General features: G+C 44.8%; 3 protein-coding genes across 5 annotated transcripts; 2 read left to right on the top strand and 1 right to left on the bottom strand.

The window, feature by feature from the left end:
• The first annotated feature begins 7,159 nt into the window (after nt 1-7,159).
• PRDX3 (peroxiredoxin 3) lies at nt 7,160-15,709 on the top strand. Its single transcript, XM_004428125.3, has 7 exons — nt 7,160-7,238; nt 8,592-8,727; nt 10,520-10,661; nt 11,269-11,404; nt 12,237-12,340; nt 14,387-14,552; nt 14,891-15,709. The coding sequence occupies exons 1-7, from the start codon at nt 7,203-7,205 to the stop codon at nt 14,939-14,941; spliced, it is 771 nt and encodes a 256-aa protein (XP_004428182.1). The 5' UTR covers nt 7,160-7,202; the 3' UTR covers nt 14,942-15,709.
• A 2,152-nt stretch (nt 15,710-17,861) lies between these two features.
• Nucleotides 17,862-39,505, top strand: SFXN4 (sideroflexin 4). 2 transcript variants are annotated; one of them, XM_087432692.1, is made up of 14 exons: nt 17,862-17,994; nt 19,375-19,440; nt 22,154-22,228; nt 23,145-23,171; nt 23,258-23,312; nt 25,603-25,628; nt 26,383-26,436; nt 26,521-26,577; nt 26,705-26,770; nt 27,370-27,448; nt 28,579-28,694; nt 32,720-32,805; nt 34,788-34,905; nt 39,103-39,505. In XM_087432692.1, the coding sequence occupies exons 1-14, from the start codon at nt 17,956-17,958 to the stop codon at nt 39,178-39,180; spliced, it is 942 nt and encodes a 313-aa protein (XP_087288818.1). In that variant the 5' UTR covers nt 17,862-17,955; the 3' UTR covers nt 39,181-39,505. The 2 variants fall into 2 exon arrangements, with proteins under 2 accessions (XP_087288818.1, XP_087288819.1); XM_087432693.1 differs by lacking the exon at nt 17,862-17,994 and adding an exon at nt 18,209-18,357.
• A 2,235-nt stretch (nt 39,506-41,740) lies between these two features.
• Nucleotides 41,741-62,316, bottom strand: DENND10 (DENN domain containing 10). Of its 2 annotated transcripts, none has more exons than XM_004428124.3 (9): nt 62,239-62,316; nt 59,386-59,582; nt 57,713-57,792; nt 54,268-54,416; nt 53,161-53,272; nt 51,411-51,511; nt 47,952-48,059; nt 45,662-45,756; nt 41,741-43,280 (listed from the first exon to the last, which is right to left on the bottom strand). In XM_004428124.3, exons 1-9 carry the CDS (start codon nt 62,291-62,293, stop codon nt 43,104-43,106), a joined length of 1,074 nt encoding a protein of 357 aa, XP_004428181.1. In that variant the 5' UTR covers nt 62,294-62,316; the 3' UTR covers nt 41,741-43,103. The 2 variants fall into 2 exon arrangements, 1 of the variants encoding a protein (XP_004428181.1); XR_015552519.1 differs by lacking the exon at nt 41,741-43,280 and adding an exon at nt 46,019-46,220 and having other exon boundaries at nt 45,676-45,756.
• Nucleotides 62,317-69,381: the final 7,065 nt, after the last annotated feature.

The raw sequence follows: 69,381 nt of genomic DNA, 5'->3' as shown, positions 1-69,381 counted from the left end.
GGCGAGGTGGTGAGGGAAGACTTGGCAGAACAGTACTGATACTGGTGATCAAATCCAATCATGGTTATCTTTTCTCAGAATGAACAAATGAAGGACTCTTCTTGTCCTTCCAGAGGAAGTCTTTGGCTGCAGCCTGGGCTTAGCTGGTGGCCACTCACTTGGCCATTCTGAACAGGACTTGGCTCATGTATGATATTCCTTCTGGGCCTCTGGGCCTGAAACTCTAGAGTATTTCAGTCCCTTTAGGACAAGGGAGCTCAGACTTTAGACAGAGATCAGCAGACCAGGAGAACAGGTTCACCGGAGAGTTCTTGGTTCTAATGTCCCTGAGCCAATGAATCCCTGCGTGACTTGAAGAAAGCTCTTTAACCACAGGCAACTGCCTCAGCTTCCTGCTTGGAAAGGAAGACATAAGCAGTGAGACCTCCTCTACAATGGCCAAAAGACCTGGGAATTGGGCTGCAGTGCTGGGCCTCTCCTTGGTGTGAGGGAAATAGTAACACTTTGTTGGGCATGCCTAAAATGCCGACGTGAAGACTAACTGTGGAATGATTGAGATTTATGGAGATCAAAATTACAAAATGTCCTAGCTTGATTTACGTCGAGGGAAAAGGCAAAAAGACACCTATCAGGCAGTACATTCTTAAGATGAAAATTAAACCATATATTAAAAAGGAAACATAAAAAATGTAGACACAAGTTAATACAGTAGAAGTTGTCTTTCCATATGACTAAGAGAATTTTTTCAAAATTGTACCAAGCTATTGGATACCCAAGAAGTAAGAAACTGAAATCTGCATCCATCTTAGAAATGGTCATGATTTCTTTCTAATCATAACTAAAACCTATTTCAGGTACACGGATGTCTGGCCACACACCCCATTGCACAAGCAGTGTGTGATAGGTTGCAGAGAGACAGAAGAAAAGACCTGGAGACAGCGTACCAGACATATAGGTTTATTGGGACTTACATACAGGGAGGTCCAGGAGCGGCTGGATGGATGGAGTTTTGCACCCGCTACCGAGGGCAGAGAAGGGTTGCTTATATAGGCGGGGAATAAAGACTACGTGCTTGCCTAGACGGACTGTCCTTGGTACGACCAGCGTTCCCAGGAACAGTAGCGCATGTGGAAGGGCTCTGTGTTCCTTCAAGACATGATGTTCTTTGAGTAAGATAAGTTAAGATCCTGGTTGGCCAGGCCCTGTATAGTTATAAATCCCAGATGGTTGGCATCCTGCCCAGAAGGGGGCCAGAAAGACACATGGTTGCTATAGGGCACATAGGCTATTGCCCCTACAGTAGGGGTCTGATAAGTGTCTTACCATTGTGGTCACCCTTATTCCTCATAGTTAGCTTTAAAAGAAAAAAAAATTCAAGGTTTCCTGAGTAAGAACGTAGTCCAGGAGCAGGGGCTTTAACGCAGGAAAGATTAAGCTGCAGTGAGCAGGTAGGTACCTGGCATCTTCCTTTCCTTGACTTTACATCCTTCTAGCTTCCAGAAAAGCCTAATTTGAGCCTGTCTGGATCAGTGCTCGTGTAAAACTCTCATCCTTCACTCCTGAAGGAAAGGAGGACGAGGAACTTCATCACTTTGAGAAAAACAAAATGTATTCAAAGTCTGTGCCAGTTGTTTGAAAATGTAGCATGTCTGCTTGTGGGCAAAATAATAACTAATATCTATTTAACCCTACTCTGTGCCAAGTACCCCCTAAGCATCTTGCATGCATTATCTCACTGCTCACAGCTAATGCTTTGAGGTAGTGAGAACGGAGTGGACCACACCAAGCAAGTCCCCAAAATGGTGACCATCAATTGCAAGTGCAGAGCCCACTAGAACTGCTCAGACAAAAGAGCAGAGGGATGGGAGCAGAGTATTTGAAGACATTTCACCGAAGGATAGATGGCTAATACTCCCCCATGCTCCAACACAGACCACCTTTTTAGCAGCATCTCCTATTACGCCCCATCGAGTACCTGAGGCTCCAACAATTACTGCAGGAGGTGGGACAACACTGTTAAGCATGGGGGCTCTGCAGTCAGCTTTTGGGGTTTAACTCCTGGCTCCTTCCCTTTCTAGTTGTGCGAGATTGGGCAAATTACTAAACCTCCGTCAGCCTCAGTATCCCCACCTATGAAATAGAGGTGGAGAATTCAAAACAGTACCTGTCTCACAGGGTTGTGTGAAGATCAGATAAGCTACTGCCTTCAACCCAGACACTGGCCCCATAGTAAGTTCTCAATAAATTTTGGCTGTCAATAGTGACAAACCGAAGGGATAAAGGTCACGGATTACTTCTATCTGCCATTTTCCCCCATTCCTCCCTCAAGGACAGAATCCATAAATTCTGATAGCACTTTTTTTCTCTATGAGACCCTTCTTGTCTCCCTTTCTCTAAACTCTCACAGCATGTTACCTGGACTTCTCTTTTATTTAACATAACAAACCTTTATAGTACTTACTATGTGCCTGCAGACTGTGCTAAGTGCCTTTGAAATATTAACTCATTTATTCCTCACAACAACCCTTGGAGGAAGTATTAATATCATTCCCATTTTACAGATGGGAAAACAGGCAGACAGTTAAGCAACTTGCCTGAGAGAGTTAAGTACGAAGCGGCAGAGTTGGAGTTTGAACCCAGGCTGTCCACACTTTTATGCCCCTTAAAATGTTGGATCTTGGTCAAAAAATGGGCAGAGGAAATGAACAGACACTTCTCCAAGGAAGATATACAGATGGCCAATAGGCACATGAAAAGATGCTCAACATCACTAATCATCAGGGAAATGCAAATCAAAACAACACTAAGATACCACCTCACGCCTGTTAGAATGGCTATAATCACCAAGACAAAAAACAACAAATGTTGGAGAGGATGTGGAGAAACAGGAACCCTCATACACAGCTGGTGGGAATGCAAATTGGTGCAGCCTCTATGGAAAACGGTATGGAGATTCCTCAAAGAATTAAAAATAGAGATGCCCTATGATCCAGCCATCCCACTACTGGGAATCTATCCAATGCACCTGAAATCAACAATCCAAAGAGGCTTATGCACCCCTATGTTCATTGCAGCATTATTCACCATAGCCAAGAAGTGGAAGCAACCTAAGTGTCCCTCGACTGATGATTGGATTAAGAAAATGTGGTATATATATACAATGGAATACTACTCAGCCATAAAAAAGACAAAATCGTCCCATTTGCAACAACATGGATGGGCCTGGAGCGTATTATGTTAAGTGAAATAAGCCAGAAAGAGAAAGACAAACACTGTATGATCTCACTCATATGTGGAATATAAACCAACACATGGACAGAGAAAACTGGACTGTGGTTACCAGGGCAGTGGGGGTAGGGGGTGGGGGGTGGGGGGTGGGGGGTGGGCACAAGGGGTGAAGGGAGTCATATATGTGGTGATGGACAAACAAAAATGTACAACCCAAAATTTCACAATGTTAGAAACCATTAAAACATCAATAAAAAAAAATGTTGGATCTTGGATTTTGTTTTTTTTATGATTTTGTCATTACTCTCTGAATACACACGGAGTTCCTTGGAAGCACTGCTTGCATGATCCACTCAATATATGCTTATTAACTGATTCAAATCACGTTGATAATTGATGCACATTCATCCAACCCCAGTAGGCTGTACCTGGGACCTAAATAGGAAAGGAATGCATGACTCCAGAGGCTAAAATGGGCTGGGGCGGGGAGGATGCACCTGAAATTTCAGTAACTGAAATAACTGAAAGGCTGCAGGAGGGGCGTGGGCTAAATGGAAAACAGAAAGTAAACTCACCTTTCAGCCTAAAGAGGCCCCAGCCAACAAGTCAGGACTAACTGAAGTATCTAATCTTTAAAACTGAAACCAAGCTGAGTAAGGCTAATCCTGAGGGACTCCACTCTGTCCTGTTGCTTTGGCTGGCACTTGCTGTACATTACAGTGAAGTTTAGTTATGAACCAAACTGCCTATGTGTGGAGACTAGACTACATGTGCATAAAATAGGAGGGAGAGAAGGAGGTGCCCTCCAAAATGAGGAGAAAACAAGGGGTAGGCAGCAAAGGGCTACGGGCCTAAGGAACACGAAAAGAGATAGCTACCCCTTGGCTTTTCCTGGCTTAAGCTATGGCAGCTAACTATCTAAAACCTGCAGTATGGGGGCTGGCCTGATGATATAGCAGTTAAGTTCACACTTTCAGCTTCAGTGGCACTGGGTTCGCTGGTTCAGATCCTGGGCATGGACCTGCTCACCGCTCATCAAGCCGTGCTGAGGCGGCGTCCCATATAGAAGAGCTACAACTCTACAACTATGATACACAACTATGTACTTGGCCTGTGGGGAGAAAAAAGAAAAAAGAGAGGAAGATTGGCAACAGATGTTAGTGCAGGGCCAATCTTCCTCAAAAAAAAAACCAAAAAAAACACAAAACCTGTAGTACGAGAGAAAAGATGAGAAGACTAGAGCGTCCCTCATGTCATCTTACAAAATGGCTGGTGAAGTGGTGCCGAGGCTGAACTCCAAGCCAGCCACAAATACTGGCATTAGGTATGAGGAGGTTCTGGGTTCTAGTCCTGCCTCTGCTTCCAACTGGCTATTGTTGGAAGGTGGGGTTCTCCTACCCAATGTGCATTAAAAAAGCCAATTATTACAGCAGCAGCTTTTGGGAAAAGAAAGCAGCTTTATCGCCAGATCAATCTGCAAGGAGACAGGAGGCATATGCTCTCAGATCTGTCTCGTCGATCCAGGGCTTGGGGCAAAATTTATGGGATGAAGGGCAGGGCAGTCTGAAGTGTGGAGATAGACGATTGGAGGTAGGAGAAGTGAGGTAACTGATGATCTGCACAAGCGTAGTCAAGCTTCATGGCTCTTCATAGGATGCATGTTCACAAAATGGCGGCATCACCATGACCTGAGGGTGGAGTTTTCAGCTCCTTGACGTCAAAAGGTCACTTATCAAGCATTTACACAGGCCCACTTGATGGGTTGGTGGTCTCAACCCACCTGAACTGGACAAGGGGGAACTCTCAGATCCTGAAAAACAACTCTTAATTACTCTGTTGATAAGATGTGGTTAGTTGAACCGGTCCTAGTAGGCCTATGGTTATACTCTATGACTTTGGGAGAGTCTCTCCATCTCTAAAAGTCTCAGTTTTCTCATGTACATAATCACTGGGCTAGACTACAGCATGCTTTTTGTTTTTTTGTTTTCTTCTGTTTTGTTTTTTGGCTGAGGCAGATTCACCCTGAGCTAACATCTGTTGCCAATCTTCCTCTTTTTGCTTGAGGAAGACTGGCCCTGAGCTAACATCTGTGGCATTCTTTCTCCATTTTGTATGTGGGTCACCACCACAGCATGGCTAATGAGTGGTGTAGGTATGCACCTGGAAACTGAACCAGCGAATATGGGCTGCTGAAGTGGAGCATACTAAACTCAACCATTACGCCACGTGGCTGGCTCCATGATTTTTGTTTTTGTTGTTGTTCCCTATTTGTTCTTCTTTTTAAAAATTGAGGTAACATTCACATAACATAAAATTAACCATTTTAAAGTGGACAATCCAGTAGTATTTAGTACATTCACAATGTTGTGCAACCACCACCTCTAATTCCAAAACATTTTCGTTACCGCAAAAGAAAACCCTATATCCATTAAGCAGTCAGTCTCCTTGCCCCCCAGCACTTGCCAGCCACCAATTTGCTTTCTGTTTCTATCAATTTACCTAGTCTACATATGTCATATGAAAGGCATAGTATAATATGTGGCTTTTGCGTCTGGCTTCCTTCACTTCGCATAACGCTTTTTTTTGAAGTTCATCGATGTTACAATATGTATCAATCCTTCATTCCTTTTTATGGCTGAATAAACTTCCATTATAGACTACAGTATGATTTTGAGATCCAACACTATGATCCCTTTTCCTGTTCAAACATTTGTTCAACAAACACACGACGAGCACCAATTAAACACAAGGCAGGTGCTGAGGGGACTTGGTCAAGAAACCTGTGGCCTTGTGCTTCTAAAGCAGTCCTTTCCAAAGCATGGGACTGGTACCCAGGGCTGTACCTAATGGTCTCTGTGATGATTTTAGGAAATGCACTGCTGGAGGAGTGGGGAGCAAAATAAATAACATCAAACCCCAAAGTGAGAAAGTTATTGTCCTTTTAATGGTCTTTAAATCCTGATTACACCAAAGTCTCACGTGATTCTAGGATGTCTCCAACCACCTCTCATTCTCTCTTTTTAATAAAAGACTCAGACTTTCAGCAGGCAACTGTATCTAGTTGATACTGAATAACATTTTGTTTTAATGTATTCATTTTAAATTACTTTCTATTTATAGAAAATTATAAATTTTTTCTATCTTAGTTATTTAACATTTTCTTTCAAATAAATTCACTTAAGTTTTTATAAAGTGAGTCAAATTAAAGAAAATAGTAAATAATATGCAGACTCAAGGAACTAAGTTGGTATTGGAATGACTGGTGTTTAGAAAATACTCAGAGGCTGCAATTTGTACATTTAGTGTAAGCCCAGTGTGCGATTTTTATCTGTGTTTGATGAGCTTGCTTCAAAGGATCATGCTCACTACTGAGCACTTGGCTTTACTAATCGACAGAAAACAAATTTTAAATTTGTTCCAATTCTCCCAATTTGGGGAAGAGAGGCCAAAATGGAAGCCCACACACGATCCCAAAGTTTTCTGGACACCAAAACCTTGATGTGTCTGACCCACTTAGCTTATTAATAGACTAAAATTGAATTAATAATTCCATTTCATGCAGAAGCCAGAAGACTCTATCTGAGACCGAAATAGGAAAGAGATCCTTTTACAGAAATAGTAGAAACAGGAATCCACACAGATTAACAAAAAAATCAGCAGCAAATATGGAAATAAATATCTAGCTCACTGCGTGGATAGGTTGTTTTTAGGTTGGGGCTGCAAATAGAGACAAAGTGTCGTTTTCCCAAGTATTCAGCTACTCAGAAGCCATAATGGTAATGTTCCCCTCAGAATCAGGGCGGAGGGACCCAACAGTAGACGTTCACAGGCCCAGGGTCCCCAAAAGGCGGGAAGGCTCCTCCGGGCCCCGCCCCGCCCACCGAGGCCCCGCCCACCCCGTAGGCCCCGCCCTCCCAGTAAGCCCCGCCTCCTCCGCTTCTCCGTCGACCCCGCGGCTCCCGCGCGCAGTGAAGATGGCGGCCGCGGTGGGAAGGTTACTCCGGGCTTCGGTGAGTGGCTGCCGGCTCGGGGACACTGCGGTGGCTCCAGGAACGTGCTTCCCAGACAGGATCCCGCTCCCCTGCGGCCTGAGGGCCTTTCGCCCTCCTTGGAGGGTGCCAGCGGGTAACCGAGCGGCAGGCCACCTCCTCCACCGCCCTCCCCCACCCCTCTGCGGTCCCCTCCCCGATCCCTCCTCGCCGCGAGCCGCGGGTCCCCAGTCCCCTCTCCACCTAAGCACCTGGTTCTGGCCCTCGAGACAGGCGACCTTGGCTCTGGCCCGGGTTCTGTAACCAACTCTATGACCTTGGACAAGTGACTTCGCTTCTGCGAACCTCAGTTTTCCTGTCCTCACCTTAGGATAGAAAGAATGATGCCTCCATCAAGGCGTTGCTCTGAGCATCCACTACATGCTGGAGGGAAACCACAGTGCTACAGTCACCAAAGTGCTAACGTGCGAAAGGCACTCCCTCCTCCCCAGGCCTGTCCCCTCGATTTTCTCCCGGCAAAGCCTGGTACCCGCTTGCTACCCACTCTCCTCTTTCTCGTGGCGGGTTGAGCGCAGGCTCTTTCTTCTTCCTGAGTCATGCTCGACCCTAAAGTTGAGCAAACATTTCCCTTGAGCCCTGTCCAAACTCTTCCCAGAAGCTGAACTTTGCTCTACTTGTTTACTTGTCTGTGGGGCTGGAAGGGCCTTGTCTTGTCTGAGGAAAACCTTGACGTGGTAGAACATGCTCAGCAAATGGTGCTGGTAAAGGGCTGCATACCCGGGCCTGGCCAAGTGCCCATGGTTTTTGAACCCTCGGATTGCTGTTAAGAGCATGGAGTCTTTGTTCTTATCATTCCCCTCTGCTTGCAGTCTTTTTTTTTTTCATTTATATATTTTTTAAATAAAAATTATATATATATAAGGTGTACAACATGATTTGATATACATAATGAAATCATTTCGGTAGTCATGCTAATTAACATATCTTTTCATGTAGTTAGCATTTTTATGTGTGTAATGGGTGCACGGGAAATCTACTCTCTGAGCATGTTCCCAGTGTTCAATACAGTATTAAGTATAGTCGATATGCCTGTACATTAGATTTCTAGAGTATTCATCCTACATAATTGCAACTTTGTACCTTTGACTAACATCCATCTCCCCATCACCCACCTCCCCTGCAGTCCTGAAGGAGGAGGAAGCAGAAGGGAATGTTAAGAACACGGAGATTCATTCCATGCTCTGAGGGTTTTGGGTTTGGTATTTGGTTCACAGGAACTAGGACAGCTGAGGCCACCACTGGCCTGATGCCCTTTCAGCAGGGCCAGCCTTCTGGCTGGGACTACTTCCTAATATAAAGTGTCGCTCTTTCCAGGTTGCCCGACATGTGAGCGCCATTCCTTGGGGCATTTCTGCCTCTGCAGCCCTTAGGCCTGCTGCTTCTCGAAGAACATGCTTGACAAGTGGATTGTGGTCTGGTTCCAGTCAGGCAAAACTCGCCTTTAGCACCAGTAAGTGTTGTTATGCCTTGGTTTGTCCCAGGTAATGGAAACATGAATAATCGTCTCTGGATGGGAGCTCGAACCCTGGCTGTACATTAGACTCGGCTGGGGAGCTTTTAAAAACAGCACTGTCCCAGTCCCACCCCAGACAAATTAAGACAATCTCTGGGGTGAGACCAGGACGTCAGTATTTTTTAAAAGTCACCAAGTGATTCTAATGTGCATTCAAGGTTGAGAATCACAAACTGCCTTGTGTCACATTTCCTTGTTCGTTGCCAGAGGTTTTGATCCTCTGTTGAGGAACATGGAGGGAGTGGGGGGGGTGTGTGGGGGTGTGTCTCAGATGCCTTCTGGGCTGCTGTGTGTGAAGGGGTGTGAGATAACTGGGAGCTGACAGTGTAGCTCCTCCAAAGGCTTTTGGATTCAGACCTCTGTGCTGGCTCCAGTTGGCCACATTAGACCAATCTGATGGACTCCTCTGTGATCTGAGTGAAGCATAGCTATTTCTTGAAGTTTACACTCCATTCTCTAGAATGTGGACTTTACTAAGATCAGCCTCAGATAAATGGTATTTGAAAATGCCTCCTTTAGATCTGTCCCACCTTTTAAAAAGCATGCATTTAACATGTAATGGTTTGGGGGATATACTTTAGCAAAGCCTTTGTTTGTGGGTGAAATGTTCTAAAAAGTTTCACATTTTACTACCCTGGGGCTTTAAAAAATTTTCTACTAGTGATTTGATGCCACAGGTTTAAAACTTTCCTTGTCACCAGTCCCAAACTCCTGCTCCCAGCAGCTCCTCCTGAAGTTTCTGAAGCCCAGGCATTTTGACACTTAATCTCCTTTGTCCCATGTTCCCAGGTAGAGGCAAGTCCTTTCCAGTTCTGACACATCTCTTGCGTCCTTTTCTTTCTTCCTATTTTCTCTTGCCACACCCCTCCCCTCCATACCTCTCACTTAGATAACTGAAATCACCTCCTAACATCAGTCTCCCCTCCTCCTGCTCCCCTCACCCCGCCTTGCCCGACTAATCTTCCTAAGAACAGCTGACTCATCTTCCGTCTCCTCCATGAAAACCTCCAGTGATTTTTATCTCTTCTTTTAAGAACAAGCCCGTCAGCCTGATGTTTAAGGGCCCTCCCAGCATGGCTTCAGCCATTCTTGCTTTGCCTCTCACTCTTCTTCCTTCCACACACACCGCTTCTCTCTGTTCTCACCAAATTGTGCCACAGGCTGTTGCCCACACCTGCCCCGTTCTTTCCTCTGTGCCATTTGCCCTGTCCTACCTGGGCTTGGAAAAATCAGAACCACATTTAGAACCCACCTCTAGGGCCGGCCCTGTGGCTTAGCAGTTAAGTGTGCGTGCTCCGCTACTGGCAGCCCGGGTTCGGATCCTGGGCGCGCACCGACGCACCGCTTCTCTGGCCACGCTGAGGCCGCGTCCCACATACAGCAACTAGAAGGATCTGCAGCTATGACATACAACTAGCTACTGGGGCTTTGGGGAAAAAATAAATGAATAAAATTATTAAAAAAAAAAAGAAGAACCCACCTCTGGTCTCATGTCTTCCTTAATTCCATCCCTACACTCTTCTGTCTTCTTTTTGGTCTCCAAAGCACTTTGAATTGAATTTCTGTACAATCTAGAACTATGGAAAGACAGAAGTTACCTAAGATGTACAGTTGAACTGAACCTTTTAATTAATTTATACTGATTAATTATTGTGAGAATTTTAAATAAAATCAAATAGGTGCTTGATTAGCAAATAAACTATGTATGCGTGTGGTTTCTTTTCTTCAGGTTCCTCATACCACGCCCCTGCCGTCACCCAGCACGCACCCTATTTTACGGGGACAGCCGTTGTCAAGGGAGAGTTCAAAGAACTAAGCCTTGATGACTTTAAGGGGAAATATTTGGTGCTCTTCTTCTATCCTTTGGATTTGTAAGTGTAATTTCTACAACACTTTAATGTCATTTTGAGAGTGAGCAAAGATCCCTGCTTCCCCCAACTGCCTGCCTCTAGTTTCTCTTGGCAAGAGCAGGGTTCTTGGTCACCCTTTATCACTGATGGCCTTGTCAATACAGCCTGCATCTGTAGCTAATGTACAAGTGATAAGTTTAGGGGTGGAATGGCATTCCTTTTCATGGGGTAGGGTGTTAACGTGGCTCTGTTTTATGTGCTGTGGAGCAGTGGCTCCTGTAAGCCAGTCTACGGGGAAATTTTCACTGGTCTAGGGGAAAATGAGAGAAGTAAGGATAATAAAATGAATTTTCTCATAAAGCTACTTTATTTACATAATTTTTTTTATTCTTAGAATATACCTCCCCCTGCTCACTCTCATTTTTTGATACAATTCTTAAATAGAAAGGTGATAAATGTTTTTTTTTCACTGGAGTATCATTGTGACCAGGAGTCCAGTGAGGATGGTTAACCATTTTGCCTTTTTTACCTTCAAGAAAATTGAACTAGTTTTTAGACTACTTACTGTTCAAATTTTAAATCCTTGTCTTTACATTCTCTGATGAGAATTTCTGCCCTTTGTTCCTAGCACCTTTGTGTGTCCGACAGAGATTGTTGCTTTTAGTGACAAAGCCAATGAGTTTCACGACGTGAACTGTGAAGTTGTCGCTGTCTCAGTGGACTCTCACTTCAGCCATCTCGCCTGGATAAATACCCCAAGGAAGGTATGAGCATCATTCATCTTGGCTTTGCACTTACAATCTTAAAAATGGAAATGATCCTGTAAAAGAGCAAGCTAGAAGTTGTTAATGCATCGCTGGTCTGACATGGGCTATTTGTAAGTCCTAAGCTACTGGCAAATTCTGTTAAACTCTGTCCATATCTCTCTTGACATTGCATGTGTTTACTTCCCACTCTGCTTGTATTTTCCAAGGTACAGACAGTAACACAGAACGGGCTCAGGGCAGGGGGAACAGCTGGGGTCATTGCCTCCCCGCTCACCTGTACACTGCAGATCCCATGTACCTTGCATGGCATGTGGGATGGTGGTTAGGTTCTCTGATTTCATTGTTCTGTGTGATCAGGATTCTTGCCTAGACTTGCTTAGGAGAATCAAAATTTTCAGCTATGCTGCTGGACTATCAATATCAAATTATTCATAGTATTTCTTTATTACTCTTCCATTTTTGTATTTCAAAAATTAATCTTCAACTAGAAGAATCCTTTAAGAATTAGAAAAAGAAAGGTCTCTAGTATTAGCTGGGTTTAAATCCTGCCTCTGCCGCTTTCTACCTGTGACCTGGAGCAAGTTACTTAACCTTCGTGTGCCTCAGTTTCCTCATCTGTAAAATGGTGATGATAATGCTGTCTCCTCAGGATGGTTGGGAGGAGGAAGTGAGTTAATAGGAATAGCGTAGAGCAGTGCTTGGCGCATGGTTGGTGCTCAGTTACTGCCACCTATTGCCGTTATTGTTGGTCTCAAACGTTGTCTATCCCAGCTGAGAATGTTGCAAGAGCGCACAGTATAACAGCCAATCATGTTTGCGTTTTTATTAGAATGGCGGTTTGGGCCACATGAACATCCCACTCTTGTCAGATTTAACTAAACAAATTTCCCGAGACTACGGTGTGCTTTTAGAAGGTCCCGGTCTTGCACTAAGGTAAGATCTTGTTTCTTATGAACCTAAAATTGTTCATGTTTAGCATCATCCTACTTCGTAGGGGTTTTATAGAGACCTTGGTAAAGCATTTTTAAAACCCCAAATCCTTAATTTTAGTCATTTAATAAGCATTAATGGATGCCTCCTACAAGGGTTGGCAGTCTTTCAGAAATGGCTGAGACATATTTTCCCCCTGAACCCCCCTGGGTCTGTTTCCGAAGAAGGATAACATTTCTTGATTGTCACACTGCTCCACTCTCCCTGGCTGTCTGGGAGCCACTTCTGTGGCTCTGAGTATGAGGGGCATACTCCTGGCACTGAAGCCGCCAGAGTGTTTGGAGAAGCGGGGGACTAGCAAGGTAGGAGTCAGTATCCTGGAATGGTAAAGATCTCATACAAGCCCTGGAATCAGATTGGAGTTTGATTTTATTTTATTGTTATTTTTTTTAACTCAGCTACTTAGTAGCTGTATGACTTTGGGCAAGTTATTTAACCTCTTTGAGTCCGAGTTTTCCCATAACTAAAATGAGAATGTACCTCCCAGGTTGGTTGTGAGGATTGAATAAGGTGAGGCAGCTGAAGTTTTTAGCGCGGGTCTCGGTAGCTGTTGTGTCCTGGAATGTATTTTCTGCCCTCATTCATTCTGTGGTTAAACCTTTATTCCTTTGAGTGTGAAAGCTTTCCATCTTTAACAGTCCCATATTCAAATGCAACCTTCCGGGGAGGGATGAGAGTGTAGGCCTCAGAACTGGCACCTTGGCTGCTGAGTGAAGGAGGGCCTGGGCGGAACTTGCCCTCCAGGAAGCCGGCGAGGACCCCACTTTGATGTGCCTAACAGTTTTGCTGGGTTCTGGCTTGAAGCCACTCAGCTGCCCTCCTGTAGCTGACCTCTGGCCTGCTTTCTTCTTGGGTCACCCTGGAATTTTAGCTCTGGGAGCCACCTTGGAGCTTGGGCCTTTTTGACTTCAAGGAGATTACTGTCTTCCTTTAATAAACTAAAGTCTAGCTTTGACAGAGCTGGCAAGAGAAGGAGAAAAGGAGTGCCGGCTTTTCCCCCCAGGATCCCCTTCCCTGTAGGGTCTTGCTAATTTCGCGGTTACCTCCCTCCTGGTTTCACTATTGGGATTGACAAGGGAGAGGAGGCGAGCCTGGCTTGTAAGATGAGGTTTGCTTTCTGGAGTCCGTGGGCCCTGCTCCATCCTAGCTCTGCATCTGCACCATGGGCTCAGCTGGGCTCCACTCTCCAGGAGCATGCACCAGGACCTGTTAAGCCTCAAAGTCTAGATCCCCAAGGGCCTGGCCCAAGGAGGGAGAACCACCTTTTTACCTTGTGAGTTTTCTCTAACTCACCTTTTCCCTGAGTGATTAACACTTGGAAAGCCACACCCTTTTAAGACAGACTGTTAAAACCTGTGGGTTGAACATATCTGCATATGTCATAGTAACACCAACACTCGTACAGAAGATGAACACAGGCCACAGGGCCAGTCATCTCAGGACAGTGCTGCCAAGTGATAAAGAGTGACGGGCTTGGTTTGTCCTTTAGCTTTCTGCTCTGCATAGACCTGAGGTTAGTACATTCTTCTACAAAGATTTTCCCATGGGATTTTTCCCATTTACCCAAGAATTCACTTATTTCATATTTCCTGAACATAGTTAAGATACATCTCTGTCCTTTCCTATTGTTTATGGTTTCTTGCCAAGATTTGATACAGCAGCCTAAAGAATGCTAATAAGTAAAGAAGCCTTTGCTCTCTCTAGTTCAATGACTTTCAGATACTGTGTGACATTCAGGTCACATTTGTAAATGTGACCATACTGCCTGTTTTCCATGGTGGCCTGGTCCAGTCCTGCCGTTGTTAAAGCATCTGTCATCAGTAAGAGATGATAAACTTTTTGTGCAACAAGGAAAACACCATTTTTAACCATATGATAGTGCTTAATAAATGCTTTATTAAGGAGAATTAAAGACAGAAGAGGGAGAAGTTAAGCATCTGTCTAGCTCTGGTACTGTTGAGGTACTAATGAGGATAAATTCTTATGCAGAGGGCTCTTCATAATTGACCCCAATGGAGTCATCAAGCATTTGAGCGTCAATGATCTCCCAGTGGGCCGAAGCGTGGAAGAGACCCTCCGCTTGGTGAAAGCATTCCAGTTTGTGGAAGCCCATGGAGAAGTCTGCCCGGCAAACTGGACACCGGATTCTCCTACAGTAGGTTTCTCTTCCAAAAACAATGGGACCCCCACAGAGGGTCCCAGGTCCTCACTGCCTCAAGGGCTGTTGGCTTGGAATATCCACAAAAGGAGCCCACCCTTGGAGCAAGGGTGCAGATGGTGTGCCAGTGGGTGGAGCTGCTGAAGGGTGGGGGGTGGGGGTGGGACCAGGCACCAGGCAGGCTGTTAATGTAACTTTCATCCATGTATTTTTAAAGAAACAGCCCAATCTTTAAAAAGTTAAAGAACTTTAGGTTAAAATCGAGAGCTTTCAACTCTCTTTTGAGACTGTTGTCATAAAGTCTGTTACCCAATGAAATGTTGTTGTATTTTCAGATCAAGCCACATCCGACCGCTTCCAAAGAATACTTTGAGAAAGTAAATTAGTGTGTCATCCCATGTGTACCTGAAGCTTCTCACAGCAGAAAAGAACCACAGTTGGAACTACTTTTAGCATTTCAAAGATTATTATTTATGGAAGGCAAAAAATCAATTATGCTTGTATTCATAAATAATACTCTAAATGTTTTGTTTTTGTAACATTGGCTAAGGCTTTTTAACATGGTTAGTTACTAACATAAGGAGCCCTTTACTGGTAACGTATTGATGGCTAGCGAGTTTATGTAGAATGCTTATTTCACCTGTCTCTTAGATCATGTCTTCACTGGGAAAAGGAAACACTCTTCTTTCGTAGTCTTACTTGAACCTTTGTGTACAACAGAGTAGTATGACACACACTGAAAACTTCTGATCAAGGGTCCTGAAATTTTCTTCTTGAATTTCTTTGATTTAAACAATTTTCTTTTAAGGTAACAAAGATCATAGTTTTAAGTTGTTAGCATCAGCGGTCTAATTTAACTCTTGCAATGGATGTATATGTGATTGAAACAAATGTGAATCATGTTTTTAAAAAAACACGGTGGCAAAGTGACTTAACTGATCATGCATGTTCCCGATCCCTGAGATTTATAGTTTATATAGTTATTTTACTTAATTTTGTTAGCTGACTTAATGTCTACATACATTTCTAGATATTGATTGGGTGTAATTATGAAGGATATTTATTAAATCCAGGTATTACGTTTTGAAATCATTGTAGTTATTTTCCTTTCTGAAGTGCTCAAAGTATATAATAAATAAACATATTTTAAAATATTTGCATTTTAACACCATTCATTGTTGGTTCAGGTTATGTTGTGGGGCTCTAGTTTTCCTTCTGATTATATCAACAAACATTTACTGAGCATGTAACTTGGAGCCCAAAAGATGAATAAGATGCTGGCTCCACACCCAAGGAACTCAGTTTAGGGGACAAGAGAGATTTGGAAGCATTTGTTCATGATTTCACTAAATCCTTGAGTGCCTACCATGTGCCAGGTGCTGTTTTGGAGGAACATGAGGGAACAAAAAAAGACAACCCCCTTCCTGCATGCACTTAACATTCTAGAGGGGGAAACACAATCAATATAATAAATATATATAGAATGTTTGGAAGCATTCCAATAAAGTGGAGCAAGGGGCTAGAGCAGGGAGTTGCAGAGGTTCTAGATAGAGTTGTCGGGGAAAGCCTTAAGGAAGAGTCAGTCTCTCCAGGTCTATTTTCTCATCTGTTAAATGGGGGCAATATCGGGGTTTTGATGTTAAATCTCGGGGTTTTGATGAGGATCAAATGAGATAAAACATGTAAAAAGTGAGGGAGTTAGGGGGATAAGTTTCTAAGCAAAGGGCATGGCAAGTGCAGAGGCCCTGAGGCAAGAGTGGGTTTGGGGTGGATGAAGAATTGAAGGGCCATATGACTAGCGGGGAAGAAGAGAAAGGTAGTGGGGAGCCCAGAGTGCCTTATGGGCAAGCTGAGGACTTGGGATTCTATTCTGAGTTAGGAAATGTCAGAAAGGTTTTGAGAAGAGTTACATCAACTTGTTGGAAGAGATCACTCTGACTCCTTTGTTAAGACTAACTGTAAGGGTCCGGGGAGGAAGCAGAGAGGTCAGCTGGGCTGGATTTGTGACATACTTGAGGGTAGAGCCAACAGAATAATACAGGTGTGCTAAATACTATGGTTCAATACATGCATTCCTGGGTCATAAGGGGAACACAGGAGGAGCACCTCGCCCAGCTATGAGTGTCAGGGAAGGCTTCCTGGAGGAAGAGGAGAACTCTTGAAGGCTGTAGAAAAGTGAGCCAGGTGCGCTGAGCAAAAAGGAGCCTTTGAAGTCACATGGGCCTGAAGAAAACCACAAGCTGGTTTCATCTTCCTGGAGGGGAAGGCAAGGCAAGGGAGGGAGGAGGCCAGCTGGGTGTTAGTGGCCCAAACTGAGCCCTTCCAATGGGCCCAGCCCTGTTAGGGCTTTTACGTGTTTTATCTCATTTGATCCTCTGAGATGGATAGAATTATTGTCCTTATTTTACAGGTGAGTAAGTAGACCTGGAGATATTGACTTGACTAGGGTCATACAACTAAGAATTGGTGGCACTGGCTCCCCACCCAAGACTGTTGAGGACCCCCTGAACACCCCAAACATCCACACTGGCTTCCACTAACACACATAACCCCTACCCACACCATTGGGCCTGGCGTGGCAGGAGAAACGAAGACTTATTTTTTCTCTACAAATGGACCGTACTTGATCTGGTATTTAACAGAAGAACCGGCTGTTCCTCAGCGCTGGAGAGAGACTGTTGCGCTGAGAGATAGTGCCCTATATGCAGGGCCGGCTTCACCGGCTGCGGCAGGGCCCCGCACTTAGAAGGGCCGTGGGTTTGGCTTAATGCTCTGATGTTGACTTTTTGAAATTCTTAATCTTTTTTTAATAAACGGCGCCACATTTTCATATTTCACTGGGCGGCGAAAATTATGTAACCGGTCCTATCCCCAATACGGTGTACACTGGACTTGACTTGCAGGGCAATTGAAGGGATTTTCTAGGGTAATGTCCGAAAGCTTGGGCGCACTTGTGCTTCGGGTGTTCTCGGTAGGTACCGAGATATGGGGGTTCCGGTAGGTGACCCCTCGGGGCGAGGAAGCGGCCGCGCTACCCCTAGGGGCGGAGCAAGGTTGGGAAGACTCGGTCTGCGGGAGAGGTGGGCTCCGTGGAACAGTGGGTGCGCGGGGACGTGGGGGTGGGCGCGCGGGACCGGGCGGGCCGGCAGGTGGTGAGACCGAGCAGCGGGCGTGCGGGAGCCCGGGAGCGGGAACAGGGGGCGCGCGCGCGCCCGGGGTGGGGCGCGCCGCCCGGCTCCTCCTCCGCGCCGGGCCGGGCGGCGACCTGTCCGGCCATCACGTAGGTCCCTGAAAGAGGAGCAGAAGCAGGAGGGGGAGGAGGAGGAGAAGGAGAAGGAGGCGGAGGCGAAGGAGGCGCGGGGCCCGGGAGGCTCCCGGGTGCAGCGGCGCCGCCGCCCGCATGGAGCCCAACGTGCGCTTCTGGATCACCGAACGCCAAGTACGGCCCGGGCCGCGCGGCTGGGGGCGGGGAGGGAGTGGGGCCTCGCCGCGTGGAGTCGCCAGCTGGCCCAGGTGACCTTGGGCAGGCCACGTGGTCGCACCACCGCCTTCCCACCTCAGACCCCGAGAGGGAACGAAGGGGAAACCCAAGCTTGCCGGATCTCGGCGGCCAAGGCGGTTACTGTGTGTCACCCCTGCCCCAGGCCTGCCTAGGGAGGGTCGTCACAAGGTCACCCTGCAGATCGCCCTGAGGAGCCAGTGCCCCCCTCGCAGGTGTCTGCACTCTGCTGCCTAAGCTGTTGCTGAGCACCAGGTTGAAGAGGCAGAGGTCCTCCCAGGAGCCCCCAGCCTCCCAACCTCGGTAGGCTCAGCCGCTCAGAGTGAGACTTTGGGGCTGTGGGAAGCCTCCGGGGACAAGAAGTAACAAGCCCCGCCCCAGGCAGTGTCCAATAGAAATGTGATGGGAGCCGTATAAGTAATTTAAAACTTTCTAGTAGCCTCATTAAAAAGGGTAAAAAGAAACAGCTGAAATTAATTATAAGTCGTATTTAGCCTAACAGATGCAAAATACTAACATTTCAACATGTAGTCAATATACAAAATTATTAATGAGACATTTTACATCCTTTTGTGTAGGAAGTCTTCGAAATCTGGTGTCTGTTTTACACATAGAGCACACCTCGATTTGGCCTGGCCACATTTCAGGGGCTCCCTAGCCACGTGTGGCTAAGTAGACAGCACAGTCCTGGAGTGTTCTCTTTCAGCCCTCACCTAAAGTAGGGCCTGGCCCGGTGTTTTTAGGTGGCGAGGTTGAGAAGGGCCGGGGAGTTCCGTTTGCCCTGACAGAGCCAGGCTTCAGCCAGAGCCACTGCCAACTTTGGGGGCTTTTTGGAGCAAACCAGACCTTTCTCCACATGTGAACCAAGCTGCCTTTATTGAGGCCTCGCTGGGATGTCCCGTCCTTTACGACTGGAGTTAAGCCTTACGCCAACCCTAAGGGGGTGAAAAACAGACTCTGAGACCTTTCTAGGTAGTTGCTTCAAGGTCATATGTGCGAAGTGAACGTAGGCCCTTTTGACCCCAAAGTCTAGGCTTTTCACCCTCAAGAGCAATTTGATGTTGGAGTGGTTTAAGAGCACAGGTTGCTGAGTCATTTCCTGTCTGAGTTTCCTTGAGTACATTCATGAGCCCTTCTAAGCCTCAGTTTCCTCACCTGTAAAATGGGGATGTTGTAAGGATTCCAGGAGATGCTGCAGGTGGAAGGCAGATCACAGTACAGGGCCCTATTAGGTTCTCAGAAAAAATGTTACCTGTTATTATTAACATAATCTTTGTTTTTCTGCTGCCGTTAATCTCTGGTGCTTTTCCCTCTCTTAAGTCTTTTGTTCAAAGGTTTCTTCAGTGGATGGAATTATTGGATCCTACAAATTTGGTCCTTTCAGTTGTAAGTATGTTCTTGTTTTCAAAGATAATGAATTTACATCTTATTCTGAAACGTGAAGACTGCGTGTCCCTTTGGAAAGCAGTTGAAATAACAGAATCCATATATCATGTTTTTATTCCTTCTGAATGAGCTTGTTAGATTGGAAGGGTGATACATAAAAGAAGAAATCCATTTTAGAGGTAACATCAAGCCCCGGGCCAGGTGCTGGTGATCACAGGGGATCAGAACCCCCCTGGTAATGGAAGACTGATGGGCAAAGCTCGTCACAGACCTTGACCTAGACCTCTAAGGGTGGGAGTAGCAGGAACCAGGAACAGAGGAAACGCTTCCCTCTGTCGGGGAGGGTGTTGAGGGAAGGCAGAGAGGGAGGGGGCAGTGAGGACACGACAGGGAGAGGGAACTAGTATCTCGTTTTATTGTACTTCGCTTTATTGCGCTTCGCAGATACTGCATTTTTTACAAGACCCTCCACCAGCAAAAAGATTATGACTTGCTAAAGGCTTAGACGATGGTTAGCATTTTTTAGCAATAACATATTTTGTTTGTTTGTTTGTTTGTTTTTGTTTTTTTGAGAAAGAGTGGCCCTGAGCTAACAACTGTTGCCAATCTTTCTCCTTTTTATCTTTTTTTTTCTCCCCAAAGCCCCAGTAGATAGTTGCATGTCAGAGTTGTACATCCTTCTAGTTGCTCTATGTGGGACGCCACCTCAGCATGGCTTCATGAGTGGTGAGTAGGTTCACACTCAGCACCCGAACCGGGGAACCCTGGGCCGATGAAGTGGAGCGCATGAACTTAATCGCTCTGCCACCGGGCCGGCCCCAGTAAAATATTTTTTAATTAAGGTGTGCACATTGTTTTTTTAAAGATTTTATTTATTTATTTTTTCCCCCCAAAGCCCCAGTAGATAGTTGTGTGTCGTAGCTGCACATCCTTCTAGTTGCTGTATGTGGGACGCGGCCTCAGCATGGCCGGAGAAGCAGCGCGTCGGTGCGAGCCCGGGATCCGAACCCGGGTCGCCAGCAGTGGAGCGCGCACACTTAACCGCCAAGCCACGGGGCCGGCCCACATTGTTTTTTTAGACATAATGCTTTTGCACACTTAATAGACTACAGTATAGTGTAAACATAACTTTTTATATGCACTGAGAAGCCAAAAAATTTGTATGACTCGCTTTATTGCAGTAGTCTGGAAATGAACCTGCAATATCTCTGAGGTATGCCTGTATACGCCATCCCAGGGTGGGAGAGCAGGTCGCCCAGTCACTGGGGCTTTTCATGGGGGGAACCAGGCAGTTCTTAAAAGGCCTTGTGTGCCATTCAGACGAGTGGGGTTTGCACTCAGCCTATAGGGCTGGTGGTGAGGTTAGTGTTTCAGAGGGTCTCTTTGGTGGCCATGTGGGGAGTAGCCAGAGGGGACCCGACTGTAGGCAAGGTGATCAGTTCAGGGGATGCTTAGCTGTCCAAGTGAAAGATGAGGGTTTGAACCAAGTGTCGCTGAGGGATGAAGAGGAAGAGATCCCCTGTCACCGGCAATGACCCTCAGGGCCAGACCCAAAGGGACACGCCATCCTTGTGCTCAAGATGTTCCACATAGCTTTGTTTATAATAGAGAAAAACAAGAAACAACCTGAATGCACATTGGCAGGGAAATAGAGAAATAGTACATGGGATATTCATACAGTGGAATACTAATTAGCTGTTAAAAGTGATGATCTAGGGGCCGGCCCAGTGGTGTAGTAGTTAAGTTCACGTGCTCTGCTTTGGCGGCCCAGGGTTCGCAGGTTCGGATCCCGGGTGGGGACCTATGCACCACTTGTCAAGCCCTGCTGTGGTAGGCGTCCCACATATAAAGTAGAGGAAGATGGGCACAGATGTTAACCCAGGGCCAATCTTCCTCGGCAAAAAGAGGAGGATTGGCAACAGATGTTAGCTCAGGGCTAATCTTCCTCACCAAAAAAAAAAAAGGTGATGATCTAGTTATCAACATATTAAGTGGAAACATACGACACATATGATAAGTGGAAAAACATATCTGTGATGTGTGGTGGAAAGGAAAGATGCATATATACAGCATTTATGCAAATTACAACATAAAAAACCAATACTACATATTTGTTTATGGATACATGTATTCATGTATGTATAAGTATAAAAAATGGACGGAAAGTTTATACCTTGAACTCGTAGTGGTCCCCTCTGACAGAAGGGGAAGGGAAATGAGACTGGGGTTGATGGCTGTTTTTGGAAAAAAAATTAGAAGCAAATATAACTGAATGTTTACTGTTAACTCTGGGTGAGGGGATTATGAGTATGTAATCATTCTTTGTATTTTCTGTATTTAATTTTTTTTTCTCAAATTAAGTAAAAAGGAAGAAATAAGGCTGAGCTGATTAGATGTGGGGGTGAGAGCAGGGACTTCCAGGTTTCTGCTGGCACAACCAGGCGAACAGTGGTGTGGTTCACTGAGACAGTGGACATCAGAGAGGAATGGGGGCAGATGGCAGCGCCAGTGGGTCAGCTGCTGGATCTAAGAAGCCAGGGCTCTGAATCTGAAGGACACATGGGACTATCCTAACGGCAACTCTCAGGGCGTAGAGAACCTTGGCTACATGTTGCATTGAAATCAGGTGTGAATGAACAAGTGATTCTTAAATCTGTGGATAAATCTGAACACTATTGACATCATGGCTTGATTTCTTTATATCTGATTATAGGAAAAAATAGAAAAATCAAGGCAACTATTGTTAACAAATCAAGATGCATCCGTACACGACTTGGAGGACCAAGGGGTATGTCTCATGTGCTCAAGTGTGCCTGGTTGAAGGCTGGGTATGGTTGCCTTCAGGTGATTCTGCGTGCGTGGTCTGAAATCAGGTGGAAAATTTTTCGTCGTAAACACTGCCCCGGGGATCCGCTTTTTAAACCTGGGTTAGTTTTTTAAATATGTTAGAATTCCTTCTCATAAACCAGATTAGTATTAGATACTAGTAGGAGGAACTAGTATTAAGGAGAAAAAAGCTTGGGGTTCCTCCTGTGCAGTGGATATTAGGGGGGATTCTCTGTAGCTGGTTCCTTGAGCCCCGTTGAAAACTCCAGAATTCAGGCAGGCCTGCCAAGTCAGAATCGATTTCCCATTAGAGGCAGCATGCCGCCAGGGTTACAACCTGCCCAAAGACTCAAACCAAGTATTTGTTTTCCATCTTGCAGTGTATGGGGCTTGCCGGAGCCCAAGATCAGTCCCGTGAGGCAGCCTGTGGAAAGCTCGTATATTTAATTTGATTTTTCTAAGAACTTGTCTGGGGCCTTTGGGCTGACAGACTGGCTCTGTTGCAAGTGACTTGGCTAATGGTGTGGTGTGTCGTCTGCACGAAGCCTGTTCTGCTCTGAGCCAGGGACAGGCTGGATCCAGGGACTCACCTGAGGGTCACATTGGGTGTTGGCCTTGAGTCCTCTTCAAGGTCAGAGACTTAGGACTTTTTAATGTTCTGGTCATTTTCTTTATGTGGATCATCTCTTTGCTTGTTAGTTCATTTGTTCATTTGATTCATTTATTTTGATTTGTTCTGTCCATGTGGTGTTAAACAGTTCTGCCTTCACTCTCTGAAAGGCAGAGCAAAGGCAGCGCCAGAAATGAGACTGGAGAGCAGATTTCATTTGCTGCCAGACCACCTTTAAAAGCTATTGCTTTTTTTTTTCTCTTTTTAGATACAAGAAGCTTGGAAGAGAAGTCTCGTAAGTTTCAGCCCCTTCCTAATTCTTAGTCTCTTAAAATAACAAAACCAAACATCAAACCAACCTTTGTGTTTACCCTTTTGAAGTCCACAGTGCATCCTGACAGCAGCAAACTGATCCCCGTTCCTTTTCGACCTGCAGGTGAGTTGATTCTCATTTTCAGAAGTGGGTTGGGAAGATGTGGTTTGTAACATTTGCAAAACTCTGCCCGCCTTATTTTAATTTTTGGTTTTTCCTAGAAGGATTTCTGACGATGAGTCTTTTTAAAAGACTTAAAAAGAATATTTGAAGGGCTTAGGGTTAATAGTGGAGAAGGGCAGGTTGGGGGCCCAGAGCTGTGTCCAGTCCTGTGGAAAGACCTGGACTTTGGGAGTGAGGGGACAGGCCTGGGGGTGAATCCTGCCCTGCCCCATCATGCCCCAAAGAACATAACTGATTATTTCCTTGATGGTTCATAAGTGCTAGAATTAGGGATTCCATTAGTATTGTCTCTCTCTCATATCTTAACTACGATGAGGGGAATAAAATCCGTGATCGTATAGGATCCTTCCAACTATCAAATTCTCTGTATATTATAAACAAGAAACTGGAAACAACATAAAGATCCAGCAGTTCAGACTGTAGTTAAATAATTCATTAAAAAAAATGAGATAAGGGGCAGGCCCGGTGGCGCAAGCCGTTAAGTGCGCTCGCTCCGCTGCGGCGGCCTCGGGTTCGCCGGTTCGGATCCCGGGCGCGCACTGACGCACTGCTTGGCAAGCCATGCTGTGGCAGCGTCCCATATAAAGTGGAGGAAGATGGGCACGGATGTTAGCCCAGGGCCAGTCTTCCTCAACAGAAAAAGAGGAGGGTTGGCAGATGTTAGCATAGGGCTGATCTCCTCAAAATAAATAAATAAATAAATCCTATGTGCTAATGTGAATGAATGGATCTTCAGGAACTAGTATTAAGGAGAAAAAAATGAAGTATAAACAGTGTATAGTGGTTCTTTTGTATAAATAAGTGCTGTGTGTATATGAGAAAGAGTGGGAGAATTTGCGTAGATCCTGATAGATGTTGTGAAAGAAAAACACTCGTATTTCTCCTCTCAACACTGTGCTCTCAATACTTCACTTCTGACACCAGATGTGTGGGCTTTTTCCCACACCCATCAATTCTGTGACACGCTCTCTCCAGGCATGCCACCCTCCCAGCACCTCCAGTGCTCACCAAGCCAGAAGCTCTCCAAACCCTCCCAGTTAGCATTTTTAAATGGAGGCTTTGTTAGTAGGCGTGGTTGATGATGATTATTTTTGTGTGTGTGAGAAGAAGATCAGCCCTGAGCTAACATCCACGCTAATCCTCCTCTTTTTGCTGAGGAAGACCGGCTCTGAGCTAACGTCTATTGCCAATCCTCCTTTTTATTCCCCCAAAGCCCCAGTAGATAGTTGTATGTCATAGCTGCACATCCTTCTAGTTGCTGTATGTGGGACGTGGCCTCAGCATGGCCGGACAAGCGGTGCGTCGGTGCGCGCCCAGGATCCACCCGGGCCACCAGTAGCGGAGCGCTCGCACTTAACTGCTAAGCCATGGGGCCGGCCCCTAGGCATGGTTGATTAAATCACTGGCCATGGGTGATTAGCCCAACCTCCAGCCCCTCTCACCTCCATTGGAGGTTGGGGTTGGGGGGGCGGGGGCTGAAAGTTCTAATGCCCTAATCACCTAGTTGGTTCCCCTGGCAACCAGCCCTCATCCTCAGGGGCTTTCTGAAAGTCATCGTATTAACATTATCTCAGGTGTGGTTGAAAGGGGCTTGTTATAAATAACAAAAGACACTCATTTCACGTTTATCACTCTTCTCACTTAGTAAATTCCCAAGGTTTTCGGATCTCTATGCTGGGAAGAGGGACAAAGAGCAAACATATACTGTCATATGTCACTTAATGATGGGAGTACATTATGAGAAATGCCTTGTTGGGTGATTTCATCTTGTGTGAACATCAGAGAGTGTACTTACATGAACATAGATAGTATAGCCTACTACACACCTAGGCTATATGGTACTAATCTTATGGGACCACCATTGTCTACGCAGTCTGCCATTGACCGAAACGTCGTTATGCGGCGTCTGTATTTCTTATTATAAATCACAGTATCCCAGATGTATTAAATTCATGTGGAAGGATGAACAAGCGACCACTTACCTTCAGTGAGAAGGACTGGGAAGGCTGGAGGGAGCCTTGTCAGGTCTCCCTATACTGTGCTGATTTAAATCTTTGCCACATGCACATAGTTATTATTTTTATTAGGAAGAAAAGAATGACTAAAAAATGTCCTTTGATGTCTGTGCCTTCAGGAGGCTGGAGAAGAGGTTTTTGGGTGGGCGCTGCCCCTTTCCGGCCTCTCTTTGCCTCAGCAGCTGCACTCACTGACCTCTTCTCTTCTTTGCCAGCTCTCCTGCCTTTCACGGCGCCCATGGTGAGTAAGCTGCCACTCGAAGTTATGACACTGGGGGTTTAGGAAGATATCCACCCGTCTCCTAACCTCGGTGGCTTGTGTCCTCCGGCTCTGGACCTCTGTCCCATGACTGCCTGATAGATGCTTATGGACCCCCACCTCTGACCCATGTCTGCTGTTCATATAGTTCCCCACCCCCCACTTACCCATCCGGCACCCAGGCCTCTTGAAGGTCCACAGTGTCACAGGGTAATCCTCTCTTTGACTACCTGCTGTGCACAAAGGACTACAGAGGAGATTGATGAGTTAAGACGTGCTCCCTGCCACCAGCCCACGTAATTGTCCGTCACCTCCTCTCCCCAAGCCCTCCCCCTGATATGGGCCCTCACCTGGGACCTGGAGTTGTCTCCCAGCGAGGCTATCCCTCCTTGGCTCTCCCGAGGTGCTCTCACAAAGTGACATCAGCTGTCAGTTACTTCTCCCACACCTGCCCTGTGTCTGCAACCCCTGGAAAGTGCCTACTTCTCAGCTGCCCTGCTCGACTGCAGGTCTTGGAGACAGGGACCACTGTCAGGCTCCCAGCGTCCCAGTGCCCAGTAGGTGCTTATTCAGCGTCACATGTCCACTGAGCAGTAGCCCCCCTGCGTCCACACCTTCCTCTCCTTGTCCCAACTCCGGGGGCTCGGCTCTGCATCTCCCCTAGGAAGTTCTTTGCTCGTTCAAGCTCTCCCTCCCCTAAAACACTTATAACTGTACTCTATTTTTTTTTTTTAAGGTATTTCTGTCACTGCTGTCAGTAAAAAGTCTGAAGTCCATGATTTTACCTCAGGTAACAATTATTTCTATTTCACGATTACTCAGTTTTGTTTGCTTGGAACCAAAATGTGACCTGTTTGCCTCTGTCTCTCTGCAGGTTTCCTTCTACACCTACACTACAGCATTCAACATCATCAACGGAAACGCAAGTTACGTGAGTATTGCGAGGCCCAGAGGGTCCACAATTTTGTATCATTTCTTCTGGAGTTTTTCTTTGTTTAATTATCCTTACTGGGTAAAACTGTGGTATTTGTTAAATATGTGCTTTTGCTTTTCCATAGAATCGGCAGTCACATGAGAGTGTATTACTAGGGACAGGAGTAATCGCTTCTTCAACTTTTTTTGGAGTAGGTATTTTAAAAATTGGTCCAATCCTTTTTGTTCCTCAAAATCAAAAAAACTTGATTCTGATTACAAATTTATGTTCCAACTTAAACATTTAGAAAGTATGAGTAAGACATAAAGAAGAAAATAAAAGTCACCTGTAATCCTATCACCCCCCCAGAATCATGTGACTATTCCAAGTTTCTAGGCATATGCTCAATGTTATCTTTTTAAAAAATGAATTTATGCTACAGAAACATACATTATGTATGTATGTAAATTTATAGATACAAATATACAAATTGTATATTGCTTTGGATGTCACAACACTGTGATGGTTAACAATGTAGATTGTTAGAGTCGAGGAAGCCTGGTTCATATCCTGGCACAAATCCTTAATGGCTCAGTGACTGGACAAGTTATGTGACCTCTCTGAGCCTCCATGTATTCCTCGAATGATCAGAGAAAACAGCTCAGTGTTGCAACAATTAAAGAAGACATGGCGAGCACGTGCAGTGTCAGATTGTAATGGGAGCGAGCTCAGTGCTAGCTCTCTGCTGTGGAGTCTGTGTTGCTGGTTTTTGGTCCCATGCAATAATGATTTTTCTCTTTTATTTTCTAGTTACTCCCTCATTTCCTCCAAATGAAGTTTTCACCGAGTAACATTTTGATGAGAAAAGCCCTTCCTGTCGTCTTTCTCAGTAAGCAGGAAGCATGCCGTCTTTCTTTTTTTTTTTTTGGTGAGGAAGATCAGCTCTGAGCTAACATCCATGCCAATCCTCTTTTTGCTGAGGAAGACTGGCCCTGGGCTAACATCTGTGCCAGTCTTCCTCCACTTTATGTGGGACGCTGCCACAGCATGGCTGGACAAGCGGTGCCTCGGTGTGCACCCAGGATCCGAACCCGGGCCGCCGGCAGCGGAGTGCGCACACTTAACTGCTACGCCACAGGGCCGGCCCAAGCATGCGGCCTTTGAGCCTTCCTCCATCTTCAGGGACACCTAGGTCCCTAGGCCACAATGTGGCTTGACAGCTGCCGTTTGCAGCTCGCCAGGACTCCCAGGCCCAAATTGGGTCTTCGGTTTGAGAGGTGACATTTTCTCTGTAGATACCCCTTTAGTTGTCAAAGGATGAACACAAACTTGGAAATACAAATTACGTTTTAAAGACTATCTGTACAAGCCCTCTACATGTATTGGTTTACTTAATCCTGACAACAATTTATGGGTAGGTAGAATTATTATTCTCATTTACAGATGAGGAGGCCGAGGCAGTGGGAGGTTAAGTAACTTTGCTGGGTCACACTGGAAGAAGTGGTGGTATAACAGATTCCAGTCTAGTCTGACTCCAGAGGGAATGACAGAGATATTAACTGACTGTTTTAAGTTTGCCAGCCTGCAGATTCACTAGTTCACACTCCAGATTTGGGTTTGGGAATTGTAGCAGTTTGAAGGATTGGCAGAATGCTGTCAGTGGTAAAATTTGGAAAATTATGTAACAGAAACCTGGTCAAACCAGCTTAAGTAAAGAAGGGGGGCATATTTCAAGGATCCTGGGGTTTCTCCTGGGATCCTGTAAGGGAGCCGGGCTGGACTTTCAGGGGTGCTGGAACCTGGTGCTGAGTTGTAGTGAGGATCCAGGACTGAGAAGCCAACAGTTCTGACCCCAGCTTCACAGCCCCAGAAGAGAGCTTGGTTCTCACATGTCAGGTGACCAACCGAGGGTCAAGGAAGCGCAGCCATCAGGGAAAGAGGCTTGACACCAGAAAAGGTGTTCCTTCCCTGGACCAAAACTCATCCTTGTGTTGTGTGTTCTCTCCTTTACATCGACAGCCCAACTCAGTGCAGTGAATGTTATTGCATCCCGAAGTTTTGAGCCCACGCGAGGGATTGAGGTCATGGACAAGGAAGGCAATGTCATAGGCTATTCCAGAAAAGCCGGGACAAAGGTAGGGGGACACGATGGAGCCGTGGCTGCTTGTATTTTGGGCAAAGAATTGAATTTTCTGTTTGAGAGCTGATAACAAATTCATGTCTCCTTTCAACGTTTCCTTATCATATCTTCCCTCATTATGCTGAGAGAGAGATTTTATATTTTGCACCCCGATGTTTAAAAAATGCTGCATTGGTCTGGGTTTTCCAGAGAAACAGAACCAATAGAATATATATATAAATATATTTATTTATTTATTTATTCATTCATTCATTCATTTCAGGTCATTGGCTCATGCAATCGTAGGGCTGTAATTAGGTGATGTGTAGGGCAAGCCGGCAGGCTGGAGACTCAGGAGCTGATGCTGCAGTTTTGGGGCAGAATTTCTTCTTTGTGAAACTTTAGATTTTGCTCTGAAGGCTTTCCAACTGATGAGGTGAGGCCCATCCACTCTATAGAGGGTAGTCTCCTTTATTTAAGGTCAGTATGATTATAGATGTTAACCACATCTACAAAATAGCCCCACAGCAACGCCTAGACTAGTGTTTGATTAAATAACTGGGTATGATAGCCTAGCCAAGTTGACACATGAGACTGACCATCACAGATGGGCCTCCGCCAAATGCTAGGCCCCTGTCTGAGTGTGAGATCTTGTTCCTTAAGCCTAGCATCCGCCCTCCCAGTCTGCTCTGTGCTCGTGGAAGTCAGTGGACACCCTTTCTGGGTTTAAGAGAAGCTCTCCCTCTCCAGCTCACAGCAGATTTTCTTATAGTCTTCATCTTTAAGGACCAATTTGCTGTCAAGGATGGCCTAAGGAAATCCAGTGCTCTGACCAGAACTCTTCTAAAAGGCCTCAATTTTTAATAGGTTTTATTATTAGAGAGTTTATTCTTTTGCTCAATTCAACACAGTGGTTTCTGTGTACATTCAGCTCTAAGAACCTGGGATAGGCTATGGTGGTTTCGTTTTGGGTGTGGACTTTTTAAAAAATATATTTTCAGCAGGTAATATCCTTTTTGGTGTCTGTGAAGTGACTTTAGCTAAAGAATTGTAATGTGAGGGAGTTGTTTGCAACTGGCATGAAGAGCAGCATGGAACAGCCCCTGATACAAAGCAAAGGGAATAACTGGGCTTCTCACAGTGTCAGCCTTCAAAGGGACTCCCTTAGCCAGCTGGACATCCTTCTGCCCAGCATGTCGGTGGAAGCGGAGGTCAGAAAAGATGGCTGCTTATTCAGTTGATATTCATCGTTAATCGGCTCATGAAACATATTACTCTAAATCCTGTCAATGATTGACAGCTGAAATATAAACCATCAGATACCTGCTACCGTATTTCTACCAGACCATTTAGTAGCAAGTCTGAAAATAGTGGCCACCTTTCTGAATGAGTTACAGTAGGGACATGCTAATTACAAGAAACAAGGGGAGAGACTGCTGCCAGAAATAAAAGACCTCGTTTTGGAAATGAAGGTTCTGTGCCTAAGGAACCACCCTAAAGAGACTTTTTTTTGGGGGGAGGGGGGTTGTGAGGAAGATGGGCCCTGAGCCAACACCTGTTGCCAGTCTTCCTCTTTTCTTGCTTTAGGAAGAGTGGCCCTGAGCTAACATCTGTGCCAGTATTCCTCCATTTTGTGTATGGGACACCTGCCACAGCATGGCTTGATGAGTGATGTAGGTCCGTGCCTGGGATCCAAACCGCAAACCCCAGGCTGCTGAAGCGGAGCGTGCGGACTCAACCACTGTGCCAGCCTAAAGAGACATTTTTAACAGCTTTATTGAGGTGTAATTGACATACTATAAACTTCACCCATTGTGAGAGTATAGTTTGACTTTGTATAGTATGAATTTTAGTAAATTTAAACAGTTGTGCAACCATCACCACAGTCCAATTTTAGAACATCTTCATCACCCTAAACATTTCCCCCCTGCCCATTTACAGTCACTCCCCCTCCCACCCCTGGCCCCAGGGAAACACTGATCTGCTTTATGTCTTCATAGTTTTGCCTTCTCTAGAAATTTCACATAAATGAACCATCCAGTAGTCTTTTGTGTCTGGCTTCTCGCACATTGAGGTCCATCCATCTGTGCCATGTATCAGGAGTTGGTAACTTTTTATTGCTAAGCAGTATTCCATTGTATAGATATACCATATTTTGCTAATCCATTCCCCAAGCGATGAATATTTGGATTGTGTCCAGTTTTTGGCTATTATGAATAATGCTGCTCTGAACGTTCATGTGCAACTCTTTGTGTGGACATGTGTTTGCGTTTCTCATCAACTCAACTTTAACTACAGGGCGTTAGTGTTGCTGTGAATTATTCATGCAGCTGAAGAGAAGAGGGACAGCAGATGTTTCATCCACAAGTTGTTCTCAGCACCTCCTCCCCGCCAGGCACTGTGCCAGGCTCCAGAGACCCAAACCCTCACAAGTCAGAATCCCTCTGCTCCAGGAGCCAGGAGTGCTCAGCCTCCCTTGGGGGAGGCAGCCTCAGGTTCTGCTAGCTATCCAGATATCTAGTCCACCTCGCTAGGAGAAACTTCATTTTTCACAGGAAGGCCGATTTAGGGCAAAGGAAAGTTTTGATGATCTCCTTTAAAAAAAAAAAGTTTAGCTTTCTCTTAAGAATGAAGTGTCTGCACCTGTACATAAGTATGAGCGTTCTTTTATCATTTCCCTGTCACTGAAAGGTGTATTTTCTTCGGCTAAAATTTCAGAAACTGCGTAACCGGCAATATCTGATTGTAATCGGGCCCCATTGATCGGATTTCAGGAACCTAGTGCATGTTATTTTCCCTTGACTGGCCTTGTAAGCCACTCAGTTGCAGACGGTACCGTGTCTCTCAGCGCCTCCTCATGACTGGTTTGGGCTGTCTTCCCATGGCACTCGAGACAGAGGGGGACAGGCTGGCCACGCCCCACTGACGTCGAAACACACCACGCTCAGCAGCCACTTTTCTCTTCCTGGAATGGAGCTACTTTATTTTATATTCCTGAAAGTTTATTTTAAGGGCCGCCTCCTTGGCTCCCTCTGTCCTCATGGAGGAAAGGCATTCCCTACAGAGGGATCTGATGAGCCGAGCATTAGTGTAATAATCAGAGAGCATGGGTGCTGGGCTCAGGAGAGAATCCCGGAAGGTAGACTGTAGCCAAGTCATGGAAGCTGGCCGTGGAAGGAGCGGAGTTGGGGGAAGGGAATGGTGGAATGTGTGTCTATTCATCCTGTGCAGAGCAGTGCTGTTGGTGGCGCTGTGTCTTACCCAGGGGCTGGATTCTGAAGTTAACATGCAAGTGTCATCTACAGTCAAAATTTCTCTGGAAAGTCTCTAACATTCCCCTTGAGTGCACATGATTTTGTGCTTATAACCCATACAGTAAATTATATGTTTAAATGTTGAATATATAGAGTAATGTATATTATAGAAAAGATGACCAAATGTTATAAACTCTACATACATGTTTATGCAAAATGAAATTTATAGCACATTTTTAATTACGCAAGCAAAAGATGGGTGCGTACAGGTGGACTCGTGCGTGTTACGTGTGGGTGTGATGCCACGCCAGCACATTCAAAGCTGGGTTCTTGGGGGATTCCTCCACCGGAAGGGGTGGGAATAACTGGGGAGCTATTCAGGATAGAGAGGCCAGTGGCCGAGTCCTGGATTGAAAGGAAAACATGTGGCATTGTCCTCAGTGGCAGATAGGCAGTTCCACCGAGGGGGTTGCCATTTAGTTCTAAGTGAAGATTGTTCATAAGCTGCCTTTGCTTGTACTTAGTATTTTATTTGGGGTGGTTGGTGGACTGATGGAGACCATTGCGGAGTCAAGGGGAAGTAAATCCCATCTCCAGTTTCTCCTGGCACCAACCCCAGCCGTCCTCCATACATGGGCACATCAGGTGCTACCTCACCCTCTTTCCACATGCACTGTTTTTCTAAGTGAGAAGGGAGAGTTGCTTTGCTTGTCTCGGTCATGTGTTGCAGGATCCCTGGAAATTGTCTCACTCTATGTACTAAGTGGCTTTCTTTTATTTCCACTAGGCTGTTAAAGATACAGCAACATCCAGAGTCGTGCTGTTTGGGACCTCAGCTTTTATCCCTGAAGTCTTCTCATATTTTTTTAAAAGGTAAGAGGTACGCTCATCTCCCCGGGTAGGAATAAACAAGTTGACAGTCAAAATCTTTGTAAAACTTGTCAAATCCTGACCTTGGTGGGAGGGGTGGGAAGAAGTTGCTTCAGTAATCTTCTACTAAACACTCTTCATCGCAGTTAAGACGGCAGGATTGATTTGGGGCAGGCGTGGGAATCCAGGTGTGCGTATTCCAGCACACCTGGAATGCAGCCCAGGCCCTGTCCTCAGTTTGCTCTGTGTTCTTGGGCACGTCCCAGCACCTGCTGAGGCACGCTTCTGCACTTCTACAGTGAGGAGTTGGGATGATCTGCAGGTTCTCCCAGCTCTGAGGTGCTGTGAAGATTGCTCAAGCCTCTTTCCCCCCTTGATTCCAAGCATGTGATAAATTAGCTTAAGAGGCCCAGATTCAGTAGACCGTCATCCCTTTTGAGAAGAAGAAATGGCCTGTGAGGAGGAGGGCCTGAAGGGGCCGGCGTGGTGGCGTAGTGGTTGAGTTCGCATGCTCCACTTTGGCGGCCCGGGGTTTGCAGCTTCGGATCCCGGGCACACACCGACGCACCACTAGTCACGCCATGCTATAGCAGGCGTCCTGTATAAAGTAGAGGAAGATGGGCACAGATGTTAGCCCAGGACCAATCTTCCTCAGCAAAAAGAGGAGGATTGGCAACAGGGCTAATCTTCCTCACCACCAAAATCAAAAGGAGGAGGGCCTGGGGACCAGCCAGTATGAGAAGCCCGCTTGCAGTAGCTCAGACAGAAGGGAGATGTGTTGGTTTCAATACTGGGTACGGACAGGGAGCGTAGCTTATGGCAGCTGAGCAGAAGCTCCAGGGCAGGGACAGCTCTCTCTTCTTCGTGGGTGTTGGCTTCCTTCTCTCCTGCTGCACATTGGCTTCTCCTGACACCTCCCACCTCATATCTTAAGTGTCCTGATGAGAAATAGCAACACAGCAAACCCCAGGGGAGGCAGATACTGTCTTCCACTCAGTTCAGAAACTCCCAGGGAAGGATTCTCTTGGCCCAGGTGGGGTCACCTGACTGCTGCTGACCCAGTCCACTCTCTCCAGCATGGTGAGCTAGGAAGCCTCCGCTAGGACCGTGTAAGGCGCGCCTTTTCAGGAAGCAGCAGCGTCCTGGGCAGAGCCAACTGTTACGTCCCAGGGTTGATCCGGCTGGATGGGTGTGGAGACTTCTGCTGGTCAGTCTTCCTGAACCACTCTGGCTGGCCTCAGAGCTGGGGCTGCTGGGAAAGCTGGGGCCCTCCGGTCTGTCCCCTGAGGCCTACATAATGGCACCGGCTGCCTGGTGGGGAGAGATGGTCCTCATTTCCCAGTGGGCCTTGGGGTGCCCAGAAGGACCACGTGCCATCCCACAGCCATGATAGTATCCAAGCTGGAGTGACCTCAGTGGCTCTTCCAACTCAGCCCTTTCATTTTGCATCTGAAAAAACCCAAGGCTCAGAAGGGAAAGCGACTTGCCCGAGAGCACACAGTCAGCCAGTGGCAGAGCCCCAGCCAAACCCCAGAACCCCAGGTCTCTGACTCCCAGGCCGGGGTTCTTTGCACCTTCCCACACTGTGACTCACACTCAAAGGTCAGGGTCAGAATGTCACACCGTGTCAGCATAGCCCAGGTGGAGAGCAAAGGCTCTAGAATCGGACCTCTCACTTTTGAGCTGTGGGATTTTAGACAAGTGACTTAACTGGTCAGTGGCTGCATTCTCTTGTTTGTGTGAAGGGGATGATGGTAACACTAACCTCAAAGGGTTGTGGGGGGATCAGAAGAGCAAATGCGTGTGAAATGCTTAACCCCGGGCCTGACAGGTATCGAGTGCTCTGTCAATGCCGCTGCTGGTATTTCCTGTTCGTAGGGTGGGTGGGAACCAAGGTGTGGGCTGCAGCTGCACGCAAGACAATGGCCACCATTAGAGCGGAGGGCCAGCCTCTAAAAAAACCTTTGTGTCCTTGTCTCTTACAGGACCCAGTTTTTCCAGCAATATCCACGGTCATTATGGACCTTAAAGCTGTCTTGTACCATCTTGGTAATGGGACTCATGGTGCCACTTTCTTTCAGTATATTCCCACAGATTGGACGGGTAAGTGCCCCCTCATTCAACTTCCTCTCAAAAAAATAACTTTTCTCCCCCCTCGTGATAAGAATAAAAGAAATTATTCTCCTTCTAAAAAATCTGCAAAGTTTACAAAAGTATAAAACAAAATAACGTTATTTATACCTAATCCCATCCCCCAGCTTGCTTGTGCAGTCTTGGATTCTCTTTTTCCTTAACAGTGTATGAAAAGCGTTTTTCTGAGGCATAAAAAAAAACTTTGAGGTATTTTAAATCCTCCGAATAGTCTATAGCGATGCCCCATCCAATGGAACTTTCTGCAGTGATGGAAATGTTCTGTATCTGTGCTGTCCAACATGGTCGCCACTAGCCACGTGTGGCTGTTGAGCACTTGAAATGTGGCCATTGTGACTGAGGAACTGCATTTTAAGTTAAATTTAGTTTTAACTTAAGTGCTCGAATGGCGCAAGTGGCTACTATATTGGACAGCGCGGTTCTGTAGACTAGGATGTGTAATTTGTGATGAGTCAGACTGCCTGGATTCCGGTTCCCAGCTCCTCCGCGACCTTGGTCAATTTGCTTAAACTGGGAGGCTCAGTTTCCATGTCTGTTGAAGAGAAATGAAGATAACCATATCTCTACAAAGGCTTGTTGCTGGTGTCAAGGACATTAGTGATGTAGTAGATAGTAGCAATTTCTGGCATTTCTTGGCTGAAAATTTCAAATGTTTGTTTCTGTCACTGAGGTTAAAAATCAGTCATGTCCTCAAAAGCATTTATATTTGTGGAATTATCTTGTTCAGAACCCAAATTCTATGTTTAGGATTATAGAATCATTAATTCAGGCAACTCTGCTAGCACCTAACATAGAAGTATTAAATTATTTTAGATAGTCGCTATACTCACTATGAGGGTGGTGAGGGGTGGGGGAGGAGGGGTGGATAGCATCTCCGTAAAACAAATTTTAGAAGGAAAAAAATATTTTTAATCCTCACAGGCCCACCTATTAGAACACAGTTTGTTACAATAAGATTGCAATAAAAGTGAATCCTTTTGCAAATAATTACTTCTGATTGCGTCGGTACTCAGAGAGTGAAGCCGGTGGCTTATCTGCAGGTTAGGTCATTTACAGAAGGCTTTAAATCTCGTGGGATTTCTCGCCGCCATGATCTGGACTCATATTCATTCCACAAACACTGACTGAGGGCATGCCCTGGTAGACGCAGCGCTAGGTGCTGGGGTCAGCGGTGGGTGAGTTAATGGGGTCCCACCCTCAAGTTGTAGTCGAGGCCAAGCAGCTGTGAGAAAGCAGTGACATGTGGCCACCATGGGCTTTGATAGGGGAAGTGGGGTGCAGTGGAGCCCCAGAGCCCAGGAGTCCAGACCTGGCTAAGAGCGGAGCAGGGGCCTTTAGGAGATCCAAGGAAAGGAAAGGCCTCTCTTCCCAGTTTGTCTCGTAGGGATTCAAGTCATTCTGAGTAGCCAGATTTGTTTTCCGGTGTCAGGAGCAACTTAGTTCCTTACTCTGTGGTATCATTTTGGTCCTTGGCTAGTGGCCTCTTTCTGTGTTGGGGTCATTGTGGGCATGAGGTTGCCCATCTTCTGGAAAGGCTGGATCTAGGACAGCTTGTCAGTGGTCAGGACGAGAGGCAGCCGTCTCTCCCTTCACCACTGCTGTTCTCTGTTCCCCACTGCAGGCCGATGCCACTCACTGGCCTTCTCGAGTCAGGTGGCCACTAGACTTAAGGTTACAGGGCTGAAGGGACGTGCTTGGGTCCTCGGGCCAGTAAGGAGAGACTCCCCCACACAGAGGTAGCTGCAGACGCAGTGGGATTGTGGTGGAACACAGACACACACAGGGTGGTGTGGGCACAACAGGGCAGCGTCAGCACGGCCTGGACAGGGGGCAGTGGCAGGGGACGCACTGGGGAAGGGCAGCGAGGCAAAGGGAACAGCTTGTACGCAGGCATGGAGATCTGCTCTGGTGTGGCCCACCCAGGACACTCCGAGTGGTCCAGGTGGCCGGATTGTGGGAGAGAGGAAGCTGCAGGGTATTCCCACTTACAAGCACGGCTTCTGTTTATCCAGCACCTTCTGTGTCCTGGGCACTGTGTCAGGCAGTCAGTTTCTTGTCTTCAAAACAGCTCTTCAGGGTAGTTTTTCCCATTTTACAGATGAAGAGCCTGAGGCTCGGGAAATTCCTGTGTAGGTTACTCAGCTATGGAGTGGCAGGGTAGGGTGTGCCCGGGCTCAGGCCGGTGGTGAAGGACCTCACAAGCCCCATAAGGTGACAGAACTTTATTTTGGGGGAATGAGGGCGATGTGGTGGGGGGAGTGGCTTAGGTTATATTTTAGAAATATCGCTCTGTGGATCGCACACTGTGGTGGGGGCAGTCCAGGAGGCTGGGAGCACTGAGAGGCTATGGAAGTGTTCTGGCTGGAGGTGATGAGGGGCTCGGAGTAGGTCCGAGGTAGTTGGTTAGAGAGAAGTACTTGAATTGGACAAGTCAGAACTTGTGAGCGTCTGGATTGGGGGTGAAAGGGATCCAGGGGCCACCCAGATTTCTGGCACAGGCGCGATGCCAGTAGCCAGGACAGAGAACACCAGAAGGAAGGGCTCTGTGTTAAGTAGGATTACGTTTGATTGTAACTGAGATCCAAAATAACAGTGCCTTGAACAAGGTAGAAGTTTATTTCTCGTTCACATAAAGTCCAGGTAAGGCACCTGTGTGTCTCGAAATCATCCAGGACCTGATTCCTTTCAGCTCGGCATGCCATCATCCCTAGGGTTTGGCCCTCAGCCTCAAGCTCCAGGATGGCACCATGCTCATTCCACACAGCCACGTGACACTTCTGTTTCCACCACACTGGCCAAAACTTAGTCACGTGGCCAGGCCTTCCTGCAAGGGAAGCTGGGAAATGAGGTCTTTACTCTGGACCTATCTGAAATTCTGCTGCTGTGAAAGAAGAGAAGAGGCATTGGGGGCAGATGGCAGCCTCTGCCACAGGCTTTTGCGGGAAGAAGAATGTGTCACATATGGAAACAACTGTTACATGCTAGAAAGTAAACATGACTGAAAGGCTATGGGAAGATGAGGGAAATAGGAGAATTGCCAGCTGATTCAGGAAGGCTGCACTGAAGAGGGAGCCTTTGGAAATGGATGATCTAAATAGGCGGAGATGGGGAAGGGAGGAGGGCATTGCCTGTGGAGGGTGCAGGAGGGCTGAGGAATCCAGTGTACCTGGGCACCTGTGGCTGACTGTGACTGGCACGATGCTTGGGGCCAGGTGGCAGGGCCTGCACTGCCAGGCTGAGGAAGCAGGCTCTACTCTGAAGGCAGCAGGGGGGTCGTGCAAGGCTTGAAGCGGGCAGGGCTCTCAGAGGCCAGAATGGAGGCAGGAAATGGAGTCCATCTCCCCTCCAGAGCCTCCTCTCCCCCTCCTCCACCAGCAAGCCATGGCATTTGCTGGACCTTGAAAATACCCTGCTGGTCCAAGGTGGGTACTGGGGTGGCTGAATGGTGGTCCTAGGCTGGTGGGGCCCTGCCTCCCTGTCCTGCTTGGGGAGGCCACCTCCACTTGCAGAGAGAGCCCAAAGCTAAGGGGGATTCCGCCAGGCACCTGTCCGGGACGTCTCCTCAGACGTACCACAGGCTGCAGCGACTGTTGGGTCTGGAGCCTCAAAGACCTGTCAAGGAAGCTCTTTTTCCATCAGCTGCCTCTGCCTGCCCGTGTCAGCTAGTACAGCTGCCGCCTTGCTAGACCGGAAATGTGGCTGGGTATTGGGGATTATTGTTAATTTTGTTGGGTGTGATAATGGCACAGTAGTTATGTAAGAAAGTCTTTATCATTTGGAATTTCATACTGAAGTATTTGTAGGTGAAATGCCACATCTGAGAATTGCCTTAAAATACTCCAGAAAAATCCCCCACAACTGGGCATGGGAGGTGCTCAATGAAGTCAGATGGGCAGATTGTTAACAGTTCAAGCTGACGACAAGTACATGAGGGTTCATTATTTTCTTTCTGCGTTTGTTTATATTTGAAGTTTTCCCTAAGAAGGTTTTTAAGAAGTTAGGTTATGTTTTTTGCTATAGATTAGACATCACTGATAAAGTTGGACTGCGAAATAGATGCTTTCTGAAAATGTTTTTTTTTTTAAACTTGGCTTCTAAGGCCAGAAAAGTTCTTAATATAAAGATTAAAAATTTAACTTTGCTTTTCAGATACAGTGCAGTATGCTTGAGAAGGAAATTCAGTCTGCAACAGAAGAAACAGAGCTCTTCTATAACAGAGGGGTGTAGGAGGGAGTTGAAGGTGAATTTGTCTGGTTCCTGCTTGAAAACCCTCCTCTCACGTTTCAGTTTTGAGAACTCTGCCAGAGGTCTCCTGGAAACCCCAGAGCTGTCTGCGCCCACAGGATGGCTTACACACAGCAGGACCATTTCAAGGCCAGTCGTGCCTGGGATTCTTAAGCCTGGGTGGAAGAGGGGAAATGGGAAGCTGTCCTGTCTGACTCACCCCCACGGGGTTGCCGAGGGGATGGGTGATGTAAGATTCAGTTTTCTGTTTGTTCGTCAGCCTGTGAAAGGATACTGTGAAATTACTAATAAACTTGTCTAAAGTTGAGTATTTGAAAAATAAAGGAGAAGGGTCCACCAGGCCCAGGGCCCAGGCATTAAATAGATGGCCCATCTCAAGGTAAACATGAACCTGTGGTGCGCTGTTGACGGCCTCCAACCCCCAGAGCAATCCTGTTTCCCTACTAGCTTACTCCCACTTTGGACAACTACTTAAAATCTTTGCCACCTGCCAGCCAGCTCCTTCTTGCTCTTCACTGGGAAACGACCCTGCCTCCTCCTCCGCAGTGAAAACCAAGGCTGTTGGCCAGCAGCAGAACCCCTTGGCACCAAACTCGCCGACCTCACTCCGCCCACGCCCAGCCTTCCCTCTGTGCCAGGTCAGCCGTGCCCTAGGCCCTGGGCCCGTCCCTTCCTATTTCCTCAGGGCCTTGCTTTGTAGCCTCTGCGTCCCCTCTGGCTCCAGCCTCCTCTGTCTGCTCCTTCCCCGTAGCATTTAAACTGCTTCAGTCACCTGCCTCATTAAAAAAGCAAAAACCCCCCGTTCACAGCCACATTTTTTCAGAATTGTCTACGCTCCGTCTTTCCACCCCACCTTCCGCTCTGTTAAGACTGCTCTCATCCATGCCCCACCCAAACGCTGTGCTGCCACTCTGCCAGCTGCTCAGACCCATCATGGGGCCCACATCCAGCTGCCCCTCCCTGCACTTTGCCATTTGGTGCCCACTGGAGACTGTCTTCCCCTCAATCTCAGGAAATGGCACCACCACTTACCCAGTTGCATCAAGATCACTGGCATCACCCTTATTTACTCCTCCCTCCCCCCACCCCCATTCCAGTCTCTAGAACTTACTCCTCCATGGCCACTGCTGCTACTCCGGCTCAGTCCCACAGCATCCCCTGCTGGTGTTACTCATCTCATATCCACCTGGCTCCCTCCAATACAGGCTCCAGCCTGCTCTTCTAAACCACACCTGCTTAAAAGCCTTAAATGGCTTCCCACACGTCAGCATCAAGTCCAAATTCCTTGCTATAGCAGGCAAAAGCCTTTACCTTACTCATCTCTTTCCTCTGGACCAACATCCAGTTCTCAAATGGGCTGTGGTCCCTATGCTCTGGGCTAACTCCTGCTTATGCTTCAGGTCTGACTTGGACATCAATCACTCCCTCCAGGAAGCCTTCCAGGATTCACAGTACTGAATTAGGTGCTCCTCCTATGTGCTCCCATAGCACTTACATCGTGTCTAGTACTTGCCACACTGCAGTGCAATGGCCTGTTTGCTGACCCTGTGCCCCAGAGGCTGTGCGCCATGAGAGCAGAACTGTGTCTTGTGCATCAAGGAAGTCCCAGGATACAATATAGTACACAGCACAGAGTAGGCACCCAAACATTTGCGTACTGGGGGAATGTTTCCAACACAATCTGCCCCAAATCAAGGAATGTACCTGTAGCTTTCAGTTTTCCCTAGGCCAGAATGACGGTTAGCTCCAAATTTGGTAAATAGGGTTTCACAACGGCTTAAAAAGGACCAAGTCAGTAAAAATGATCTACCAGATGGCTCAGTATAGCCACAGGCTTACACTAAACAAAATTAAAAAAAAAAAAAATGTGCAAAGGCTCCAGGTGGAAGCTTAGCCACCAACAGTAGATATGTGAGGGCATCTTTTTCAAAGGAGAAGACACTACCGTTAAGAGTCAGCTCTAGGGCCGGCCCTGTGGCTTGGAGGTTAAGTGCGCGCACTGTGATGCTGGTGGCCCGGGTTCGGATCCCGGGTGCGCATTGAGGCACCACTTCTCCGTTCATCCTGAGGCCGAGTGCCGCATACAGCAACTAGAAGGACGTGCAGCTACGACATACAACTATCCACTGGGGCTTTGGGGGGAAAAAATAAAATAAATAAAATCTTTAAAAAAAAAAAAAAAAGAGTCAGCTCTAGGAAGTGGGGGATGGAGGAGGGCTAGGGCAGGGAGAGAACGAGCCTGGACCCCTTAACTTTCAAATAGGTCTCAATTCCCCAGTGCATTTGCAGTTGACAAAAGGGGTTTTTGAGCCAGCCTTGATGGCATAGCAGTTCAAGTTTGGGGTTCTCCACCTCGGTGGCCTGGGAACGGAACCACACCACTCCTGTGGCAGCGGCTCATACAGAAGAACAGAAGATCTTACAACTATATACAACTATGTCCTGGGGCTTGGGGGGAAGAAGAAGAAGAAGAAAAAAGAAGGGGGTCTCACTTTTGTTTGGAGTGGGGAGAATTAGAGAAAGCAAAATTCTTCATCTACCTAAAACTTTGTTGAGTATCAAAATATTTTATTTCTGCATCATAAATTTGTAATTTTAACAACTTTGATCATTAGCTAATGTAGTAATACAAAAAATGAGGGAGAAAAGATGTTAGTATTCATTTTCATAAAGTGCAGATTTAATTTTCAATTGTTTGCCTAAGTAAACATCATCTCATCTCACATCATCCCCTGCCCCCACCCAAGGAGGCAGGAGAAAAAGGCTCTTGCTAAGTATATCTAACACCAAGAATAAAGGAAAGATCCAATAAAGATTTTTTTGCAAATGTTTTTCTGGGTAAGATTTCTGAGGACAACAGTACTGAGTGTAAAATAACCTTTCATAATTAATATGAATACATATGATAAAATAGCAAGTACATAATTTAGATCTCCATGCTTATTTTGCAATTTTTTGGTCTCCAATTATGAAAGGTACATAACTGAACAAGAATGGTTACCTTCATATGTGGCCGAATTATCTTTACTGAAGTTGTTTGAAGACATTCTCTGGTTTAGGCCCTTGCAAGAAGTTAATTCTCACCCTCCCTTACCAACTGTATAAAGTTGCTGTTTCAGTCAGACAGACATTTATATTCAAATGGGCTTCTGATTTTACTCTACCACATAAGGACTGGCATCTTTTTCAAAAGAATATTGCTAGCAATAGGGCTAACTGAAGAGTACGAATGGCTTAAGTTTGCCAAATGGTTTTCTCTGCAACAGTATAAATATGGATTATTAAAATTGTCTACTCAAGTATAAAATCTATGCAAAACCCTCATAATATAGGCAAAATGTTCAAAGGCCAAGAAAAAAAATTTTTTTTCTTTTACAAGAAAGTGCAACTGCAGGGTCTTTTGAATGATCTTCCAGACAGTTCTGCAGAAAACTTAGTAGTTTGGCTCAGAAAGTAGAGTTCCTCATGAGGAATTAAGGTTCTTCCTAGAAGAATACAAAGCAAAATTTCAGGCAGCTTTCTGAAAATAAACCATTAGTTTGTGGCTACACAATGAGACAAACTGGGACTTATAACAGTGAAGGCTTTTGGATTTGCTGTGATTTGCATGAGAACTTGACAGAGCTTGTTTCTCTTACTCCAGGACGTCAGGCCGTTCTATAACGTTATATACGGTAGTCACAGCCCTTTGTCCAACACTGACAGTAGGCATGAAACTAATCAGGGAGGAGAAAATCAGAAGTGTTTTCATATGTGTTTCAGTGCTTTTTCAGGTCAAATCTCAATATGTATTTTCAAATAAATCATTAAAAATAGAACATTTTCTTTGTTATTTTACATAGTTAATAGATAATCACGGTGAAGGAGCTTTCTATCAGTCGTCAGTGACACATGCTGTCCCACGGTCAGATTTTCAGCATTTGTTCGGCTGCTGCTAGATGGTAAAGGAAGTTTTCCGTTGCTGGTGGAAATCGTCTTTGCTTTAGTGCCTCAAAATTGAGAACCAGCTTTCCTCCATCACCCGAAACTTCTGAGAATGGTGCCAGGTTGGTGAAGATTTCTTTTGTTTTTAGGGAAATATTCTTTAATAGAACAGGAAAATATGCAGTATGTTAGCATTAAAAAATCTGAATAGTTGTTGCATTTGAATAGAATTCCTCCTGCTTTTTAAAAAATTTTATCAAACTAACTTCATTATAAATTAGGAAAAATGAAACAGACTTAACTTAGAAAAATCAATATCGTAATTTTTAAAAATCATTTTAGCGTGTACAATTCAATAGCATTAAGTACATTCACAGTGTTGTGCGACAATCACTACTATCCATTTCCAGAACTTTTTCATTATCCCAAACTGAAATTCTGTACCCATTAAATAGTAACTCCCCTCTCCCTCCCCCCAGTCCCTGGTAACCACCATTCTACTTTCTGCCAATATGAATTTGCCTATTCTGGATACCTCATGTAAGTGGAATCATACAATATCTATCCTTTTGTGCCTGGCTTATTTCACTTTGCATAATGTTTTCAAGGTTCATCCATGTTGTAGCACGTTAGAACTTCATTCCTTTTTAGGGCTGAATAATATACCATTGTATTTATATACCACAGTTTTGTTATCCATTCATCCACTGATGGACATTTGGGTTGTTTTCACCTTTTGGCTGTTGTCAATAGTGCTGCTAGGAACATGGGTGTACAAATATCTTAGTCCCTGCTTTCAATTCTTTTTGACATATACCCAGAAGTGGAATTGCTGAATTTATGGTAATACTATGTTTAACTTTTTGAGGAACCTGCTGTTGTTTTTAGAACAAATCTCTTCCCAAAGTCCTCTTCTGCTTGGGATAAGTAACCCAGCACCCGCCACACAGCTTTACTCCTCATCACTGATGGATGTTCCTTTGGATGGCTGAGGATTCACCAGAGCTCACATTAAAGTCATGTCTTTTTCTTGGTTTGCTGACAGCCTTAAGTCATTCAACTATTTCTGAACACCTACGGCATGCCGGGCACTTGCATCATACATTATACTGAGTCATCTGTGTATCACTTCTACTCCATGAAAAACACAATTCAAAACTCAGATTTACATACTTCACCAACATTGTAAAGCATCAGTGTTTTTATTCTAATGCTGACAGAGGGATGGATGGGCAATGACGATGCACGTGGTGGGAAAGGAGAGTCTCAGTGTTCACGTCCTCAGGACAAGACCCGCCCATTCTTCCTGGCCACAGCTGGACAGGCCACCAGCACTGGACAGAAAGAACAGTGCTGCTGGCGGGTCCCTGTCAAGCACTGGGCCCTCTCTCACCAGCACCCTTCAGCTCACATGTCACCTCCTCAGAGGGCTCTGACCCCTTTTCTAATATTCTCTACCTCAACCCCTTGTTCCTGTGCCAGCAGCCATTTATCACGGCTCACAGTGATCTTGTTGTGTATATTACTCTATGTCCATCTGCTCCACTAAAACACACACAAGGGCAGGGGCTCTGCTTGCCCTGTAACCTCGCTGCCTGTGGAATGCCTGACATAGAGTCAGTACTCAATAACCATCACCTAAGTAAATGAATGGGTAAATGAAGAAGAGCCACCAGGTCTGACCAGGTGAGCAGGGTCTGCTCATCAGAGGTGTCCCCCAGGAGGCACAGGTGCAGACAGGGAGAGACAATCCTTCCCGGCCCCTGGCTCCCAGGCTATGAGACAGGGGTCTAGATGAGGCAGGACCTGGGAGAGGCTAGGCTGGAAGTGTATCCTTGCAGGAGAGGAGCAAGGAGCTGGGAACCGGCACCATGCAAATAGGCAGCAGACAGGAGAGGAGACTGGGCAAGCTGCGGTGCCCAGGTGGGGCTCTATCACCACACGGAGAGGCATAAATAAAACCCATTTGCCACCCCAATCTGGCAAGGGTAGAGGAGACGGGCCACATGGACACTGGTCAGCTTGACACGTAGGCCCCAGAGAGGAGCTGGCCCTGCAGGGTGTGACGCCAGAGTCTGCTAAGTTTGGCAGGGGTTCTGATTACGACTTACCAATGTCCTGGAGACAATACACCAAAGCTAGATTAAGATGCTTGATCTAGTTCCCCACGCTCAGAAGCAACCTTCACTTTACAATTTGTTCCTCCATGAAAATTCCACTAGGAGGAGAGAATGCACTGGCCAGCCCAGAAAAGCATTCAGACCACTTGGCAGTTACATTTCTCACTATAAATACTTAGCTTCACCACTAGCCCCCGCATATATCTGTCCCCAGAGCGATCGGCCACAGCAGCTGCCCACCTGCTCATCTTCACCAGGGCCATCCTGCAAACCCTCTTCTGAGCATCTGCCCACCGGCCTCTCCCAGTCACTTCACTCTGTTTACACGAACAGCAGTGGGTAACGAGCGGCTGTCCGCCACACACTGCCCAGTGACGCCATTTCAGGACTCTCAGTAAGTCAGATAATTAAGGAATTACCTGTATAACTTGGCTGTTTGATTTCTCTGGATCTTCTGCAGACTGAACAATCAACTGACCCATTTCTTTGTGCAGTTTGCCCATTGTCATGGCCTCTGGTGAGATCAAGAAGAATAATGTTGTATGAATATTTAGACGTTTACATAATAAAAAATAATCATGCCATCTACCTGAAAACGTGAAAGATCATACAGAGGGAATTTTCAAAAAGCAACTGACAATCCCCCACATTTCCATCTTATTACTAAACATAGATATGATGACATGCTAGGAGGTAAGACATAATTATGATTTATAGACTTCATGACCTAAAGAAAAATACGCCAACACCAAACCAAAGATCTCCTTCACACCTACCTGATAAGAATTTTTATCTTTTCTTTCTAGACAAAACCTAATGAAAACTCCCGACTACAAATAAGTTGTGATTTTAAGCCAAGAGCCTGTCCAGGTCTTCACAGCTAAGAATTCAAGTTTATCTTTCTGGCGGGAATATTGTGAATGAAGCACTTCCTGTCAGCTCTGCAGAAGCCAGCAGAACATTCAGTGTGTAAAGGCCCTTAGAAATGAGAAAAGGAAACAACCTAATTACATTAATTATATACATTGCTACTTTCTGCAGCAAGAAGAGTAACAGAAATTTCTGTTTGTCACTTCAAGGGACAAACTCCATTCGAATGGTGCCAACAGGGATGAGCCCATTGTATAGACTCAGCAACAGATGGCAGCAGGGAGATAACCACCCCTCCTGGTCCTAGTGCTTCAGCAATTTAAGTGGCCCTGGCCACAGCTAATTTTCTATCACTTTGGCTTTACAAAAGGCAGTATCTCCTAAAGAGCTGATTCTATATTTTGAATTTTTCACCATGAACATGCATTATATGTTTGTAATTTCAAAACAAATTAAAAGAAAACTAGTTCTGGTTCCATTAATTTGAAATTGCTAGATAAAACCTCACACAATCAGAATCTATCTAACAAAAATCCCTAATTAGCCAGCATTCAGCTGCTCCTACTTTTAGGAGAAAGAGAAATGACAATATAAAAGCTGTTATCAGTAATTCCCATCTAAAACCAACACCTCAGTAGTGCCCCAGGCTCAACACACACTTAACCCAATCTTTACCACTTTATGTAGCTGTAATTTAGGACAATTTAAAGTTTCATAGAGATGACACTATGACACTAGAACACCCTTTCTTTTTTTTTTGTGAGGAAGATCGGCCCTGAGCTAACATCTGCCAATCCTCCTCTTTTTGCTGAGGAAGACTGGCCCTGAGCTAATGTCCGTGCCCATCTTCCTCCACTTTATGTGGGACGCCGCCACAGCATGGCCTGACAAGCGGTGCGTTGGTGCGTGCCCGAGATCCGAACCCCAGCCGCCAGCAGCAGAGCGCGCGCACTTCACCGCTACACCACGGGGCCGGCCCTTAGAACATCCTTTCTTAATCATTAGCTCCAAGAATACATTCATTCCCTTGTGCTTACTGAGATACCCTTCAAAAAGATTTTCCACACAGGAGTCATATACCACCTTTGTGTAGTGGTAAATGTCTATACTCTTTGATACTCCTTCCTCCATGAGGTGGAGCCTAATCCTTTTCCCTTAATGATTTGCTTCTAACAAGCATAATATGGAGGACGTGATGGTCAGGACTTCTGAGACTAGGTCATAGAAGGCACTGTTGTCTCCTCTCTCTTGGATCACTCACTCTTGCGGAAGCCAGCTGTCATGTCACGAGGACACTCAAGCTACCCTGTGGAGAGGTCCATGTGGTGAGGCCTCATGCCAAGAGCCATGTGAGGTAGCTTGGAAGTGGATCCTCTAGCCTCAGTTGAGCCTTCAGATGACTGCAGCCCTGGCAACATCTTGATTGAAACCTCATGAGAGATCCTGAGCAGAACCTCCCAGCTCAGTCACTCCTGAATTCCTGCCCACCAAAACTGTGAGATAATATTTGTTGTTTTAAATCACTAAGTTTAGAAGTGATTTGTTATGCAGCAATAGATAATTAATACACCTTGTTTAAACAGAAAAGTGGAGAAACAAGATGAACAGACTATCTTATTAACATATACTGTGCAGCATCAGCACCCAGGATGTATTATTAACATGGCTAGGTCTATGAGAATAAATGCTGTGTTCTAGACATGGAAGAATCCCTCTAGCTTTGGCACAGCAGATTAAGCAGGCCCTCAAATACTGGTTTTAGATAATTAGCCCAAAAAATACAACTGCCTGGCTTACATCTTGTGGCAACAACAGAACAGAATAGAATAGAGAACTAACCTTTCGCAAGTGGAGCAATGGTAATCTCACTCTCTGCCAGATTCACAAACACGTCATAGAGGTCTGATCTATTGCTCACCTCCAAGTCCACAAATCCGGCGATGTAACCTGCATTACAAAGAGGATCAACATTACTGGAGTAGGAAGACATCATATTGTGAACATACCAAAAGAGAATGGGGTCTAAAAGCTCATTGGCTGCTTTTCATCACTGCTTTATTTATTCAGGTTGCATTAGCTGTACCCTGTGGCATTTATTAAGACTACATTATTGTCAACTGCCTGAAGGAACTCACACAACCCAAAACGTTCTAAATCTAGACTTCAGTATCAGGAAGAAGGCTGAAGTAAAGCATTTACTTTTGAGTCGTTGCTGTTTGGGTCAAGAATGGCAGACAAGGCAGAAGGTGGCAAGGTCTCTCTTGACTAGTGCTCTCCCTTTAGGTCTTTGTCTCCAAGAAATCAGAGCCAAACACCTGGGTTTCTCAGAGTCACATGGTGGAAAGAGCATCATCTTCCACCAATTTAAGATCAGATACAATAAATGCTAAAGGAATCAGTGCAACTCAAGAATTAGCAGACCTCTGGAATTGGTGTTAAGATAATGGTTCTCAGACTTTTAGGATTTCACAGAACAGTACAATAAAAAAAATTTTTTGAGGACTAATTTATCATTGCTCAAGTTTTACTTTACCAAGTGAGGACATGTAAAAAACAACAACAGCAACAAAAACAAAAACTTACCACAGAGCACCCAGACACAGACTCACACACATAATGAGAAAATGTGATATATGACAGAAATGATACTGCTCATTACTGGAGAAAGGAGGACACTATTCAATAAGTGTTCCTGGGCCAAGTGGCCATCCAAATGGCAAAAAGTGAGATCAGATCCCAAACTCACACACTACCAAAAAAGTAATTCCAGGTAGAGTAAGCTTTTATTTTATTTATTTATTTTTTTTTTTTAAAGATTTTATTTATTTATTTTTTCCCCCCAAAGCCACAGTAGATAGTTGTATGTCATAGCTGCACATCCTTCTAGTTGCTGTATGTGGGACGCGGCCTCAGCATGGCCGGAGAAGCGGTGCGTTGGTGCACACCCAGGATCCGAACCCGGGCCGCCAGCAGCGGAGCGCGCACACTTAACCGCTAAGCCAAGGGACCGGCCCAGATTAAGCTTTTAAATGGGGAAGAAAAAAACTTTTAAAATGTTGACAAGAAAATATAGGAGAATATCTTTCTACCTTTGGGATAGAGATTTTCTTAAACAAAATATAAAAACTAAAGTCATAAAAGAAAAATCTAATAAAGTCTACCACATTAAAATTAAGATTTCTATTCATCAAAAGATGAGGAGAATGAAGTGTTAAAAAAACACTTAAAACTCAGAGAATTTTAAAGCATATATAACCAACAATGGATTCATATCTTGCATATATAAAGAATTCCTATGAATCAATAAGAAAAACAACCCAATGGAAAAATGAATAAAAGAAAACAGTCATTTTGCAGAAGAGGAAACACAAATGACAAAAACACAGAAATATGCTTGACCTCATTAGGAATCAGGAAAATGCAAATTAAAATCACAATGAAATATCACCATATACCCACCAAGTTGGCAAACATTTTAAAGTTTGATAATATCAAGTGTTACTGAGGATGTGAAACAACGGGACCTCTGCCACACTGCTAGTGAGAGGGTAAATTGGTACAATCTCTGAAGAATACATCTGGCATTATCCAGCAGCTGGACGATTTGCACACCTTATAACCCAGAGATTCTACTCCCCAATGTATAACCTAGAGACAGTCTTGCATATGTGCAGCAAGAGACCCACAATAAGAATGTTCATTGGGCCGGCCCCGTGGCTTAGCAGTTAAGTGCGCACACTCTGCTACTGGCGGCCAGGTTTGGATCCCGGGCATGCACTGACGCACCGCCTCTCCGGCCACGCTGAGGCGGCGTCCCACATACAGCAACTAGAAGGATGTGCAACTGTGACATACAACTATCTACTGGGGCTTTGGGGAAAAAAGGAGGAGGATTGGCAATAGACCTTAGCTCAGAGCCGGTCTTCCTCAGCAAAAAGAGGAGGATTAGCATGGATGTTAGCTCAGGGCTGATCTTCCTCACAAAAAAAAGAATGTTCATAGCACCCTGTTTTAAAAGTGAATAACGAGAAAAGTCCAAATGAACAGACTATGGTATATCATTTAATGGAATCCTACACAGCACCGAAAATGAATGAGACTATAGATATCCACAGGAACATGGATGAATTTCACAAAAATATGAAATATTAAGCAAAAAAAAAAAAAACCCCACAACAGGCCACAGAAGAATTCATCCATCATGCGTCCATGTGTAAGAAGTTAGTTTAGTAAAACTAAACAATACGTTGTTTAGAGATATGTGTTTATGTGTATGTGGCCAGAGGAGGGGAGTGAGGAAAAACAGTGGAATGAGATGAGAAGGCACATGGAGTGCTTCAAAGTACTGACAACATTCTACTTTTCCATCTCTCTGGCGAGTCTATGAGTGTTTATTTTATTTTTTATAACTTGCAGAAATATTACATATTATTTTATATGTAAGAAGTACTTCATAGTTGAAAGAACAACAACAAAAGCCCCTATCATCTATCTTCATCATCAGTTTACAAAAGGACCTTTAAGGGCCGGCCCCGTGGCTTGGTGGTTAAGTGCGCGCGCTCCGATGCTGGTGGCCCGGGTTCGGATCCCGGGCGCGCACCGAGGCACCACTTCTCCGTCCATCCTGAGGCCGAGTCCCACATACAGCAACTAGAAGGATGTGCAGCTATGACATACAACTATCTACTGGGGCTTTGGGGGGAAAAAATAAATAAAATCTTTAAAAAAAAAAAAACAAAAGGACCTTTAAGACCACAGAAGTATAAAGGGCCTTATAGTTAAAAAAACAAAACAAAAAACTGTATCACTACAAAGTTAGGATTCCTGTAGACTTAAATAATACTGTATTATTAAATTATTCCCAGCATCTTATTATTAAAAATTATTATACCAAGTATAATAACATCACTTAAAAATAATTTTCCTTTGAGAAAAAATAAGGAAAGACTCAAAATAAAATCTAAATGAAATCACCAGTAGGGAAACTTTTAAGATGAGAAATTCACAAATTAAAAATAAATTGCATTTTGATGATAGCTGCACAATAATGTGAATGTACTTAATGCCACTGAACTATACACTTAAAAATGACTAAGCTGGTAAATTTTATGTTATGTGTATTTTACCACATTTTTTTAATTAAATAAACTTTTTTTAAGGAGAAAAAAATTGGCTGCATCTGCCAAAGAAATACTAAATGATCAGTATTCCCCCTAGGACACGCGCGCGCGCGCACGCACACCCCCACGACAACCCTGGTTCAGCCAAGTCTCTCCCCCCTGGGAGCCTGTTGTCTACCTGGGCACATCTGCAGGGCCTCCAGCTCGTCGGCACTGAGGTGCACAAAGGAATGCAGTATGCTCCAGTCCTGTCGATGCCACACCAGGGCAGGCAGCGTCCTGGGGAATGAAGGCGAGAACTCAAATGGTTGCTGGCCACACCTTAGAGACTCAGCTTGCCCTCTTCCTGCCTCTTCCTGAGGTCAACGTGCAGACAGTGGAGTCGTAAAGCTATCAGAGGCAGAGGCAGACCAACCCCTAACCAAGCCAACACCTCCAGGCTACAAAGTAAAGTTCTGCAATGTTTTAAACTCTGCTTTTTGGGTCAGATTAGCTACAAAAAGCTCAAGGTGAAGTTTCAAAAGATCTCTATGGTGGCAAGGAGCGATGCCTTTAAAGTTTCCTCCACACACCCCACTCTGCAGACTGCACGGAGAGGGCATCTGAGGGTAAAATCCAAAGTGAGTCCAGCAAGCAAGAGGTTTTTTGCAGTCTCTCATTTTATATTTAAAATTCTGGTCAAACTGACAAACCACTTTGTGTTTGTTTTTATACAAAATAGGTTTCCTTTAAAAAAAACTCCCAGTAAAATAGCTATTGCAGGAAGATGTGCCAAATTTATCCGTGATTTCGTGAACCCCCTGGTACCCTGCTACATATCTCAGAAGCTGTGGACACCCCAGATTCAGAAGCATGACTGCAGAAGAAAAGGGTAATGGGGTGGAAAAATACAGGGTTTTAGAGTCAGAGCAGGGTACAAATTCCGGCTCTCTCACCTAAAATCGGAGGCAATCACAATCATAACAATAATCGTTTCTAAAGTGCACACTATGAGCAAAGAACATACCAAGCACTTTGCACAGATTATTTCCAATCCTAACAACAAACTTATGAGGTACGGATGATTACCTTCATTTCACAGATGAAGAAGCTGAGGCTCAGAAACACTGAGTGTCCTTTATGTGCTCACAAAGCTATCAAGTTGCCCTCCCAGGATTTTAACCCAGATCTTTCCGACTACCAAGCCTTTCTTCTTTCCATTACCTAACCATGTAGCCTCTCTGAGCCTCGATTCTCTCTTCCATAAAACAGGCTAATAATACTTCCTTGCAGGGTTCTTGTCATGAGTAAATTTAATAATTTAAGGTGACTTATACAATGCCTGGCATTCAGTAAACACAGCATAAATGCTAGTTCCTCTTGCTTTTAAAATAGAATCTTAAAACAAGTTAGATTTGGCAAAGAAAGAAAAACTAAAACAAAATATCTATGTTTATTATAAAAACAAGAGAGTCTGTGGTAACATTGAACAAAAGAAACAACTTACCTAAAACAGGGGTCAGGAAACTATGGCCCATGCGTCAGCTGCCTGTCTTTGCACGTAACGTTTTACTGGAACACAGCCACGCTCATTCATTTATGTATGTATTGTCCATGGTGCTTTTATGCTACCCACGGCAGCTGAGGAGTTGGGACAGAGACCAACCATATGGCCTGCAAGTCTAAAATATTTACGGTCTGGCAAGGAAAAGATTGCAAACTCTCTGCTCTAAAATATTCATATTTCTATATTTCAAGAATCTGTCCAAAGTCAGTGACCTTGAACTACTAAAGCTAAACTGAAACATTCGACCAAAATGGTATTTCACCCCCAGCCTAACACATTCTATTTATACCAAATCTGCAACGGGATAGAGCACACAGTGACATCGAGTGTCCCAAACTGGCTGCCAACAAAGCTTACACTTTTAAATGATTAGAGATAATACCTGGTAAACTCCTGGACAGCTTCTATTTTGGGGTGATAGACGACAATTCTTTTCTTTAGCATCAGTGCTGTGTGTAAGATAACAGTTTCCATTCCAAACTGAGATACAATGTCTTAAAACAAAAGAAAATATACTGTTACTGCATTAAATATTATACAAGGAAATAAAGTTTTTATTGGAAAGAATTCTTATCATATGAATGCAAAATTATTTTCACTACAGAGAATAAATTTAGATGTTATAAGTTCAAATGTTATAAGTTCAGAAGCACCTTATTTGGTGGATGGGTTTATCTATCCATATGTCTGCTCACTGGGATGGGTGTTAGAGCTGCCTACACTTGCCTCCCAAGGGACTTTATGCTGGATGAATACATGAAACCAGACTCAAAAGAAAGTGCAATAAATGATTTGAAGGAGAACCAGCAGCTTTCTGTGTCATAAAAGCTTCTTAAGTTTTAAAAAATGTTCTCTCATTGCCCCCCCCCATGTCATTACTTAAGTCCTTTTCAGACAGTGTGACAAAAACCTAACACCTCAGCAGGGATACTTAGAAACCGTACAGAACAGTGGGATCAAGAGCAAAGACAGGTGCTGTGGGAGGATGAGAACAAAGGCCAGCATTGCCCTCAGAGTTCCCCTCTCCTCCCTGGGCTGTCTCTGCCATTCTGGATTTTCCAGCTAGGAGAGAGAGGTGAGGACTTAGATTAGGAACTCGGGGTCAGGGGCCTGAGCTCTCCAGATGCAGGAGGTAACTGCTAAGAACTAAGGAAAGAAAAACCATGGAAGTCAGTGGAGATCTCGAGCCATGAAATTAAGCTTACTGGTGAAAGAGCATTTCTGCATTAACAGTCAGAATCACACGGAAAGGAACACCACAAAAATCTGCTTTCCTAGGACAGAATTCTAACCAAATAAGGAAGTGCAGAAGTTGAACTACCCTCCTGTATAGGAAACAAATATTATGTAGATGAAAATATATGGAAAGATGGAATAACAGAGTCTAACGAGAGACTGTCCTTGGCTTGGGGGCTTTGTTGTTGTGGGGACGGAATCATCTGGGAGGGGTTTTTGTTTCTTCTTTTGCTTTGCTTTTTTTTTTTTTTACCTTTGATGGAGCCTGCAAGGTATGCCTTTCGGGCATCAAAGTCCTTGCTAAGGAAAGAGCCGTTTTCTTCACTCTGGCATATCCCCTTCGTGAGAACTGCAATATAACTCTCCATCATTTTCACTGGGCTCCCGTGTCTCAGGTACATTCTGTAAGAGAGGACAAAAGCAGCTGTGCTATTATCCAGCATGAACCACTTGCAGAAAGACACCAGGCCGGGCTTGGGTACTTTCTACAGAATCTAAGCCAACTTGCTAGTACAATTCTGAATTACCTGCATCTTTTCATGACGTGATAACTTCTATAATTTAATTATAAAATGTATTTTAAAAAAAACAGCAACCACTTGAGAAACCTTGAACAATTCTCTGAAGTCAGCTCTCTCTTTCCATCTGGAGAAGCCTTCGATAGTCTACTCAGGCAAGAGAAGGAACAATGGACTTTCTGAGGCCCCATTATTCTCAAGAATATTGCATACTTATCTCTTTTTATGTCTTACATTCACAACTGGTTCTTAGTCATAACCACTCTGTTTTATTGCCGGCATTTCCTTTGATAAGAAAGAAGTTTTATGCATTGTTCACAGAGAAAACAGTAATTAGTTGTAGAACCTATACTTATTATCAGAGTTCCCAGAGGTAGCCATAATTAGATAATTAAGAAATCAAACTCCTTTAAGTTTCTGGTGATAAAAGCACACTAGATACATTTATCATCAAGTTAAAACTTGCAGAAAATGCTGACAGGAAACTGGCTGCACTTAGAGCTCAAACGTGAAATCAGTCCCTTCCCCTGAAATCTCTTCCTGTGAGTAACTAAATCTAAATTTTGCTTGAGAAGCTGGACTGGGGCTACATGGGCCTTTTAGTAGCTGAAGGGATAGAAAATTGGGAAGAAAATAAAATCATTTTTTAAGACAGATCACTTGAAATTTATATTTATTGTAGATAAGTGAAAAAAAGCAAGTGTTTTAACCACTTACCAAATTTTGTCAATCATCAGTTTTTTAACTATTTTAATGCACAAATTGAGAGAAAAAGGTAGAGAACAATGAATATGGTAAGCTATCATGTATATAAAATACAGGGAAACCCACGAACTCATACACATGCTTCTGTATGGAGAAAATATCTCTGGTAGGATGCAAACCGGCCCAGGAGCTGCCTTGGGGTGGGGGTCAGGAATAGGGGAGGCCTGGAATAGGGGAGGAAAAGACTTAGTTTTCACTGTATACCCTTCTGTGTTGCTTGTATTTTTTTTTCACTATGTGCTTACATTACCACCACCAACAACAAAAAAATAAAAATACCACTAAAATTATAAAATAGAAACAATATACAGTAATGGAGAAGAGAAACACAAGATGGGTAGTAGGTTAAGATGACTTCCTACATGACAACCCTGGGCCATGAGAGATGGAGCAGAGGGAGGAATCCCCCAAAACCACTCCTGAGGAAAACCACACAGGGCAACCCAGGGGACTTTATTCAAATGGACATCCACAGACTACCACCTAGCCTGGATAACCGACTCCAAGTGTGCATGAAACTCCAGGTCTCTACCAGGGCCACTAGCTGGAGGGACTAGAAGAGGAAGGGGATCATGGCAGCTGACCTGGATCCCCATAGGGAATGAAGCCCTCTCATGTGGGCTCCCACCTCCACTGTGAGCAGCACGCTGTGAAGGCATGACTGCCTGCTGCTCTCACCAGAAACGGAAGGGAGCACCTCCTCGGTAACCTCACCATCATCAAAATGTGCTTGTCTACATGTGTGTGCACATGCACACATGCATTTGTGGGGAGAGAGAGCATGTGTGTGCCTGAGCACGTGGATGGGTACACACACAAGGGCAAGCCCTTGAATGTGGTATGGGGTAGTGGGCAGAGGAGGTGGCTGGCAATAGCTCTGAGTCCTCTTTTCTCTTGCACTGTGACAAGAGAAGAGAATCCAGAATGCTACAACGCCATGGCTCTGCAGGAGCCGAAAAACTCTTTGGGCTTCCTCCTGGGCAGGAAGTGGATCTAAAGCAACCTTACCTTCTGGGCCCCAGAATACTTCTCAGTGAATTTCAGTTAAGTTACCTAACTCTGACTCAATCAAATGAAATGGGAGTCCAATGTTTGTTCAAAAACACCTTTGCAGTGTTTTTAGTTCATAGCTTCTGGATAGCATCTCTTCTAGCAATAATAATCTTTCTGTGTCAGTGCCATATTAGCAGACAACTTTTTATATTCCACAGTGAGTCATACACCTGGAATTTATCTTATGACAGCAAGAAATCTTTCTTATTGTAGCTGGCTGCAAAAACAGTACAACTTCATCTCATCAAAATACAACCTAGGGGCCGGCCCCGTGGCTTAGCTTAAGTTAAGTGCGCACGCTCCGCTGCTGGCGGCCCAGGGTTCGGATCCCGGGCGCGCACGGACACACCGCTTCTCTGGTCATGCTGAGGCCGTGTCCCACATACAGCAACTAGAGGGATGTGCAGCTATGACAAACAACTATCTACTGGGGCTTTGGGGGAAAAAAATAAATAAATAAAATCTTTAAAAAAAAAAAAAATACAACCTGAAACTCTTAGGTAATGAGAAGGTATTCTTACACTATGTTATATGTGTGTGCACATAAAAATGGCAAAAAGACAACTATTTATCGGGCTTACACTGGGAAAAACAAAACTCCCCTCGTCCCCTCCCCACAAAAAAACTACTTATTGGGCGTGAGCCTGAGGGTAATACATAACACCTAGAATTATAATTCTATCTAGTGACAACAATATTAAAGAAAAAAAAAAAACTAAACTAAAACCCTGCAAAAGCCTTCATTATAGAAAAAGCCAACATCCCTAACATATAAGATTTCATTAAGTCCACTAGATATATTCACCAAGGCCAGAAAGTAGACTGGCATATTTTAGACAAATTTTTCAACAACTGGGATGAAACTAAAGGAGTCTACTTGCATCACAATTAACCAATTAATCACTTTCTCAGCTCCTCAGATTCTAGCTAAGAAATGTTTTCCTGTGCTTTGGCATAATTCAAAATGCCCATTAACTTTCCCCAAAAGGACTCCCACACGCAGACCTTGACACATATGAACCAGCTTACTACTTCATAAAACACTTAATTATCCATCCTGCTAAGGAAAATTCTAGATTGGAAGTGAATAGAAGTAACAGACCAAAGTGACAAGTGACTCAAAATACCCAGGAACTACAATAGTTGTGCCAACTGCTTTTTCTCCTCCCGTCTACCATCTTCCCAAATAAGAGGAGCAGTATCATTGAAGCAGAAGAGAAAGTTCCTCTTTATAAAATGGTCTCTGAAGGGTTGGGGAGACAGGGCTGAAACTTGCTTCCTCAGTGTAGAAATCTGCTATGTAACTATTGAGTAAGATCTTCAATTTTGTACATTAGCATTTAATACAGTTTTCATACAGACCTACACAATATCCTAGTGAAGGCGGCATATTTCTCTGGGTTAAAATCTTTCGCGGTCAGAACAATAGAAAAATGAGTCACCTGTCCAAAAGAAAAAAAAAAGTACGCTTTTTAAAGATACTTTTAATAGAATCAATTTTTATTACCATATTCTAACAAACCTCTTATGTAAGACACACCAGCATTAAAAGGAAAAGACCAAAATGTAACAAAGTCCTCACTTGCTTCTTTATACTTTTATACACACATAAAAATATATATTTATATCTACATACATATTTAATTTCCTACATAAGAATATAACACTTTTGGAGTTAGAAATTTTTTTTCAAAAACACAAAAATATTTCAAATATCAAAAATGTGAGTTTTTATTTAAAGTCCTGAAACCTCATCAAAGCAGAACTAGGAATGCTATACAGACATCCTAATTTAGCAACTATTTTTCATTAATGAAATAGAAGGATAGAAGAAAACAACAAAAATATGTCTCAGTAAAAATCATACAGTTCTCCAAATAGTCAATTCTCTGTAGAATGCTACATAATTTAAAGGGAACTGTTATAATAAGCTTCATTTATTTATATGCCTCTATTATTACAAATATAAATTTCTGATAATCATATACCTATTATTTCCATTAATGAGACAAAATTCAGAACTTTATATAAAAAGTAAAGCACTTGAGAAATAAATTTTTAAAAATCACATTTTGAAGTATAAGAACTATCTCTAAATCTTGCTATTTTTCAAATCTGAAAAAGATTTGAAATCAATGTTGCTATAATTTGGCAGTCTGTAGTGCTGAATATGGATAAATCTACTTGAGGATACATCAAGGCTTTTCAGCAAGAACTTAATGAACATAAACCAAAGATTTTATAACACAGTGAAAACTATCTTTTTGCAAATTTACGTTTTCTAATTATGAATCTCTGTTTTGTCTTAAATTTCTAAGTTTCTAAACGGTTGCCTTCCTGTTATTTTAAATATAAGTCCTTAAATTTAAACTGGTATCTTGGATATGCTTCATACAGTCCAATTATTGGCTACAAAATTAGCCTTGAAAAGGGAAGAAGTCCCCACCCAGGAGCTCAGCCACTTCTTCCCAACATTCTTTCCTTTGAGAAAACCTGCTGGTTGTTTGGGATTAGGAAAGTCCACAATGACCACATACTGGTTTTCAGCATGTCACACTAATACTGTTCACATCATATGACACACACAGAGATCCTGCTGAAAACATGAGTTTCCTTAATTATTCTTTCTATTCTTAATATGCCCTTACCATCCACAAACAAATGAAAAAACATCTTAACTACGCCACAGATAATTAGATCCTTTAAAATAGTTTTTAGTTATGGAAAAATACTTCTTCCCACTTTTAATCAGTCATGGCTTTGAAACTACTTCTACAATTCTACTCCATCAGAGCACAAAGGAACCCAAAAAAGGCTTCCCTACACCAACCACAGAATCAGTCATACAATATACACCAATAAATATTTATAGAATGAATAAGAGCAAAATGTCAGAGAGAACATTCCCAATGAAAATCATATTTAATATTTTTCAAAGGCGTATTGTGAATGATAAAGTCTAAAGCTAAGAGTTACTGGAATAATCTTACATCACTTTAAATATTTTGGGGTTTTTGACCTTTATGCAGTCATACCTTTTTCAAAACTGAAGAATCTGGAACTTCAATTGTTGTGATATAAAACCATGTTCTTCTGTACTGACCAAAGACGAAGGGATGGAGAAGTTCGTTTTCATCTGTAAGGCAGCATTTTCTCAGCAGCAGATTCCTTAAAGGAGCTGTCGTGGAAGGATAACACCACACCCACAGAACTTCTCCATTTGTGTCCTTTTCTACGGTGGAAAGATGGTCACTGTGAGAATGTCAAACAGCAGCAAGGAAGTGAATTGATTGGTTACTCAGAAGCACTTAATGGAATCAATTTTAACATCCCATTTACAAAGCAACCTGGAGCACATGAGATCCCAAATTCCCACCTACCTCTACTGGTCAAATTATCTAGCTCTCCTGATCTTGAGTTTTAGGCCACCCGAGTAAAAAGCTTTTATAACAAATCATGAAGGAAAATTCAGCCTTACAAGTTTGGTAGAGGTCTTCTCTATCTCCTCCCACACAAATTCTCATCAACTTATCATTACTTTACTTTTTTATCTGGTTAGAAGGATCTTTAATAAATACATAAAAAAGGTTTGTTAAAAATAAAACTGGAGGGTCGCCCCATGGCTTAGCGGTTGGGTGTGCGTGCTCCGCTGCTGGCGGCCCAGGTTCGGATCCTGGGCGCGCACCGACACACCGCTTCTCCGGCCATGCTGAGGCCGCGGCCCACATACAGCAACTAGAAGGATGTACAGCTATGACATACAACTATCTACTGGGCCTTTGGGGGAAAAAAATAAAATAAATAAAAAATTAAAAATAAATAAAAAATAAAAATAAAACTGGAGGGCCGGCCCTGTGGCTTAGCAGTTAAGTGCGCGGCTCCGCTACTGGCAGCCGGGTTGGGATCCCCAGCAGCGCGGACCAACACACTGCTTCTCCAGCCATCCTGAGCCTGCCTCCCACATACAGCAACTAGAAGAATGTGCAGCTATGACATACAACTATCTACTGGGGCTTTAGGGGAAAAAAAAAGGAGGAGGATTGGCAATAGATGTTAGCTCAGAGCCGGTCTTCCTCAGCAAAAAGAGGAGAATTAGCAGGGATGTTAGCTCAGCGCTGATCTTCCTCACACACACAAAAATAAATAAAATAAAATAAAATAAAACTGGAGATGAAGAAAATGGTGAAATTTCTTTTAAATCTTGTTACTACTGATTGTACAAATTCTATATTTAAAATTTTAATAATAATAATAAATGTTATCCAGTCACATATGTAGTTTCATCATCAAAGTAAACCTCAATAACAGAAGCAATATGCTAATAATAAAAACTCCAGCTTAAACTTTGGAGAAACAGTTACTGCACACGTAGCAGTAAGAATCCAGATTTTGATCTATAGTTTTAAAAAAAACTTTTATTATAGAAAATATCAAGTATATAAAAAAGTAGAGAGAATAATAAAATGAATTCCCTCTCTCCATCACTCAGCTTCAGCAATTATCAACACTCGGCCCTCCTTGGTTCATAAGGGGGCGGAGCGTCCCTCTCATTCTTTTGAAGCAAATCCCTTTTAAATGCATGTCAACGTGAAAAATAAAAAACCTGTTGAATTGAAAATATAATTATAAGTCATCTTTTTCTTCGCTGTTACCAGATAAAAGTCAGTTTAACTCCCTCAATTCAGAAGTACCTTCAAGCAGGACTAAGATGCCTGAGGTACTTAGGTTTGACTTTGAAGCAGTTCTAAAACCATATTACAAATGAATACAGGAAGCCGTTCCCAGATAAACGCACTCCTTTGAGACACTGAAAAATAATGAGCACATTTCGCCGCTTTTGCTAAACCCAAGCCATGTTCTTGTACACTAGGGGAACACAGAAGAGTGTTGAGGGGTTTGTAAAAATCTCAATACTAATGCTTTCTCAAAGGACAATGCCACGCAGGGAACCGACAGACTTGCATTCGAGCCGCTCCGTGCTGGCTGTCGCCTATAGGACGAACGGTTCTTTGAAACACCGCACACGGCTCAGGCACACATTCCGGCTGCCCTAAGATCTCAACGTACTTCCTCATCCGTTAATTCCTGAAAACTAACCGGGATCCGCCGTATGTGATTATGTAGACCCTCGTGCTACACGCATGAGCCCCATCCTATGATGCAGGAGTCCTCCACCGGTATGAGGGGGGCCTCCGGGCTAGACCGCAAGGTTCCCATTCTGGCTCCGCCATTTCCCAGCGTGCGCCCGTGCACGGCGGAGGGACACCCTGGGCCTCCATCTGCTCCCCGGTAAGGTGGGCATCAAACGACCCACACTCCCCGGAGCCGGGGTAGGAGTTAAACGGCAGATAATCCACGCAGAATGCGCAGCACCCGGGACCCGCACGGTTGGCCACCGTGTCTCCAACTGCTCGATCACGCGATCGGGGCCAGCCAGGCGCCAGGCGGGCAGTCACGCGTGGCTCCCCCATGCTCCGTGGGACCCGGACCCGCCGCCCCCCGCCGCGCGGCCCGCGAGCGGCTCTCGGCCCAGCCGGGGCCCCGCCCGCGCAGAGGCCCCCTGCAGCCCCGGAGCTCGGTCACCCGGGGCGACCAGGAGGAGCGCCCTCCCGGGACCGGGGAGGCCCCGGGGGTCCCTCCGCCCCGCCGCCCGGCCCGGAAGGGCCCTACGCGAGGCCGCGGGCGGCCGAGCCCACGGCGGCTGGCCGGGCCCCCGCGCCGAGGAGGCCGGGCCCCGCCGCCTCCCGCCCAGGCCCAACGCGGAGGGGCCGCGCCCTCCCCACCCGGGCGGCGCCGGGGGCCGCGGGAGCAGGAGCCGCCCCGGCCCGCGCGGAGGCGGAGGCGGAACTGGGGTGCGGGCCTGCGGGGCAGGGCGCCTGCGTCCTCACCGATCAGCCCGATTCCGAGCATCAGCTGGGTGTCCGCCGCCTCAGCCGCAGCCATCTTCCGCCGCCGCTGCCGCCTCAGCGCGCTGCTCCCAACCCCCGCTCGCAGGCCACGCCCCTCCCCAGGCCACGCCCCCAACCGCAGGCTCCGGCCCCGCCTCCCTCTCCAGGCCCCGCCCCGCCCTGGAGGCCCCGCCCCCTCCCGCTCTCCCGGACTTCCTCCGCTCCTCCGCTGCTCTTCAACCCGTCTCTCTTCACGCTCAGCAACGGTCCCCAGTTTCTTCCCTCCAGATCTTCATCTGCCTGCTCCTCAACCCACTCCAGTCTTCCGTCCGCTCCTCAGGCTTTCCTCATTCTACCTCTGCCCTCCAGTCAGGCTCAAAAGAGGCATCCTGAGGACGAGGGAAGGGTCGCCGTTCATTCATTCATTTATCATCCATCCCCCCCCCCAAAACTGAGGAATTAAAATGCCCTTGGGAATATGGTGTTGACCAAGACAGAACATTCCAGTGGCGGAAGACGGACAATTACTGAGTAAAATAATACTACAGCTGCCCAGAGTGATAAGCCCATTGCAAGAAAATAGTGCATTGTGTTAGAGAGAGGATGGGAGTGTGCTGCTTTAAAATGGGGGTCAAGGAAGGCTTCTCTAGAAACATAGTTAAAATGTCCATGCTACCTAAAGCAATCTACAGATTCAATGCAATCCCAGTCAGAATCCCAATGACGTTCTTCACCAAAATAGAACAAAGAATACTAAAATTCATACGGGGCAACAAAAGACCCTGAATGGCTAAAGCAATCCTGAGAAGAAAGAACAAAGCTGGAGGCATCGCAATCCCTGACTTCAAAACATACTACAAAGCGATAGTAATCAAAATAGCATGGTACTAGTACAAAAATAGACACACAGATCAATGGAACAGAATTGCAAGCCCAGAAATAAAACCTCACATCTATGGGCAGCTAATCTTTGACAAAGGAGCTAAGGACATACAGTGGAGAAAGGAAAGTCTCTTCAATAAATTGTGCTGGGAAAACTGGACAGCCACTTGCAAAAGAATGAAAGTAGACCATCTTCTTTTGCCATACACAAAAATTAACTCAAAATGGATCAAAGACCTGAAGGTGAGACCTGAAACTATAAAACTCCTGGGGGAAAATACAGGCAGTACACTATTTGACACTGGTCATAAAGGGATCTTTTCGGATTCCGTGTCTACTCAGACAAGGGAAACAAAAGAAAAAATAAACAAGTGGGACTTCATCAGATTAAAGAGCTTCTACAAGGCAAATGAAACCAGGATCAAAATGAGTAGACAACCCACCAGCTGGGAGAAAATATTTGCAAATCATATATCCAACAAGAGGTTAATCTCCGTAATGTATAAAGAACTCACACAACTGAACAACAGCAAAAAAACAACCCCATCAAAAAATGGGCAGAGACAGGGCCGGCCCAGTGGCGCAGCAGTTAAGTGCGCGTGCTCTGCTGTGGTGGCCCAGGGTTCGCAGGTTCAGATCCTGGGCGCGCACCGATGCACCGCTTGCTAAGCCATGCTGTGGCGGCATCCCATATAAAGTGGAGAAAGATGGCCATGGATGTTAGCCCAGGGCCAATCTTCCTCAGCAGAAAGAGGAGGATTGGCATTGGATGTTAGCTCAGGGCTGGTTAGCTCAGGGCTGGTCTTCCTCACAAAAAAAAAAACAAGGGCACAGGATATGAACGGGTACTTTTCCAAGGAAGATATACAGATGGCCAATAGGCATATGAAAAGATGTTTAACATCACTAATCATCAGGGAAATGCAAATCAAAACTACACTAAGATATCACCTTACACTCTTTAGAACGGCTATAATCACCAAGACAAAACGCAACAAATGTTGGAGAGATTGTGGAGAAACAGAACCCTCATTCACTGCTGGTGGGAATGCAAACTCACACAGCCTCTATGGAAAACAGCATGGACGTTCCTCAAAAAATTAAAAATAGAAATACCCTATGATCCAGCTATCCCACTACTGGGAATCTATCCAACGAACCTGAAATCAACAACCCAAAGAGGCTTATACACCCCTATGTTCACTGCAGCATTATTCACTATAGCCAAGAAGCGGAAGCAGCTCAAGTGTCCCTCTACTGATGACTGGATAGAGAAGATGTGGTATATATATACAATGGAACACTACTCAGCCATAAAAAAGACAAAATTGTCCCATTTGCAACAACGTGGATGGACCTGGAGGGTATCACGTTAAGCGAAATGAGCCAGAGAGAGAAAGACAAACACTGCATCATTTCACTCATATGTGGAATATAAACTAACACATGGACAGAGAGAACTGTATGGTGGTTACCAGGGGCAAGGGGGTTGGGAGGTGGGTACAAGGGGTGAAGGGAGGCATTTATATGGTGACTGACAAACAATAAGGTACAACTGAAATTTCACAATGTTACAAACTATTAAGACATCAATTTAAAAAAAAGGGAAGGCTTCTCTGAGGAAGGGATATTTGAACCAAGATCTGAATGTTGGAAAGGAGCCAGAGAGTTTGGGTGGTTCCAGGATCCTTCCTTCTGGATCCTCTGCACCTCCAACCTCAAATCACACAAAGCTAATTAGGGAGGGACCTTGGTGTCTACAGGAATACAGTCCCACCCCCATCTAGTTTGATATTTTTTTAAAGTACTTAATATGAAGTATTTCATACATACATACCAATCTAAGAAAAACATGTGTTACCACCCAGCCTAAGAAGTAAAGTATTACAAATGTAGGTGAAGATCTTTCCTTGTCCTCCCTAATCTCCTTCCCCTCCCTATCATACAGGGGTAAGCACGGTTCTGAATTTGGTGATTGTCATTTTCCTATATGTTTTTAAACTTTGGTATATGTGTATATTTCACTCAACAAAATATTATTTTCCTTTTAAAACCTTATACCAATGCAGCAATAGCTAACATTGAGTGGCAGGCATTGTTCTGAGCATTTTACTCGTATTACTTCCTTAAATCCTCACAATAGCCCTGTGTCTAAGCCCTGTTATGATCCCCAATTTACAGATGAGAAAACTGAAAGGTGGCACAATTTGCACAGGATCACGCAGCTTGCAAGTGGCGATGCCAGGATGTGGACCCTTTGTGCTACAAAGCCTGCCATTCTGTAGCATACTGTTTGGACTCATTTGTAAATTGCTTTTTTTGCTCAACTTTGTCTTTTTTTAAAGATTTAACCAAGTTGGGCCGGCCCCGTGGCTTAGCGGTTGAGTGCGTGCGCTCCGCTGCTGGCAGCCCAGGTTTGGATCCTGGGTGCGCACGGACGCACTGCTTCTCCGGCCATGCTGAGGCCGCGTCCCACATACAGCAACTAGAAGGATGTGCAGCTACGACCTACAACTATCTACTGGGGCTTTGGGGGGGAAAAATAAATAAAATAAAATCTTAAAAAAAAAAAGATTTAACCAAGTTAATACTTATAGTTCTGGTTCAGTAATTTAAACTGTTGAGTGATATTTTGCATATGAAAAGTTCCATTGCCTGTTGATGGACATTAAATTTGTTTCCTGTTTTTCACTTTATCATTACAGTGCTGCTGTATTTTGAACAAGTCTCCTTGTTCTACCTGCTCTTTACCTTGGGAAATTCTACATCATCAAGGTTTAAATACCATTTCTTCCTTAAACCCAGGCAAAACTATTCTTCCTCTTCTGGGGTCTGATAGCGTCTGGCCATAGAGCTAGGACTGGAGTATATTTAGGTGTGTGTATGGCTCTTCTGTTTCTCCCATTAGACGGAACTCCTGGAGGGCAGCACCTTTGGACTCCCTGTGCTTACTATGGTGGTAAAGAGTTGTTAATGTTTCTAGTTCTCACAGAGAATACAAAGGTATTAGGGGCTGAGGCAGGGATGCAGATTCAGAATCAGTTTGGAAGCCAAGGAGACACTTGCACTCATATCTCATTCACCTTTGCAATCTCTATTGAGGTTCTACAGATAAAGCGTTTACAAGGAAAATAGATCCTCTTGTGGATTCCCTTTAACAATCTTGACAATACATCAAATACCTGCTTTTGGTGAAGGGCACTGCCATCCAAGCACCTAGGGTAATTTTATATAAAATCCTAACATATTTCAGCTACTGTTACGGGCTAAAATAACTCAGTTATCTAGTATAGCCCTAACCCCCAGTACCTCAGAATGTGACTGTCTTCGGAGACAGGGTCTTTACAGAGGTGATTAAGTTAAAATGGGGCCATTAGGGCGTGCCCTAATCCAATCTGACCTGTGTCCTCTTAAGAAGAGAAAATTGGACACACAGAGAGACAGCAAGGATGCCCGTGCAGAGAGGAAAGGCCGTCTACAAGCCAAGGAGAGAGGCCTCAGAAGAAATCAAACCTGCTGACACCTGATCTTGGACTTTTGGCCTCCCAAACTGTGAAAAAATAAATTTCTGTTGTTTAGGCTGCCCCGTCTGTGGTACTTTGTTATGGCAGCCCTGTGAACTAATACAACTACTCTTAGGCAATTTGTATTCGATGTATATGGAGTGTTCTGCTGGAGATTATACTTCTGTGGGGTTTTCCTCCTCTTCTCTTGTGAAAGAGAAGCTTGGAAAAATTAACTTTGAATCATCAAAGATAACTCCCTCTTCTCTCTGCAATAAAGGTGTGGGCCCCTTGAGTTCACTTACAGTCTTCCTTGGATGGGTAATTGCTCTCTTGCCTGGGATTAAGATGCACAGTCACATCTTTTTGTGTCTGGGGAGTTTAAGAGAAAATGTGCCCAACACCCGAGCGGATCCTAATACCTCCCAGGAGAGAAAGGGACAAGGGGTCTGTGCGTGTGGAGTCATGGGCCCTGGAACCAGCACTAACCTACTGCCCCTGGGCAGATGGGTCCCCAGAGGGGCTGGGTATTAAAGGCAGAGCAACAGTTTATCAGTGAGGGGGCTGGCCGGTGGGAGTAGCGGTTAAGTTCATGTGCTCCGCTTCGGTGGCCAAGGGTTCGCCGGGTCGGATCCTAAGCGCGGACCTACTCACCGCTCGTCAAGCCACGCTGAGGCAGCATCCCACATAGAAGAGCTACAACTCTACAACTATGATACACAAGTATGTAGTGGGGCTTTGCGGAGAAAAAAGAAAAAAGAGGAATATTGGCAACAGATGTTAGCTCAGGGCCAATCTTCCTCAAAAAAGAAAAAGTGTTCTGTACTTTAAAAAAAAAAAAAGAATTTGTCAGGGATAGCATTCCCCCTCCCCCAAGAGCCAGCACAAGGATCTGTGCCCTGAGGAACATCTCAGGGTCCAGTATGGCAGCCAGATGCTGCAGGCTCAGACTTCAGCAGTGATCTGTGAGGCCTCGAGAATCACAATCAGAAGTGAAGTGCCCAGAACTACTTCACAATCTCCCTGGACTTGTTTGCTAGCCGGAGAGTAAAACCCTGGGGTCTGGTACAATTGGAAAGAAACCCTTAAGAAATACTGAGTTCACTGCTAATAAGACAGGTAGATGCTCTAGATTTTAATATAAAAGATAAAAGCAACATGACCATATTTGCTTATTGGGTTTGTGGTAGCTCGTACCAATTTCACTGGGAAATACTCTATTTTGTTCAACATGGGTTTTATGTATTTAAAGAAGATATGTTAATGAATGAAGCCTTTCTAGAAGGCAGTTTGGCAGTATCTATCAAAATGGAAAAGTACACACTCAGCATTTTACTTTTAGGAAATACTTACACGTGTACATAAATACGCATGTGCAAGGATGTTCATGCAGTTCTGCTAGTAACAGCAGAAATGTGAAAATTACCTTAATATTTATTAATGAAAAAAATAAAAAAATGATGGCAAATTCCATATTCTTGAATGCTATGAAGCTATTAAGGAGAGTGAGGTTGACATCAACTCACTATGATCCCATCTATGTGTAAAACCCCAAGCTGATATGTAAATATATACAGGGTCGGATGGCTGCACACCCACTCCGGACAGTGGTTACCTCAGAGGAAAGATGTAGGGGACAGTGTGGAGGAAAGTTTGTGCTGTGTGCCAGGCAGCTTTTATTCTTTTACACTGAGAATATATTCATATAGGAACTGTATAATAAAGAGTCAAATATAAATATTTAGAAATGTATAATATATAAATGTATATATTTATAAATATTTATAAATGTTTATTAGATATATAAATGTATTAAATGTACTATATATGGTCCATAATTGTAAAAATATCAGTGAAAAATATCCAAATGCTAGTAACAGTGGTTGTCTTTCAGTGAGTATGGCTTCAGCAATTTTTCCTCCTTCTTTTACTTCTCTCTCATAATTTTTATAATTTTTTATTTATTTATTTATTTTTCCCCAAAGCCCCAGTAGATAGTTGTATGTCGTAGTTGCACATCCTTCTAGTTGCTGTATGTGGGACGCGGCCTCAGCATGGCCGGAGAAGCGGTGTGTCGGTGCGCACCCGGGATCCGAACCCGGGCCGCCAGCAGCGGAGCGCGTGCACTTAACCGCTAAGCCATGGGGCCGGCCCTCTCATAATTTTTAAAATACTATATTTCATTGCTTCCAATATTTCAGATTAAAAAACCATTGAAGTTGGGATTTCAAAGGTTATGGTTGGGAAACAAAGATTATAGTTGGGAATTTTTTTCTTTTTTTTTATGAGGAAGATCAGCCCTAAGCTAACATCTGATGCCAACCCTCCTCTTTTTTTTTTTTTTTTTGGCTGAGGAAGACTGGCCCTGGGCTAACATCCGTGCCCATCTTCCTCTACTTTATATGGGACACCGCCACAGCATGGCTTGACAAGTGGTGTGTGGGTGCGCGCCAAACCTGTGAACCCTGGCCGCCGAAGCGGAGGGCGCGCACTTAACCACTGCGCCACCGGCCCAGCCCCTTTCTTTCTTAATGATACATAAAATGATATGCTTTACTACTGATGGCATTTCTAGATTTAATGAAACGGCAAACAGAAAAAATGAGAAAATATGTTAAATCCATAGACCCCAGATCTCCTGTTCTTCCCACTTCACCAAGGTCATTAGCTGAATCTTACAGAGACACATTTAGCTCAAGATACATCATATAATTTTTTGTGGTATTTGGGTTTGGGGAGTCATTTTCTATTAAATTAG

Source organism: Ceratotherium simum, chromosome 6, assembly GCF_057802395.1.
Source record: "Ceratotherium simum simum isolate JZ-2026a chromosome 6, ASM5780239v1, whole genome shotgun sequence".
Classification (NCBI taxonomy): domain Eukaryota; kingdom Metazoa; phylum Chordata; class Mammalia; order Perissodactyla; family Rhinocerotidae; genus Ceratotherium; species Ceratotherium simum.
The sequence above is the reverse complement of the archived record's forward strand: the minus strand, read 5'-3'. Positions and strand labels throughout refer to the sequence as shown.

Bases quoted from the DNA above. Each gene is read 5' to 3' on its own strand.
- PRDX3 (XM_004428125.3), top strand. From the start codon at position 7,203: ATGGCGGCCGCGGTGGGAAGGTTACTCCGGGCTTCG. The intron at 10,662-11,268 runs GTAAGTGTAATT...CTTTGTTCCTAG, and splicing joins TTCTTCTATCCTTTGGATTT to CACCTTTGTGTGTCCGACAG. The intron at 12,341-14,386 runs GTAAGATCTTGT...ATTCTTATGCAG, and splicing joins GGTCCCGGTCTTGCACTAAG to AGGGCTCTTCATAATTGACC.
- SFXN4 (XM_087432692.1), top strand. From the start codon at position 17,956: ATGGAGCCCAACGTGCGCTTCTGGATCACCGAACGCCAA. The intron at 26,437-26,520 runs GTAACAATTATT...GTCTCTCTGCAG, and splicing joins AGTCCATGATTTTACCTCAG to GTTTCCTTCTACACCTACAC. The intron at 27,449-28,578 runs GTAAGCAGGAAG...TTACATCGACAG, and splicing joins CCTTCCTGTCGTCTTTCTCA to CCCAACTCAGTGCAGTGAAT.
- DENND10 (XM_004428124.3), bottom strand. From the start codon at position 62,293: ATGGCTGCGGCTGAGGCGGCGGACACCCAGCTGATGCTCGGAATCGGG. The intron at 57,793-59,385 runs GTATGACTGCAT...TCTTTTGGACAG, and splicing joins ATTCTTCAGTTTTGAAAAAG to GTGACTCATTTTTCTATTGT. The intron at 43,281-45,661 runs GTAATTCCTTAA...GTTCTATTAAAG, and splicing joins CAAACAGCCAAGTTATACAG to AATATTTCCCTAAAAACAAA.